Source organism: Chelmon rostratus, chromosome 19 (assembly GCF_017976325.1).
Source record: "Chelmon rostratus isolate fCheRos1 chromosome 19, fCheRos1.pri, whole genome shotgun sequence".
Classification (NCBI taxonomy): Eukaryota; Metazoa; Chordata; class Actinopteri; order Chaetodontiformes; family Chaetodontidae; genus Chelmon; species Chelmon rostratus.
The window spans coordinates 3,459,911-3,531,999 of record NC_055676.1 but is presented as its reverse complement, the minus strand read 5'-3'; the positions used below and the strand labels follow the sequence as shown (position 1 = coordinate 3,531,999).

General features: G+C 42.2%; 2 protein-coding genes across 3 annotated transcripts; one reads left to right on the top strand and one right to left on the bottom strand.

The window, feature by feature from the left end:
- Positions 1-22,789: 22,789 nt before the first annotated feature.
- On the bottom strand, positions 22,790-55,862 carry atp8b1 (ATPase phospholipid transporting 8B1). The gene is made up of 30 exons (XM_041959838.1): positions 55,734-55,862; positions 41,980-42,164; positions 41,599-41,696; positions 37,368-37,481; positions 37,039-37,137; positions 36,752-36,813; positions 36,385-36,457; positions 35,629-35,699; positions 34,943-35,025; positions 34,051-34,209; positions 33,300-33,388; positions 32,890-33,080; positions 32,225-32,309; positions 31,189-31,312; positions 30,189-30,232; positions 29,771-29,927; positions 29,341-29,529; positions 28,624-28,736; positions 28,347-28,511; positions 27,921-28,032; positions 27,571-27,646; positions 27,265-27,397; positions 26,964-27,092; positions 26,716-26,872; positions 26,391-26,614; positions 24,796-24,879; positions 24,346-24,591; positions 24,071-24,209; positions 23,840-23,970; positions 22,790-23,054 (listed from the first exon to the last, which is right to left on the bottom strand). Exons 2-30 carry the CDS (start codon positions 42,143-42,145, stop codon positions 22,821-22,823), a joined length of 3,747 nt encoding a protein of 1,248 aa, XP_041815772.1. The 5' UTR covers positions 42,146-42,164; positions 55,734-55,862; the 3' UTR covers positions 22,790-22,820.
- Positions 55,863-64,929: 9,067 nt separating this feature from the next.
- txnl1 (thioredoxin-like 1) lies at positions 64,930-70,305 on the top strand. 2 transcript variants are annotated; one of them, XM_041960244.1, is made up of 8 exons: positions 64,930-65,171; positions 66,662-66,758; positions 67,295-67,468; positions 67,760-67,882; positions 68,672-68,741; positions 68,921-69,093; positions 69,797-69,901; positions 69,997-70,305. In XM_041960244.1, the coding sequence occupies exons 2-8, from the start codon at positions 66,699-66,701 to the stop codon at positions 70,024-70,026; spliced, it is 735 nt and encodes a 244-aa protein (XP_041816178.1). In that variant the 5' UTR covers positions 64,930-65,171; positions 66,662-66,698; the 3' UTR covers positions 70,027-70,305. The 2 variants fall into 2 exon arrangements, with proteins under 2 accessions (XP_041816178.1, XP_041816177.1); XM_041960243.1 differs by having other exon boundaries at positions 64,930-65,191.
- Positions 70,306-72,089: the final 1,784 nt, after the last annotated feature.

Genomic DNA, 72,089 nt, shown 5'->3' with positions numbered 1-72,089 from the left:
ATGATTATTGGCTGTTGGGCTGCCATGACAACCAACCATCCCCCAGACCAAGAGGCCCAGGAACAATGTTCCTGTTTTAGAGATGCAGACCAATGCTCCTGCATCCGATCACAAGTTAATGGCTGTTTTACATGGTCACCGGCACCCTCGTTTAAGGTGTTTCAGCCTCACCAGGCCACCTACCGCTCAGACTCCATCCTGAGCGGTCCACCTTAACAACACTCTGCCTGGCACTCAAACAAGCTTTGTTTACTGACAGGATTTGGCAGTCAGCCATTTTGTTTTTGCACATTTACATAAACACCAAATGGTGCCTGTTTCCTGTGTGTGTGTGTGTGCGCGCGTCCGCACGGGGGCCCCGGCTAATTCCCTCCCTCATCACCGCCAATGAAAATCGGAAGCAGTTTGAGATTCATTAAAGCGCGGCGGCTGCCTGGACGCCGTTTTCCCGCAAAAGCCGATGAACTTGACACAAATGCTCACGAGCTGCAAGTTCATCTCTCCGTACCTTAATTTAGTTGATTACTAAATTATGCAATGACCCAGCCAAAGCCATCAAGGGGGGAGAGGGGGGGGGCTTTCACTGCCAGCGATTTTTCCAGAATTGCCCTGTTTTTAGAAATACTTCCTGCTCGCCGTCTCCCCGGGCTAAACATGTGTGCCAGGCAGCGCAGCAGAAAATAAATGAAGAAGTTTCTCTTCTCCCCCCCTCCCCTCCAGTGGACTGTACTATAACCCTCATACATCAGGTGGACAGGGGTGTACACCATCAACTTGAACATTCAGTGTTATTAATTTTCCCACTTTAAGCAGCAGATACGCACATGTGAAGTGAACACACTGTGTCCTGCATTGAATGTGTAACATTACACCAGGTTCAAGCTGCTTTTAACTGGCTGAAGGTGAACTGTTCCTTCTGTGGTTGTGTTAATACACTTATTTTATTTTATTCCAATGTATTCAACACATTATCTGTGATAACATGTATTAATCCACGTGAAACACATAACTTTTTTAACCCCTGAAGGGAAACCAGGCGGCATCTCCCTCTCGCAGTGGCGCTGAAAGCGGGCACTGGACGTTAGATTTACGTTATTACGCTGGATCAGCTGTGTTATTCCCTGGACGTTTGGCTTCCTGATGCTTGTTTCACTGCAGGTTCACACACTGTGAAGTTCATTGCCTGTGTTTATTCACCGTGCTGAACACGGCGCTCACCACAAACTTTATCGTCCACATTTGTATTCACAGGAAAGCGTGATCGTTTTGCGATTCTTCGCCGAGAAGTGGATTCATATTTATTCATAGCTTCCAAACACGCTGTGACTGTTACGTCCTGTTCTCAGTTCTTATATTTGATCATTTTTAGATCTTAAATTAAACCTGAACAGACGCTCATCGTGCTGACGTTTATCTTCTGTCTGCTATGTCTGTTTGGAGGTGAGATGCTTTTCATAAGGCTCTGTGTTTGGATTTCACCATTATAATTCATCTTCTCCCCCTTCTCTCTGTTTATTCACAAGTATGTGTTGCTGCGTGCGTGTGTGTGTGTGTGTGTGTGTTTCTTTTTATTTTGATTTTTTTTTATTTCACAGGTACGCTACATCAGAGGGAATATCCAATAAGTAGGTGAGGACTCCATTCTGCATTAAGGTGACTTGTTTGAAACAAACCAGCCTCCTGCCTTAACATCACATCAGCTCAGTCTTTATTTCCTTCCTTCCTTCCCTCCTTCAGTCCTCACATCCTTCCTTCTAAAAATGACTTCCTCTCTCCCCTCCTTCCTTCCTTCCTTCCTCCTTCCATCCCTCTGTTTCCGCTCTGATGAAGACTCCCATCTCTTCAGGCTGTAATTAAGCAGCTCTGCCTCTGTCTCTGCGTTCAGTCATGGGTGGCTCATTGTGCACATGGATTCCTCTGCAACGCTTAATTGGCTAAACATTGTTAAGCCCACTCAGTCAGTTTTTCCTCCTCTACTTTTATTCTTTATTATTATCATTATTATTATTATTATTATTACCCACCCATACACCCATCCTGCTCCCCTCGTCCTCACCCTGTTTCTCTGTCACTCTTGTGTGTGTGTGTCGTCACTCTTCAAATCTTTGCCACTTTATCTGTGTCGTTTCTACTTCATCTTTTTTCTCTGGGTCTTTATGTTGACTCTGCTCCCGTTTCCTCGCTCTCTGTCCTCCTCTCATCTGGCTGTGCTCCAGATCCAGCAGGGTTTTAGCCCGTGGTCCTAATTGTCAGGACGAGGGTAGATCCTGTATGAGACAGCCATATGGTGCCTGGCTACAGGGCTGAACTCCCTGGGCGTTTTAAGGTGAATGTTTGTGGAATGGCCACACTGCAAAAGAACATTAGACATGTGAATGCTTATCACAGCCCAGGAAACAAATGTGAAAGGATGTAGAATAAAGAGGCAACTCCTCTACTGCAAGACCTAAACCACCAATGGGCCAAAGCATACAAACCTTGTCCTCTGTATGGTGGCCTCGATGCCGTCTCAGACTCACACTCGTCAGACTCACCTCTATGTTGTCAGACTAGATTCAGCTCTCTTCAGTCTGAAATGGACCTGAGATGTCATTACTGAACGGCAAAGCAAATGTCTGTAACAGTGGAGGCTAAAATACATATTACCAGTTGATGATTTATTCATTTCTAACAGAGAGATGGTCCAAACCCTAACTCAACTTAATCCTAACCCTAACTCTGGAAGCAATATCTGTGGTCATGTCTCCCCTTAGCACAAACTGAATAATCATAGAAATGTTAGAGGAATACTACAGGAAGCAGTGTGTCTCTGTGATCCTCTCGCTCATGAAGGTGGTGTCCTCTACAGATCAGGGTGGGAAAACTTTGTCCTATTTCAATTTTTGCATCATCTTTAAGGGCCATACTAAATTACTGAACACATATGTCTCACTAACCTCTAAGTGATGGCTGGCACTGCCTCTCTTCGGTAAAGAGTCTCATGTCAGATGGTAGTGATGATGATGATGCTCGCAGCTGGTTCTCCAGGTGTGGGTCAGTCAGTCTTGAGCAGAACCAAGTGGAAAGAGCTACTCACAGCAGTAGGTTGTCCCGAACAAAGATGCAAACTTCAGTGCATGTCTCCACAGGATGCACATGCAGTTTATAGAACTTGAGCAGAGGGAGCTTTGAACTCGTCGTTGCTTTGCAGCTCAATGATTTAGTGCTACAGGTTGTTCAGGCGCATCAGCTGGTTCCACATTAACCAGTTTAGCATGCGGTTGGCCTTTTCACCATGGTAAACGCGTCCTCACAGACTAACTTAGACACACTGGCTCAAAATTCTCTTCAACAAAAAAATAATTATCTATCTCTGTTTGAAAGCATAGTAAATATCCTCCACAGTTTTCCTACATAAATATGTTGTACCATTACCTGGTCATCTACATTAATGCAGCGATTCCCTTTCCGTCCCTCCTTTAGTCCTTAAATTCCCACGCCTTTCCTTTCTGTTAAGTTTGGATTTTTGTGTAATGAGTAAAAAAACGATGACTGGAAAAACAATATAATGATGGATATAAGTTGCGTACAATGAAAATGCTAATGCTAATAATACGAGGAAAAACAGCAGTATATTCCTGACTGGACTGGACTAAGGCTCAGCTGATCTAAGAGCATGCTAACATAAGCATGCTAAGTAATTCATGAGTGATGAATGAGTAACTCACAATTAATTATTTGTCAGCCTTGGTTGCATTTAAATATTTGAATAAAATAACATGATCATGTTGACACAATAAAAAGTGATTATGATACTAACAATGAAATGATTATTAATGACATTATTAGTATTTTGTTGACAGTTATAAATATTATTAAAGTTATTACATTTTTTATTTTAAATGACACTGAATATGTTCTGATTTAATGAGTGCACTTACTACTTCATACATGTCCTTGTTTTAAATGTGATTTTAATTCAACTTGAAGCTCCAGTTTCCATCAGTTTCCTGGGAAGAAAAAAGGAAAAAAGAAAGTTTTACAGATGGAGTTTGTACTCTGTGAACTCTGGAAAACTTCTTTCAAAGGCTTGTTTACAAAATCCAATGTGTGTGTGTGTGTGTGTGTGTGTGTGTGTGTGTGCGCACGCGTGTTACCTGTGGTTCTGCATGTAATCTGCTCAGCATGTTAACGGTCAGCAGTTCAGCTCTGTTAATATCCACAGAAACACACACACACACACTCACAAACACACACACACACTGCTGCTTGAGCTCCACAGCAATAAGGAAACTGAACCTATTGGTCTCTGACACACACACATGATGTCCCACATGACATCTGCCAGTGTGCATGAGTGTATAGTCCACAGGTAGGCCTGGTGGTTGGCAGTGTGTGCGTGTGTGAGTGTGTTATAGATGTTACAGGTCCCACAGGGAACTTAGGATCCAGCTGCTGATTTCAGAACAAATGACATCTGCTGCCACACACACACACACACACACACTACACCAGCACCACCACCAAGAGTATATATAAACACACAAACATACATGCTAACTGGTGATGCGACATTGGAGTCTAAAAAAGTGGACATTCCTCCAATCAGAATGTCCACATCTTTTACATCGTTGTTTTGTTGGTGTGGATGAAGAGTTATGGGACTAATGAGAGGAGGAGAGCTGGGACGTTACATCCATGACTACTACACAGGACCAGATATGAAATAAACTCAGAGAAAAGCCAAAGAAAGAATATGAGTTCCCCACGTACTGTGACTTAAGGAATCCACTATCTGGGCTTTGCATGTTCTCCCCATGAGCACATGGGTTTCCTCCACATGCCCCAGTTTCCCCAGCCTCAGTGCACTCATGCACTATTCCATGCATTATTTGGAACCCCCCCCCCCCCCCCCCCCCCACACACACACACACACACACACACACACACACACACACAGACCATTGCCCTTGAGCAAGGCACTAGTCCCAGAGCCGGAGTTGTTCCATAAGGTGCTGCGCTGTGCCTCCTGGTGCTCTTAAACTGTTAGAGTTGCCCTGAATGTCCCATGTTTTTCTGTGTGTGATGCATGTTTGATGCGTTCCCACCTCACTGCTCCAGGGAGCTGAACCTCTGCAGTGTCAGTTCACTGCTTTCATTCATCTGCTCCTGTTGTGGTGTTGCAGGAGCAGGTATGTTTGTTTTGTCTTTCTGTTCTTCAGGCAGGTGCAGGCATGGGTTTGAATGTGTGCATCAATGTTGTATTTGTTGAATTTGACCATTAATTGTATGATGTTTGTGTATAACACTGTTTTTGGAAAAGAGTTATTCATGTTTCATGAATCCATTTGTTAGTGGATTTATTCTGTATTATGTAGTTGTGTGTATCATTTCCTCTGTGCACAATGCTACATATCCTGTTCATTTTTGCATTTATCTGTGGTTTGCTGTTTGTGTATGAATGTGTGTTTGTGTGTGTATGGGAGGGGTAGGGGTGGGGGGGGTCAGAATGGCAGGTGCAGGGATCGTGGCGATGCCCCCGGGCCGACCGCAGGGCTCGAACGCTCGCCGCGGCGATTAATCACCCGGCAAAATGCTTCTGACGTGCCGAAGAGGGAAAGAGAAGAGTTTCATGTTTCTGCATCCTTCACTGATCGTGTGTGTGTGTGTGTGTGTGAGAGAGAGAGAGAGAGAGAGAGAGAGATGGGGATTACACACACACACATTAATGCAGCAGTGAGTATCAGGGAAGGAAGTATTACTGTAGGTGTGTGATTGGAGAAATGGTGGAGGAAGGAAACAGGATGCCGTTGCTTATTTGCAGCCATGGTTCTACTGCAAGTCCTACAAGAACAGCAGAATAAGTTGGTGTCGATTTGTTCTGAAAATGACTCTTCTGATCTGCCACCATTACGGTTGTAGTTTAAAGGAATGTCTGACTATCGGTCATTGTATCTGTCAGTTACAATAACAGTGTAGCCCCCCAGTTAATCACTGAGATCCTGGACCATGGATCATGTAAATCAGACAACCAGGGGCAGTCAGACAGGTTGTAAACAAACCTCCAGGTTACAGACACATTTATCTGGTAGAGAAAATGAAGGTTAACAGTAAAATTATTACCCAGCTGTCTGTAAACCCATCACAGTTTAGAGCCACCCCCTGTTTCAGCTTTGACCTGGTGTATTGTTGCACCTACTGTACAAAAATCATTTTGGGTCTTACCTCCAAATACATAGTCTGGATACAAAATACGTAAGTACGCAAATAAGACCCTTATGACCCTTTATTATCTGGAAGGAAGGATTTCCTTTTTTTACAGAACATAAACTGCACAGTTGCTGTGTAGCGAAAGCCGCACGTTAGCAGAGCATCAGTTTCAGCTCCGCGCTTAAACACATGTAGTTACAGGCGTGAAAGGAAGAAAGACTTGCAGCATTAAAATATGCACGCTTAAGTTTAGCTAATTTAATTTAAGTAAACATTAGCATGCACAATAACAATGCTAACATGTTCATGTTTAGCAGGGAATTACCCCTTTCCATTGCTACCTTGGTTGTTAAGCCTGTTAGCATGCTAGCATCTGTAAACACAATGTCCAACTGAGGCTGATGGAAATCCAGCAAAGTGTTAAATAGCATAGCGTCACGCAGCTAGCCAGGCTAAGATAATCTTGTATTTTGCACCACCAGGATTTGCACATTCACACACAGAGAAGGAAAGAAAGGAAACAAGCAATGAATGCAGACAATCCAGATGCTAACTGCATCTGGATTGATATTACTCTGTCGGCGTGTAGTTTAATAACCATTTTCAACAGAAGCATTGTTTTTGATGAGAACTTTTTACAAATGATTTGTCCTTTATTGGATTAGGTTTGCAGCAATGTTGCATTCTCTCTGTGTTTCTTCTGCCTTCTAAAAGCATCTGATGAAGCAGAAAATCCCTCAGAAAAGAACAAAGTATGAACATACGTACAAACATATCAATATGACCAGATTTCGCCAACATTCAGTTTCTGGAACAGCAGTTAAATGGGCCTCAGCTGACCTCAGGACTGTTACAGTTATAGATATTTTGGCTATTCTGGGGAAAGATAAACATCTGAGGTATGTGTTATGTCAGAAAAACACCTGCCTGCCTCCACATTCAGAAAACACACACAGACCAACATTTTGATCCTCTTGCAGTCATGTTTGAGTCCACCTCATGAATGTAAGTCCCACCTTCACTCTCCTCTTAGCTCTGGTTTGGTCCCCACCAGCTCCTGAAAAGATATCTGGCTCCTTAGCTTCTAGATGTTGCACCTCCCTCCTCAGCTGTGTGCTGTGCGGTGCTGGCCAGGTAGTGTAGGGTGGCTTTATCACAGCTTGTTTGGTGAGAACAGCAGCCTGCTGCTTCTGCTGGAAACACTGAGACTGGGTGATAAATCTCTGCAGGTTCGTCAGACTGACACCGTTCATTTGATCCACTGTTAATGTGAAAATATCGTTTGATGCATTTTAAATGCAAAATAAACATTTCCAGTGTTACTGCAAAAAACAGAGCAGGAACATTGACAGAGACAAAGAGAGATGACAAGATGACAACAATCCCTGTGTGGATACTGTGTGGCTTTGGAGTCTTAATAAAGAAAGAAAGAAAGAAAGAAAGAAAGAAAGAAAAAGCTGGAAGAAAGGGACTAAGAGAGAGGTGAAAGAAGTCTGTCCTGGAGCGATGAGAGAGAAGAGTTTTATTATTTGTTGTTTTTTTATTGTTTGGGTCTCAGCTGGCACAGTGTCTTCTCTCTGTGTGTGTGTGTGTGTGTGTCAGAACTGCTTCCCTGTGTACACATACACACACACCCACACACACGTCAGTACTAAGTGAAAGTGCCCTCTGAGGTTAGAATTAACATAATGATCCTGTATCAGTTTGATTTATCTGTTCAAATCCACACCTCCCATGTTTTTTTTAATTATTATTGTATTTTTTTTTTTGTGATCAAGGCGAAGCAGTTTACTGATCCGCCGTCCCTAATTGGAAGAGCAAGGCACTAATACACCACGGGTGAGAGTTCGATTCCCTGCGGGGCCACATACAGCGCTAATTTTGTCCAGCTAAATGGGACATAATATTATAAATGTAATAATAATAAAGTAGCTGTATATGAGAGGACGAGATTCAGAGTCAAACGAGAAACCTCAGGGGATGAAGTGCGCCAAGGGAGTTTTAAAAAGAATTAGGTTCGACATAGAGGAGAGAGCTTTCTCAAGAAAAAGCGGGCGTCTTTGGAGAGCCGATCTGTGATACACGGTGCAAGTGTTACAGTACCTGCAGCATTTATTCTGCAACTACAGCCATACTGCTGCACCTCTGCTGTAGGTCTGTATGTGTAAACAGGGGCTGACTCTCCTCAGGTGAATAGCAGGTGAAACGATGCAGCAGGGGGCACCAGTGTGTCCAGATCTATACAAATGAACATACTGTATATTATCAGAATGGTCCTTCTCCATCCTCCATCTGTCTCTAGCTGCTCCTCCAGTGTCTACACACACATGTCTGTCTGCAGTCTCTGCAGGACAGCAGCAGAGTTAGAGACACAAGGACTGCAGGGCAGAGGCTGCTTTAAATCCACAACAAGTCCACCAAATTGAAGCTTTTTTTCATCTGTATCAGCAGGACGATTGTCTTCTCATCTTCGCAGCTATGGTTAAGATTTGGTTGGGTTTAGGCAAAAATAAAGTTTAGGGAACGATCATGGTTTGGATTAAAATAAGGTGATGGAAACAGGAAGTGAACAGCTGTCTATGTCAAAGTCCAGCGGCCCACCCCTCCATCCTGCCCTCCTCCCTCTGTGGGCTGTGGATGCTCCGTGATGGCGTCGCCTGACCTCTCGGGTCATAATTCCTTGTTGTATACATGGGTGGTTATGCTCAGACGAGGAGGACAGTCTGCATTTGAATTTAGTGGAAACAAATTGTGAGGGTTTTTTATCCAGACTCTAAAACTGATTCCATGAAGGGTCGTGTGGCTGCAGGTTTTTGTTCCAAACAAGGAGAACAGCAGGCCAACCAATCAACACCAAGGGATCACTTAGTCATCAGCTGAAGACTGAGATCAGCTGATTATTTGATTCCAGCCTGGTGTGCTCCTCCTTGGTAGGAATGAAACCTGCAGCCACACGACCCTTCATGGAATCAGTTTGACATGCCTGATCTAAAACAACCCAAATATTCCACACACTGAGGAACAGAGCGCAGTGAAGTCAGTAAAGTGATGAAGGATTTATGTTTTTTGATTAGAATACAGAATGTCTATAAGACTTTCTGGTGTGCAAGAACTTTGTAATAGATGTTCCTTATGTTCCATAGCTCCTGAATAGTGACAGGCAGAATTTTCTCTCTGTGTTCCTTATTTCTAATTTCTACATGACATTTTGGTACGTGGTTCTTCACATGAGCCCAAAACTCTTTTGATTTTTTTTCATGACACCACATCAAATTCTTGTGTGTGACCACAAAACTACCACAGCTCCTGAGCATGTTATGCATTTGCTACCACGTTTAGATGACGCATGCGATGCATTTCACCTACAGGTGGCAGTATAGCAAAACGATTCATTTTGTCATGACTCTCACTCACTTTCAATTTTGCACATTCGAACAATGTGCCAACATTCCCAGGTAGGACGTACCCGTCAGTCGGTCAGCACAGCTGTCTGGCAATATTTTTACTTTTATGCTGATCAATTAAACATTTCCTATTATCACTCACTGTCTTCATTCACACACTATCATTAATCTGACATCTACTCACTCACTCATTCTCATTACCTCTCACGTTCTCTCACTCATGTGTGCATTTATTCATGTTCATGTTTTTTTTAAAATACGCATGTTGAGTGCATTCAGTGTGGCTGACTTCAATCAAACATACATTTTAATTTGATCCGTTTGATCAGCAGTTTGATTCATTCATCTGCTCGCTCGCTGGCTCCGTACTCCTCCAGTCAACACCGTTTCAGTTTTTCAGATGTGATCAGTGCAGGTGTCTGCCGTGACTATCACACTCACCTCAAAGAGAATAGCACTTCTCAGAGGTCTCACACACACACACACACACACACATCCAAACCTCCCCAGTGTCAGCCTGTGATTGGATGGAATCACTCAATCACACATCACACTCATTTGATCAACTCTATTGAGACAAACAACAATTAACTACATATAAATACATTTTGGAGTTTTGCTTTTGTTGTCAGCAAAGGGAGAGTGTACTATTGATCCCAAATGAGATATTAAAGTTTCACTCCTGGCATTGATTAAACCCTAAAAACTCATCTTTGTTCATCAAAATTACATAATTTAGAATTTATTTCCACAAAAAAAAATCCATTCATGCCTGAAGTAGGCTTAAAAGTAATTCTACGCCTTTGCCTTCACTGAGTATGTGCAGATCTATGAATTAGTCCCTGCCTCTGTCTCCACCCACCCCTCCGCCCGAGTGTACCTGCTCAACTCTATTCGCCAAATGCACAGACCTCCTGTCAAACCGCTTGTTTTCTGTATCACTAGCTGATGCAGTTTACACAACAGCAAGCAGTCATACAGAAGTAATTCAGCCATCCATGTTTGAAGCAGAAATCGATTCCAAAGAAAAAGAAGAAGAAGTAGATCAAATTGTACAGTGTCACTGACAAGCCGGTGTAGCAGAACGTTTTTTCAGGTATCTACAATTTTAGAATAATAATAATATAATAGATAATAGAAAGATAATAGATAACATGAGATGTGGAGAACCCCACTCTGCAGGCTGATGGGACTGGTTCCTGTGGCATGTCACATATGAAACCCTGGCTGTCAGTCGTTTAAAAAATAGGTTTAAAAGGTTTAAGAATTGGATTTTAATTCATGCGGGGCTTTAAACTGCACAAAAAAACAAAATGAGTGTGTGTGGCAGTCTGTTGCAGAACAGCCCTTTAAAGAATTCAGCTTTGTGAACAATTGTCTGTGGATGAGAGATCATGAGCTGATCTTCTGATGCCTTCGATGAAATGATTAATCAGTGCATCTATCTGCTTTTTTTTAACACTTTCAGGTTGATTAAATCAGTCATTATTCAGGAGGAGAGGTTATACAAACTGTTTGATCACAAACAAAAGTAAACCTTTGATGTTTACATTTTATTCACAATTTGAAATGTGTGTGTTTTTTCATGGGAATCAATAAGCGTGTTTCCCATTAGCATGAGCAAGCCTTTCCTGTTTTCCTGCACTTCTCTCTCTGTGTTTCTATAGTAACCTTGGCTAAAATCCAAACAGCCGGTAGGGCCCTCTGAAGGGCACTACACAGACAAGATGAAAGATTTCCACCAGGCAACTGCAGCTTCCAGGCAACAGATAAATGTGATTTTTAAAGGAGGACATGCTTCTACTGAGCAGAGGAGCGGCAGTGACTATCAGGGTGACAGTGGCCCATCCAACGTTTTTATAGGCACTAATAATAGTCTGCTTCCATATTCAACATATTGACTGATACACTTAGCTGATTCCAATCTGATCAAGTTTCAGACATTGAAAATACAGTCATACAGACTAGCAGCAACACACAATATATAACATAGCTGTTGCCAACAGTGCAAATGGTGCAGTGACTACTATGGTAGCTAAGCATGGGACTGATATTGTGGGGAAAGCTTTATCCGAACCATCCCAATTCATTCAGGCGGCAAAAAAAAAAAAAAAAAAAAAAAAAAAACATTTCAGCCCCATTTTTCCAATCAATTCAATACGATCTGAGTTTACTGGGAGCAACATCTAGTGGCCATTAGAGGAACTGCAAAATACCCTATAATCCCCATCCCAAGAAAAATGAACCAACTAACAGCAACATGTAGGAATGAGAGCACAGCTGCAGTACAGGGCCATACAATTATTATGACTAAACATAATATGATGTTCAGCTAACTATGTGTATTAGTAATAATGGGTTGACCTGAACCAAATTTCATCTGAGGTACAGGCTCAACGAAAAACATGGCAATAAGGTAATAAGGCTGAAATGCAGTGGGCCAGTAACAGTCTTAAAAACACAGATTTAGACCACCAGGGTTTCACACGTCACGTGCGCACCAACAAATGCTGACAGTACATTTTATATGCTTTGGTTTGAACATGCAGAGAGTCGAAGCAAAATTTACTCCAAGCAGTTTGTCAGACAGCAGCTGCTGAATTAGATGATGGCTACATTCTAGTATTACCATAATTGTGACAGAAAACTTCACACGTCTTTGGGGCTGTTCACAAAGAAACCACGTCATGATAAAGTTTGTTCTCGAAAGAAACAGCGCTCGCAAGATATAGTTAGGTCAGTGCATATGACATGTGGGAGGAGTTTTCCTCCAGGGCTTTCTGCTAGAAATCTGAGGGTAAGAAGGTACACTCGAACTGCAAGCAGGTGGTGGAGGGACGGGTGGAGAAAGAGGCAGGGACTATTTGCATATTCATAAATCCGAAGGTGTAGAGTTGCATCTAAGCCATTTTAAGACATGAATGACTTGTCATAAAAATGTCGAAATATGTAATTTTGATGAACAGAGATGATGTTGAAAGGTCAGGTGGTACAACTGACCTTTCATCTATTGAAAAACAAGGATTGTGCACCATCCAATTTAACAAAATCATTCACTCTGTCCTGTAATGGCATAAACGTTCACATATGGTGGTTGTTTGGTTGAGCTGCCAGTAAAACACATACCTATGCCTGTTTAGTTGCAGCTTTATCTCATCTTTCTTATTTCCTTATTATTACTGTTCAGCATTTGAATTTTACAATACAACTATATTTGGAGTATTGATTTTCAGATAATAATAATTGGCTCTAGATGCTCTGCGGCGTATAGTGAAGTATGCTGTTGGCCCGCCAACAAGTAACTTTCTAGCCAGACTCCCATAGATTCTATTCTTTACAGCTCTTTTTACTATCCCCTGACATTTGCTGATGATTGTACACCAATTCATTCAAGTTCTCTGAGCTAACAAGTGTGTTAGCTTGCCAGCTTAGCTCAGTCGCTAACTGGAAAAGAAGTTCACAGAGTTTACTCACGAAAAGACTGTGTTTGTATCATCAGCTCCTGTCCCTACACCGTGTCTCTTTGGTGGAACAGTTAACACTCTGACAGATGTTTAAATAAAGTGCAGCTAATAAGCTACGGCAGCTTCTTCCACTTTGGACTCTTCGGCTCGTCATCCCCTCAAAGGTCAGCACTGGCTGATGTGGCTTGATGTGGGTCAATGATGTTTGCAAGGTTCACCAGCGCTGAAATAAATTCACTTTGCAGGGATTCTACTGGACTGAAGTGCAGTTGCCACAAAATCCCACAACGTTAAATGCTGCTGTGACCCTGTGACCCGGCCTGTATGTTGATCTCGGAAGTGCTTAGAAAAAATCTGAGAAATAAAAACTCGAGGACGAGGCGGGGAGAGTTATTATTCCCACGCTCACTTCACTGTTTGCTCCGTTCCCAGGCGCCCAGTTTGGATGTTAAAGCAGCAACCGGAGAAGGAGCTTAAAGCTCAGAGCATCAGTGTTTCTGTTTGTTCCCTGAAAGATTCATAAGCGCCACATCCACATGAATCATTCACTAAGGAAATGATTGTCGCAAACATGAAGTGCCATGGCTGCCACTGTGCACTGAAAAATTCATGCTTTTTAAGGCATAAATTATGACACGGAGCTCTCTGCCTCAGCCGGAGGGGGGCCTGTGACATCCTCCTCATCAACCTTCCTCTTCCTGACCGAGGTTCGCTGTCTCTACCTCACACACACATACACACACACACACACACACACACACACACGAGCATATATATTCACATAGAAAGGAGCAAACATTGAATATGATGAGATTAAATTTTCACAATTGAAACATTCGCTATTACAAGAATGGAGGGAAGAAAGACTAAAGTGTTCTAAAGGAAAATACTAGTTTTCATAGTTTTGGCCTTCATTTCTTTCAGTCATATTGACATTCATCAAGTAAATTATTGAGATCTGGGAACAAGAAGCATCATCCCAACTGTCAGCTGTCGACATCCAACATCGTTTACAGACTGACTTCCTGGTTGAAGTTTGACCTCCTGAGCTGTTTTCCTGTACAAAGAGGGACTTTACTGCCAGTCCAAGTGTGCATACTTTCAGTTTTACCTCCAACTTTAGATAACGCGGATGAACTGATTCTTGAGCATCTGAGGGAAGGGACGAAATTACAAAAATAAGACGCGAGTCGTAATGAGGCAAATGTGCTTGGATCCTCTCTGGCTGTCTCTCAGCAGAACAGGGGAAAATCTCATGACACAGAGCTTTAGCTCGTGTTTGCCCTTAAGATCGCTGTTCAGGGCCCCGTGTTCACAGCAACATATCAGTCAGTCTAGATAGTGACAAATTAGTTTGGGAGTCAGTTAGAGCAGAAAGGTCTAAACCCTAATGCCCACTCAGGGTCACAGACAGGGCGTCTACTCTTAAATACATTCACTCTGTGTGACACTGTGCATCATCATCCTCTTCCTCCTCCTTCTCTCAGTCTAACAGAACTCTTTGGACAGAGAAGATGGCGTGTCTTTTGCTCTACTCCTTCAGATGCTTCAAATATAAAAATGAAAAAATGTCTAGATTTTAGATCATTCATTGCCACAGCAATGGAGGGATCACCTTTAAAACTGAAAGCTATATTCTCAGTGATCATACAGATCAGTATTAACAGGACATACATCATGAAGCCATGTATGGGTGAATAGAATATAAGAGACACAGTGTCGCTGTGTTTCTGTCTTAAACTTTAAACAACCAACCTGCTTTTGTTTGTGGTGTTTTTAGTGTATTTGTGTACTTTAGCTTCTCTGCAGAGTCCAATGAAGCTACCATTTACAGTTCAGTTTTCAAGTTTTGATTAAATACAAGGTGATCGTGGTGTGAGGTAGTTTCACCATATTTTTGCAATAATAGTAGCATTTCAGGTGTGTTCGACCGCCATCCTGATAATTCCAAAGCGCTTTGATAGCAGAATATCTTCATCATGTGACAGACTCTGTCATCACTGGAGAAACATTTCGAGGAAGAACTGGGAGGCGTTGCAGAAACTGCATGCACTTTTCAAGCATCTTTCATTCTAATGAATGGTGAGCTTTGGATCCGGTCTCGTTCAGAATGAATTTAATGTACACTGGGGGGAGCTAGAGTTTTGGTCCTCTCCTCCAAATACGACGTGGGGGATTAAATGCTGAGTGAAACAGATCATTTCAATTTAACTGTTTCACACACACACGCACACACACGTTTCCTCTCATTACCATCATTATCATTGCAGGTCTTTGGTTTCAGCTCTTCATTTTGAAGTGTTTGGGTTTGTGTGTGTGTGTGTGTGTGTGTGTGTGTGTGTGTGTGTGTGTGTGTGTGTGTGTGTTCCCTCTCTATCTCTTTGCCGCTCTCACTGCCAGGTCCTGATTTTTTTCCGGGGAGTGTGTGGTCCTATCTGTGTGAGCATGTTCCCGTCTTTGTGTGTGTTCCTCTCCCTCTCTCTCTGTATATTCGGCCCTCACCTTGAGGCAAGTCGATCCTCTTACAGTAATACCATTGCCTAATCTCAGAGGCGTATCAGAGGGAGCTCAGAGCGCTCAGCACTAATAGGTTCACGCAAATGGGATCTAGTCAAAAACCTCCCAATCCTCCTGCCACTGTAAATATGGAGAGCATTATCTAAGTCCGCCTGGAGGCCCCCGATGTGGAACCGATGCAGATTTGACAGAGAGACTGAGAGATAGCAGCCAAAAAAAGGTGATTTAACATGCTGTTAGCAGTGTTACAGCAGTAATTTTATTGGTTGGAGGGATGAATTGAATCAAATTTCAACTTTTAAAACCCTGACACAGCCTGATGTCAGTCATGCAGGATTGCTTTAAGGAACAGACACCGTCACATGTTAATATCAATATGTTCAAGGTCTAGAATTAAGTTTGATTTTTGAACTCCTAGTTAAATGGATCCTTTGAAGGCCGAAAGAAAGCATTAAATGCTGCTGATGCTCTTCCTTTAATGGTTAGGAGCTTTAATAACCTCATTTAAAGTTTATTTAAGCAGCCTGTCCACTCAGTTTTTCTGCTTGGATTAGAGTGTGCCTTTAAATATTTACCAGAACGGTAGTTCATCTGGATGCAGGCGTAGTTTGACCTCACCAGTTTTCTGCCTTCTCAGAATGTCTGAGAATGTCTCTGTCTGTGGCTCCTTGGCTGCTTCTGAAGGTGTAGTTTTGTCAGCTATTTTTTCATTTAGTGTCCTAGTCCTGTGTCCTTTTTAGTCTTCATCACATTGAATCAACCTCATCTTTTTTCTTTTTTTTAGTTATGTTTGATTTGACTGAAAGTCTGGGCATTATAATCCTATAGTCAAAGAAACCATAACTATTTTAGCCTTTTACTCTTTTTTAACAGCTTTGCAGAAACTGCAGAAACTGCATTTTTATGTCACCAAATGCATCAGTTTGAATCTTCAGCTAGCTTCTCAGGTGTTCGTGCGTACTAAGCTGTTAGCATTAGGTGTGTATACAGTATTAAGATTGAAGGTTGTATAGCTTTTAGCTAGTTAGCTTTAGACTGAAGCTTGTCCTGCTTTTCAATAAACTTCAGACTCACTGAAATATAAGCGTAATTCAGTCAGTTTGTCCTGCTACAGTTTCACAACAGCACTCCTCGCATGTGGCCAACGCTTATCACTGACTGATCCACACACACACACACACACACACACACACACACACGCTCTCCTTCTCTCTCTCTCTATACATACATATATATTTTATTTTTCCCTTTTTTACACACAAAGACACACACACACACTCACTCAACTCATGTTGTTCCACTGTCGTCCTGATTCACAGGAAATGGAACTGACACAAAAAAAAGTCTACAATATTTCATCTCCTCTTTTTGTCAAGATATTTGGTTTTGGGTCGAATTACCTCCTGACAATCGGAGGAGAAATCTGGTCTAGCTTTCTGAGCAGGACCACCACAACGAGTGACAGAGACAAGTCAGCAAGAAGATGACCCTGCTGCCAGGCAACGTCAGGCAAGAATAGACAACCCGCGTTGATGGCGTCTCCTCATCCAGGCTTGTTTAGCTTTCTGCTGTTGTTTTTTTCTCACTGCAAAGCATTACTACACCAACTACTTGCACCACGTCAGTCTCCATTTTGTTTACATCTGCTTCCACATGAGATGACGTGAGGTGGTGCAGTGCAAAAATCTTCCGGTGTGCATGTTTGAGATTAGTTGGAAGAATCTCATGAACCTCATGTGTGTGATGAATCTCCTGTAGTCTGAACCTGACATAAACCTAGTCTCAACTACGCCTGCTCTGAGCTACGATCATCCATGTGAATGCTCATGCAACAATGGCTACTGACTAGCACTGTCCATTGCTAGGATACATGGCTAACAATCAGCCACAAATTGTGCAATTTTGAGTAAATGAGTCAAGAAAAACTTTATGAACTTTGTGAAACACTGTCTAGAACAATTTCTTTTTTTATATTATTTTATTTTGTACATGTAATAAGACAAATAAGCACTAACCTAAATCATGTAATTTAAAAATCATATAATTTGTCCGGTATGGTTTTTCCATACTGGTGGTGCATGCGCTTCACAGACAAAAAAAAAAATAAAAAAATGTAAAAAACTTCACATGTAGTAGAATAAATAAATGAATGAATAAAAATCAGATTTTTCATTGATGAAGATATGTGCCTGGGGGATGATCACATGTTGAGCAGCCCTTAACCGCACAGTCAGGTGAAGATGCACGAATATATGAGGAAATATGAGTCGTGAAACCTGCTATGTTCCGGTGCCATGAGAGCTGCCATCCTCTGTTCCTGCAGCTGAACTACACGATGATTTTACACTGGACCCCGAAACTCATCGGAGCAGAGCTGGGAGGGACAGCCACAGTCCTGCAGTGACACCCAGAGGCTGAGAGCAGTACTGCTTCATCAAACACAGTCTGACTGTTGTTCACTGTCAAACACTGAGGGTACAGACATTATATAGTATTTGTACAAATACTTTATATAAATTTATACACAATACATAATTAAGTTTGAAAATTTAACATAATGGAAAATAACATTTATATTGAGAAATATATTTCAAAATAAAAATGTTGGTTCATGTCATACAAATTGAGCAATGGGATATCCACATACAGTAATCATATTGTTTTTAAATCCCCCTTAGATTTCATTTTCCTAAAAATATCAGTTTTGATGGCTGTGCAGAAAACGAATTGACAGTAGAGCAGGTCTGTGTGTAGAACACCTGTCAATATCTGGCTGAGCCTTTTTTTATAATTGTTTTTTTTTTTTTTTGTTCAAAAATACATAAGTAATATATACATGAAATACACAATATACAATAAATACATAAGAAATATATTGATGGTACACCATCTTTTTCCAGAAATATGGTAAATGCTTAAAAGTCGTGTTACATGAGTACAAATAGAGAAGAGTCAGTAAAGTGTCAGTCAGTAATTTAGCTGTTAGATTACCATTACATTACACACCAACTCCTTTGTGAAGTTATCTGACATCAGCAACCATAAACCACAGACCATACCAGACTAGCAGCAAAACCCCTTACTGTATCAAACTGAGTAAAAGTATGGAGGATCTGAACTGCCAAATTCAAAAATAAACAAATGATTGAAGAAATGAAATGAAATACATCAAAACTTCTAAAATAAATGTAGGCATTAATTACTTTATAAAATGTGATTTTTGATATAATTTTGATTTGCTTCTGTATTAATTTGCCTATTTATTTAATACCTATTTAATTTTTCGGTTTTCTTCATTTTATCTATATTTACTTCTATGTATTTATTTTTGTGGAATTTTCCCCTTGCATTTGCCCCTTTTTATGTCTCCAGACTTTATTTCTGTATTTTATTTTTTACTTTTGTATGCTTTTCTGCTTCATTATAAAAATTAGTCAGGTTTAGGTTTAAGCCCCAAAAACTACTTGGTTAGATTTTGGAAAATATCATGACTGAGTTTAAAATAAGCACGCTAATGATGTACATTATTTCAAGTTACGATGAATGCTTACGCCTGAATGCCTAAGTATTGCACAAACACACCGTCAAGACTCCACTGAAACCATCACAATTACAATCCAAATAGTTTATTAACCCATAAGAACCCAGACCCATTTCAGCTTTTAGGAAAATTATGGGGGACATAAGACAGACTAAATAGACCACATAGAACACATTTCTGACATTTTTTTCAAAACACCGCCCCCTACTGTCCAAGATCTCAAATGTTATATAATTTGTCACATTGGGCGTTGAGAACTCGGATTATTTCATGTTTTAGGAAAATTTGGACGTGTGACACCTGTGTCACCGTGGGTTCTTATGGGTTAACATCCCCAAAAACGTAGTTGTATTCTGATTATGAAACAGCTGGAACTACCAGTGAAATTGACTGCAGATGTGAGTGAAATCATGTAAATGCAGCTCTGTATTTGCTCCTCATGCTCCTCTGTTGTTTCATTCATTATTTGTGTGTGTCCTTTGTTCATTTTTTTAATATAATTTATTATTTTCAGATTAAACATGACTGGGCCCAAACGAACTTGGCAGCAAGTCAAGATAAAGTACAAGAACATCCTGCAGAACGATAAGTGCCCTGACAAATATTATGCATGTACATACTTTGTACCCAGAGGGTGCCTGCTTACATATTGTCTGTACTTATAGCAATTTAAAAAAAAAAACCACAAGCAAGGCACGGGTGGGGGTCACCACTAGCTGACCTAACCCCTCAGGTGCCCATGAGGGAGATTTTGTGAACAGGAAATCCTTTCACAGCATTAATGTTCAGGTGAACTTGACTTTATGACATTAATGAACACTGTACATTGCTTGTGATGTGCATTGATTGGTTTAATAGTCTACATCTTATCATTTCAGATGGTCTGCAATGCTGACTACCTGATCAGCAATGTTGTGGCAAAGTGGCCTGGCTCAGTCCATGATTACCGAATCTTTCGGTCCTCTGCTCTGGCTATCAGCGCCTGTCACAAGGTGAGCCACATGACCTCGATTAACAGACATTTTTAACATCAAGGTTGTGTGAAGAATGCCCCTCTATTGATGACATTTTGCATTCACAGGTGAATTCTCTGGTGTGCTGCTGGGGGACAGAGGGTATGCCTGTGAGCCTTTTTGCCTCACTCTTACGCAGACCCTCAGGGAGCACAGCAGGCATATAACAATGCCCATGCCAGGACAAGGGCTGATTACCTTTGGCCTCCTGAAGGCACGCTTCCAATGTCTGCACCATCTGAGGGTCGGTCCAGACAGAGCATGCGATATTACTGTGGTTTGTGCTGTCCTCCATAATGTGGCCTGCCTGAGGAAGAAGAGGGCCCCCAGAGTGCCCTCAGATGACGACAGTGGTCGGCTGATCAGAGACCAATATGTTTTAAATTATTTCAGTTAAAGTGCATTCTGTACATTTAAGTTGAACATGGCCTGCAATAGCAAATAGCTATTCATTTGGCCTATTGTGCTGTGTACTGTGTGTACAGGCCTGACATTTGTCTGTTCAATTCAGTATGGATTTGTCCTGCATTTATTCCAGTGTGCAGACATGCAGGGTGATTTATATACAGTCAAAAAACATGCAAGGGCTGGAGCTTACTGGGAAAATGGGCAAAACTTGTTAACCATTTGTCCAATCATAATACATCTTAACATAACACAAATACCATGTATCTGCAAACACACTCTGAAACTCGCTTGTTGCTGCTTTCGGCTTTAATTTTAATTAATTCTACTGTAAAAGAGCCTGAACCCGTAATCACCGCTTGCAGCTATACTCTTATAGCATTTTTTCTATATTTGTAACCCTTTTTGCATGTGTAGTATTCTTTATCACATCTTGAAAAATAAAGAAATGGAAAGACTTTGCAGATTGACAGCTAGATCTAAAATATATTTAAACAAAGATTTTGAGAAGTTTGGCTTAGTTTCATAAATGAAAAATGTTTTCATGGAAATCTCACACAAGCCAAAGTAAGTGATTAAAAAAGTACCATTTAGGTAACTGTACCCAAATTCAGGTTCTTTTTAATATTGCATGTCAAGTTAAATCAGAATCATCACATTCATACATGAAACGAGACACGAATCACCACAATAAAATAAATACTTGTTTCAGATTGGTAAATGTGCCCTTGTCTTTTATTAACAAAAATGATAAAACAGCATCATATGACCGAGACAAAACTGCTGCTGGTACAATCCTCATCTCCTGCCTCTATTCATTCATTAATAAAAAGACATCATCTGCATACAGTAACACTAACATGAAGAGAATACCTAACAGAACAGGAATGTGTCAGCTTTGGCTTAGCACTGACTAGTGAATATCCTGAATTTGATTATAGGACTTGAAAAACACACATTTTCTTTGGGTTCGTTGTAAACAACCAGTGACGCAGACAGAATAAAATCCTCATTCTTACGTCGTTTAAAGAACATGCGATCTAACTTCCAAGAAGTTAAAAAAAATAGAAAGAAAAGAACAAAGTACTAAGACATCATTAAATGAAGATAAACCAAGACCTCTTGCTGTGTTTCTTTCCCGATTAGAGAGAACACTTGAATTTACGTTCTGTAAATTCAAAAAATTGACAAGAAATTGTGACACTGGTATTAAAGGAAGACTGTGAGAGTGAGTTTACAGCACCTTAGGAAAATAAAAAAAGAACAAAAGGTGAGATATAGACCACATAATATTAGGATCCAGCTCAGAAAGACATCTTTAAAACATGTGAAGGCTGAAACAAAGTTGCAGTCCCTCAAATCTGTAAGGCCACTCGGGACATTTGAGAGCAGAAGAGAAAAGATCACTATTCACAACACATTTTTAAATTAAGACACATTTTATAACATCGACCACCTCGCATATCGTGGCATAGTAACATCCCACCGTTATTTATATTAAAACATTAAAAGAGGATACTTAGACATGTTTAGCTTTAGCCCATTGTTTCAATGTGAAGGAAAATGTTTCGATTTGCATCTCAACGGACAGGAATAAAACGTATACAGAAATAAATTTCATTTAGCTAACAGACACACTGACTGGAATATATCGTTTAACGTGAATAAAACACTTAACATATTAAGTGCTCTGCAGATATCAGGCTAAAACTGTTCAATGCCAGAAAGCACCATGTTAACATTATGGCTTAATATCCAGCCACAGTAGTGGTGAGCAGGGACAAACTGACTAAAAATAAAGCTTTCATTTTAAAAATCCTGAGTTAAACAACATTGTCAGTCACACAGTTCGCGCATGACCTGAGACCCCGGTAACGGAGGTCGTCTCTTCGGTGAGCTTTTTTTTGTTTGTTTGTTTGATTCTGTGCAAAGAGGAGGAGGTGGTGGAGGCAGTGGAGTCAGATACAGACTGGAGTAGCGCTTCATTTCTGCAGTTTGACACGCTGGTAAACAAACAAAGGCCCTCATTTCATTTCTAAAAGTCGAGCTTCTTTTCCTTTATCACCCTTCAAGGCACTTAAATACCCCCCAGGAAGAGGTCCCCTTAAAGTGCAACCAGGCTGTCATGTCTGTGCAAAGCTCCGGTGTTCAGCAGCGACTCCACAGATGACAGTGAAGATAAGCCAAGCGCTCCTTGCACTTTCCCAGTCCCCCCAGTCCCCCCAGTCCCCCCAGTCCCCCCCCCCCCCCCCAGATACAGTTCTGCTCCATCTCCATTCAGCCCCCGTCAGATGTTTTCTGCCTCTCTCTGGGGTACCTCCCTGATGCTGTCCTGGGGCGTGGCACGGGCTGTCGGGCGCCGCCGAATGCTCCGACCTGACGAGATGAGGTCGGCGTAGCCACGTGAGTGAGAGAAGGCGTAGGCAGAGCGGCGGGAACGGCGGCCACGCTGGAAGGCTGACGGCTTTTTCTTCTCCTCCTGTTGCATCTCCAGCTCATATTTCTTCCTGTTTCTGTGAACCTGGGGGCATGATGGGAGATAAGCAGGTAACATTAGGATCCACTGCTTTGACATTTTCTCACCTTATGGGAAAAGAGGCGCTAGACGGTTACTTCTGTTTCAAGCTAAATGTATTTCAGGACTGCTTGATTCAAAATTTGTGTAATTTAATTGAACTGCAGTTGGATTAAACCATTAGACTTGTATTCTCATCCTGTCCATAGACAGATGATAGAAAAAGTCCAGTTACATTCCTGCCGGTATATGGTGGCTCACACGTTAACACGGTCGAACTTTAAAAGTTATAAACATAGATATTGTTCCATTTCAATGCAAATTATTAGTGAATTAAATGTAATCCCTCTTGAGACTGTGGAAGCTCCCAGGCTTAAGGTGTTGTTGGATTTGGATGCTGAAAACCACCATCTGTGCTAAACTAGCTAAATAACAAGAGAAGAAAAAAATCAACCGAAACTAAACGGAAAAAAGAAGAATCTACAATTTCCATTTCTTCATGAAGTGTTTATTATAATTAAAAAAAGCTTCGGTTGTGGATTTTTTTTACTCATGTAGCAGAATCTGGCTTCCATGAACGCTTGCATAAAATCTTGTTGTGCGATTTATTCACGATGCACTGCTCTCTCCAATTTCCTCTGTGATTAATGTGAATTAACAGAGACTGCTGTTACTACTGAAAGTCACACCTAACCATTTACCAGATGTTTTTAATAAGATACACAGCATGAACTTATGGTGATTATTGTTCAACCGCAGCAGGTCTGTGGGTTTACTCATGGGGGTCTCACCTTGTCTCCTACAGAGGGCCAGATTGTTTTGTGGAGGAACTGAATGCAGATGACGGGCAGCAGGCTGATGCCCACAGTCAGGATGATGGTCAACCACAGGTAGGGCTGTCGCAGAGCGTTCGATGCTGCACCTACAAACAGAAAATATACGTTAAGGGAGTTGTGAAAAGGTCTTTAAGGATCCAGTTAAGCCAGCCAAAGCCAGCTAACTGTGAATGACAGGCGACTGACCAGTGAATTTGAAATATTCGGGGAAGATGACGTGAATCCCAGCACTGTGGATGTCAAACATGATGCCGAAGTAGATGGCTATGCTACCCAGAACCGCAAAGCAGTTGACGAAGGTCCAGTAGGAGGTATCCAGAGACATCTGACAGACAGGAGGAGATCACAGAAGTCAGCAGCCCAGTCACATGAAATAAATTCATTACATCTGCATCTTCTAAAACCTCTTCCAATCCAGGTTTCCTCTTGCTCGAAAAACCAAACTCGAACGTGTGACTAACCTGCAGGTTGACTGTGAAAATGAGCGACGACGCAGTGACAACAGCAAAAGACTGGTAGTCAGAGGGGGCCTCTCCGTCCTGCCCCATGGTCTGAAGGAAGGCTCCGTAAGGGATGAAGAAGATGATGAGCGAGACGAAGATGCCGTGGAACAAGCTGACAAAGAAGTTTCTGTAGTTGAACAGTGTCCCCTGCTGGCCGGGTAGGTAGAGTTTGGGAAATTTCAGGCTCAGTTTGTCATTAACGTCCTGAAGCGGGAGGAAGAAGCAGGGGATCATGTTATCATTTTGAGTGACTTTTGTTTCTCTCTTGATGAGCAGAAGAGGATGAAATGACAAATGTTATGTATAAAGTAAGGCTATATCTCAGTAACAGTTAGGGGGCATGTGCCTTTATTTTTAGCACATGTTTCTGTACCATTCTTTTTTTGTCTACAGCAAAACCTGTTTTACCTGGTCAAGAAGTCCAACTAGTAGAACAGGTAAGCTGCTGTAGCACAGATTGTAGAGAGTGATGAACCAGTCTTCATAGGCGACCTGCAGACGGGAAAACAACTATTCAGTATCTCGTGGTGAGAATAAACGAACGTGCAGGGATGAGGCTTCATGATCACAGCCCCATGATGGCTGGACCGTGCAGATTTGAGGCGCTGGCAACAAAACTAGCGCAGCATCTGGGACACCTCCCAACATCCCAACTAAAACTTTTTGGTCTTTTCTCACCTGATTTGACTTCCACAACTGTTCGGTGATTTTGACCAATGGGAGCACAGAGCGCTCTTCCACACACAACTGTACGTACTGTAGTCTATCCCAGCATTTAACTATGGTTACAGTCACAGTTCAAGTGTTTTAGAGTGGCAATTGTGATTTAAATGTTACCATGGGGTGATCACTGGAGCATCATCATGGAACATTCTCCATTGTTTTTATATCATGTGTTTCATTTTGTTTAAAATATCAATGAAAAGTCCTTAAGCAAACTATTTCTACAAGTTCATCTTCTTTTTGTCCTGTGAGTTTTGGCTTGACAAAATGATATTAAAATAATCTCAACTGGGCCATGATGGATATTTGGGTCATATTTCTATACTTTGATACGTTTGATTACACACATATATTCTGCTAATAGTTAGATTACTTGCATATGCTTACATTAATGATAGTTGGATCCTGATACGTTGACCTTATTCATATTTTCTGCTGATGGATTGTGTGACTGAATAATCAATAGAAATTCTACTTCTCCTGGTTAAGTTTTTCCTTTATTATTCATAGAAGTGATTTAGACGAGGAATGATTCTTTGTGTGCAAAATATATCTAAGGCCAGTGTGACCTAGAACAGGAGGTTTTGAGATAGAGGCCTGGCATGGGAGACATCTTAGGGCCCTCGACTTAAGATTTGTCCTTGCAAACAGGTTGCTGCGGTGACGTTGGATTCTCGAAGATGACCAAGCAGAGGAGAGAAAGCGCACGACGGCAACGAGGAGGAGCTGACGACTGTTTCAGCATTTCCTCATGTTCTGTCTATAAAATACTGGGTCAGGAAGAGATAGTGTGTCAGACTTGGTGAACTGACCCAACTCTGTTGTGGATCAGGGAAAGGAAAGTCCAGACCCAGAGCTCTGTGACCTTGCACATTCTATTGATGTTAGAATAAAACTGATTTTTTGGGACTCAACATCTTCTCCTATTGCTTCATTAAAAGAACCCAAAAGGACCAGAGAGATTTTTGAGACTGTCCACGACAGCCAACAGCCACGTGAGCAAATAACAGATTGTATCTCGGGTGAGCTTTGAACTATTTTTAGGCTTGTGATGGCTAGATTGCTATGAAATTAGCTGTGGATATGTAGGGTCCCTCAAGGATGAGCTCTCATGATTTCAATGTACTCATGACCTTTTCTCTAGCTCTAGTGTGAATTTATTTAAATTAGAATTTTGCTAACACCTGGCACCTGGATTATGAAGGAAAATCTAAATGTTTGGGCCTAGATAACTCTTAGATCACATGACCTGAATCATCAGTCAATGCTGTGCCGCTGACCTGTGAGGAGTATCCGCTGAAGAAGGAGTACCAGAAGTGGACCAGTGTGAAGGCGAAGTTCTTGAAGAAGAAGAAGCGCAGGAACTTGCACATTCGGATGTAGGACCAGCGCCCGTGCACCAGCAGGAGGCGCTCCAGGTAGCGGAACTGAGCAAAGGCGTAGTCGCTGGACATGACGGCCTGCATCCCCTCCTGACCGCTGATGCCCACACCGATGTCTGCAGCTGGAGGGACAGCGGAGAGGGAGGGAGGTTAGAGGAGCTCACAGGAACATAGATCACACGCAGAGAGATAACAGGTGAGCAGACATCACTCGCGTCCTTACTCTTGATCATGTTGACGTCGTTGGCTCCGTCTCCGATGGACAGTGTCACAGCTTTCTTGTACTTCTTCACCAAACTCACCACGTTAGCCTTCTGTTTGGGCGTGACCCGGCAGCAGATGACCGCCTCACACTCACAGGCCATGTCCACAAAGTCAATCTGCAGAGACGTTTGTCACGTTTGTAATCACGTAAACCAGACCGTCTCACTTTTAGTCATATCTAAGAGTGTTTAATTTATTTCATGGTACCTGTCTCATTTCCTTCTCCCAGTCGTCCATCGGCTGTCCGTCCTGAGGGGTGCTGGGAGGCGGCCGCTTTCCCAGGCGGCGCAAACGCAGGCGACGGCGTTTCTTCTTCTTTTCGTACAGAATCTCGTTCTGAGAAGATGAAAACAGAATAAATCAGCACAGTCCACCATGTTAGCTGGTGGAAAACGAGACTTTAGGATAACATTTTTTCCCACGGCTGCATTTCTGAATACTATAAAAACTAACTACTTAAAACAAATCATCTGTCGTCATTTTAATGTTGATCTTGAGTGGAACCCACCAGCCATCCTCCGGTGATGATGAGAGCGTTTTTACCCAGCTCAGTGAAGAAAGGCTGGACCAGTCTCTTTTTGCCTCGGTGGGCAGTCGGAGGCTCGTTTCTCCTGTTGGCCTGACGAGTCCTCAGCTTCTGACTGCAGACATGGAAAAAATCAGACAAACTCTTACACAACACAGTGTAAAACCATTAAAATGTGAGGATTTATCACAAGCAGGGTCAGACTGCTGAAGCCTCAAACATGGTGGTGGATCTTAAGGGCTTTTCATTATAGCACTCTTGTAGGCCGTGGCACTTTAATCAACTCACTTGACGTCTTCTCCGTAGTGGATATGCATGTCGTCCGTCAAAAGCGAACAGGAGTATCCAATGTTCTCTGCCGTTTCTGGGGGGGGGGGATAAAACACTTCAGCGGCGAGAAGAGAAAACTTAGCACTTTATCTTTTTAGCATCAGCCGTTACAGCAGCAGGAAGTTGGTGTGAATCCAGTTTTGTGTTTTATTTAAAAAGAGACAGGTTTATTCTTAAATCCACAAATATTATTTAACCATTGATGTTTCAATAGTGGTATATATCATACTGGCTCTTATGACTCACTGGCGGATGAGTACAGGCTGACTAACAGTGAGACTCCTCTCTGTAGTCTGAGGTGATGGTACCTTTCTTGTCTCCAGTCAGGACCCAGATCTTGATGTCGGCCTTGGCCAGAGTGGCGATGGTCTCCGGCACTCCGTCCTGTAATTTGTCCTCGATGGCTGTTGCCCCGATCAGCTGGAAAGAGGGAGGCAGCTGCTTAGATGTGGCTGAGGGTCATTGGTTTTAACTTTTAGAGAGTTTCAGCAGAGGAAGTGCAGACTTTGGACGAAGAGTAAAGGGCTTCAAAGTGTTATGGTGGATTTTTAAATAACTGTGGTTGATTTTTGTTGTTTTATTTCTACAGTTATGAATCATCCTGTCCACATTTGAGTTGTGTGCTTCTACCCTTCCTACTGAATCGTGTATATGTCGGGGATGCGAGGCCCCACTTTCCTATTGGAAACTCAAGTTCTGTTGAGAATGAAAAAAGTTTTTTGTTTTCCACCCACCATCAGGTTGCTCTCAATCTGCTCGTACACACTGTCGAGGGCATCATCTCTGTCGACCATGGCCAACTGCGCGTCTTTGTGTTTCCTGGACCAGACGTTGTACTCGTCCGCGCTGATGTCTTTGTAACACAAGCACAGTGTCCGCAAGGTCGCGTTGGCAAAGTCCTGAAGCACAAAACACAGACCATGTTTCTTTCCACAGAAAGCGGAGAAACAGCAGCACACACGTACGTCAGGCTGTATAGCGCAAATGGGAATAACACAAACGCAAACTCACATCCAGAGCTGACTGGGTGGTGTCTTTGTGTCTGGAGTTGGGGGAAAGTCGCTCATAGATGACAGTGTCAGCTCCTTTACAGTAGAGACGAATGCGACCATCAGGAAACTTCACTGTGAGAGAGAAGAGATAAGATAGGATAAATCTTTATTAATCCCCAGCCGGGGAAATTTGGGGCAGAAGCATAGAGGGTCAGAGGTCTTTAGCCTCGGCTCTGACTTCCTCAGTCAGTTCCCTACCAATTAAGACCAGTCCTAAACGGTGTGCCTCACTGTTCGTACACTGCCAAACACACCTTTGCTTCCTGCTCAGGTAACATGATTGCCTGGTTTGGTTTCATTGCCAATAAAAAGTCCTGTGGCTTTCCTTTTTTTGATTTTCTAAAGTCTTAGATTAGCAGAGTTGTGACTGCTAGCTAGCACAGGATAAGTAGCTTCTAAGCTAGAATTCTTGACTGACGCCTTACGCCTGTATGCAAGTCTCAAAAAGTTGTATTTCTACTTAAAAGGATAAGACTAGACTTATTCTTGTTTTTTCTTTGAAAACAACAACATTGTATTTGCTGTCTCTTGATGTTGTCCAACTTTGCACCCATCTATGGATGTCAGCAGAGGACCATTGGCTCCTACTGAAGAAATACATCAGGTCTAAAATAGTTGTATGTGGGATTGGGTCAAAATAAACTGTGTGTGCGTGTGTGTGTGTGTGCACTCGTACAGATGATAGACATGCGCTTGCGGTCGGAGTTGAAGTCGAGCAGCGCCAACATTTCGTAGGTTGTCTCCTGCTCCAGCTCCCTGATGGTGATGGTGTCCTGCGTACGGGACAGAAACACGTAGCCGAAGTTCCTGGCTGCGGTCACCAGAGCGCCCTCATCGGGAGACGCCGCCTGGTACAACAGCTCACCTGAGAGGACAATATGAGCCCATACGTGAGGAGGCCATGTTCAATGCATCATTTCTTTCATAGCTGCATTGCACATTGGCTTGGATTAAAAAAATATTGCTTCATGCAGGATATGTTTGGGTTGACTGACAGGCGCTACGGCTTATCACAGTCAGTCGTGGTGGTGTTTGCCGTTTAGACATCACACCTTAGCACCACTCAGGCTTCTTCCCCTTTGCCCACACTAAGATTTAAGAATTACCATCTTTGTTATCCACCATGACGGTGTGGCAGAGGGAGAGCAGTTTGAAGAACTCTGTAACATCCTTATCCTTCCTGGATCGGATGCAAGCAACCAGGGAATGATCCATGAACTGGAACTTCCTGTCAGCGTGCCGGTTCCAGCTCCAGTCCACAGGCTAATAAGGAATTAGGAAAATGTGTTGGAAGACTATAGCAGAAATAATCTCTGATTAATCTGATGACATTGCTGGTGTCAGTATCAGTATCTGAAAATCTTTGTTAAGCAACTTAGAATTTAGAGTAGGTCTCACTTTAACTGTTACCTGGATATCTGGTCATATTTTCTCATACAAATGAAACAATCATGAACGAGTGAACAGTTTGTCTCATTTTATATGTGAATCATGTTTCTTCAGTCAGTGTATTTGATATTTTACCCTTCCTCGGTCCAGTGTCACTCCCTCAGCAGTGGTTGGTTCACCTGTGGGAACAGAGTAAAAACTTTTACCATATCTAAACACACATGCGTAACCAACTTACAGCGGCTCCCTGTTAGCTTCTTCATTTAATTTCCACTTCTTCCTGCTGCAGTGAACCAATTTCCCCCAAATGGATTGTGAAAGGCTCATATTTCATCCTTCTGATAACACAATCCTGTCAACAGGTACAGACACAGCTAACATACAAACCCTTTAGTTCCTGAGGACACTGGTTGTACATGTAGAACTGTCAATTTCAGGTAAAAACCCTACATATTCATGTGTGCTGTCAGTGTTTTTGCTATCAGTAAGACAGATGTCATTGCAACACAAAGCAACAAAAAAAGCAGCAGGTGTCACTCCTGCTTTCGTTTTTCTCTTTACCTCCATAACTACCTCATTCTGGTTTCCTTCCTGTATCTTTCCATTTCTCCTCACTGGTTATTTCACTGACCTGAGAGGGTAAATTCGCCATAACAAGGCCATAGGCACAAAGGCACTGATACTGCCCGAGTCACTGGCTCACATACCCCAGTTAAGGTCTATTTAAAGGTCCAGCGTGGAGGATTTAGGGGGATTTATTGGCCGAATTGGAGCTAATATTCACAATACTAATTAGTGTATGATCACCTGAAAACAATAATTGTTCTGTTTTCATTACCTTAGAATAAGATCTTTATAAGTGCAGAGGGAGCGGGGCCTCGTCTATGGTCCGCCATGTTTCTACAGGAGCCCAGCACAGACAAACTAAGCAATGGCTCTATAGATGGCCTTTCACATTTTTTGTGTTTTTATTGGCCACCGTAGGGGAGAGTGAGGTGAAGAGTATTCAGGTGATTGCAATCTGCAACCTGACCGCTAGAGGCCACTAAATTCTTCACACCAGAACTTTAAAAACAAAACCACTAAAATGCCAAACAGTAGTTTTATGTCGGAGGAAAATAAAGCAGATCAGTACCATAGGTGCGTCCAGCGATGGTGCACTTCTTGAACTGCATGATGTTCTGTGTCAGAGTTCCCGTCTTGTCGGAAAAGATGTACTCGATCTGTCCGAGCTGCTCGTTCAGGGTGGTGGTTCGAGCCTGAAGAGGGGCGAGAGCTGATTTAATGAAAAGTGCAAAATGATGCACAGGCTTTTTACTGTGAGCTGCTGGGCCATTTACCAGCTGTTACTTAAACTGCAACCCAACATCTTATCAGCAAATGCAGCCTGGAAGGCTCAGTTGTCTTTACATAACCTCAGTATTATTGAACTTTGGCCACATAATTACAAGTGACTGAAGACCATGAGATTCAGTTGAAAGCTCTGTAAACAGCCATTAAATGGATTATTTTGACAGAAAAGAGTAAAAAAGGTTTTGTTCTCTTTTAGCTGTAAAGTCACATCATTAATAAACTGAAAATAAACTGGTTGTTGATCGTAAAATGCATTTTTGGTAATATTTTGGTAAAATATTTGAATATGAACTTTTACAATAATACAACTGAAGTTATCCTCTATTGCCTAAATGCATTGGGAGCACATACAGTACTTTCAAGTTTTTGTAGTACTTTAAAATGATTTAAATGCCTTTCCATTGTGAAGTAAGACTGAAAAATTGTAGGCCCTTGACAAGTTTCAAGAAAAGCAGAAAACTTAGCATCTGATGCAAAAGATCATCTGCAATAAATGTGTTTCTATGTTATGTATGTATAGAATTTAAAAATCATTAAAATAAAAAAACATGTCTTTACTCTCGGCAAATGATTGCACAACAGTGAACCAATGCACGCTTCAGGAAGCTAATTCATTTGCACGTCTACCTGATGTGGGCTCAGTTTGGTTTGTACAGAATGAGTTCTTCTGCTGAAGGTCTAAAGCCTGAGACATTGCTAACAGGGATTCTTTGGTTCTCTCTCTTAACATATAAATCCTCAGTGCCCAGGTTGTGATGTGCTACATTTGGAATAAAGTCAGGAAGCTAAAAAGAATGAGAAAAACAGTCTTGATGTACCTTAGCTGGTGTGTCTTTCTCTGAGAAATACATCTGCAGGTCCCAGTTGATGAACTTACTCTGGCCCAGACGAATGACCTCCACACTGAACATGAAGACAAACGGGAGATGATGTGGACAAGTTTTATTTTGACAATTATTTCATGGAGGCAGAGCTGCTCTTTGACTACAGAGTGTGAAAGCAGTTTTTCTTGAGACAGCAGTCTGAAGGTGAGTGAACAAGGTGAAATGCTGGAGAGGAGCAAACCAACACTGTCTCAAGAGTCTCTGCTGCTAACTTAGCAACTGGGTTATCCTGGTTACTTAGCAAGTCTGCTGACAGCTGCAGGAGTCTGCAGAGCAGCTGAATGGTCGCGTTCAAGCTCGACTGAAGCGTGTGCCATTACTATTTCATTTGCTTTAGAAGGTGGCCTCAAACCCGACCTGCCACCAGGTGATGCTGCTCTCTGTTGTTTTCACTTCCAAACTGCCAGAGGAAAGCAGCGTTACGTTCTGGAAGCCATGTTGATGACATCTTTCTATTCACATCTAACAGTGCTCAAAGACAATCTTTTAATTTCCGTTTAACATTTTAAATGAACTAGAAACATTAGACTCAAAACAGGAACAGGAGAACAGAGAGAATGAATACGTGAACCCTGATATGTGGGGATGGTTGCACCGACCTGACGTAAAGTGAAATGGGCACCATGGTGTTGAGGACAATGATGTATCCCCAGAAGCTGAGGAAGCCCCTGTAGGAGGCGTCCTGGCCTTTGCCGTCGTACAGATACCAGGCCTTGGAGCCGATCTCCTCGTACCAGAAGGTGTGACCGATGGCCAGACCTGCTGCCACCAGGATCAGCAGCACGAAGATCTACAGGGAGGGGGGGGCAGTTTTATAGGAGAGTGACTTAAAAAAAAGCCCCATTGATATTGAGAAGTTATTCATGTAACCTGTTTTTTCAAAAAGAGAATAAAAAGTCTGACAGCGAGGATGCTGCCTGATTAGTTAGACTACATTTCATAAAAGCAGCCTCTCAAATTTCAGATCTGTCGGTATGATGGGACGATGATGCTTGTGATTCAGACTCACTGTGTAAACCATGTAGTTCATCAGCTCGTCAATTTTGGTCCTCTTGAACCTCGACTTGCCGCTGTTCCTCATTATTTTGGTGTCGGCTCCTACAACATCGTATATCCACATGATGAATGTCAGCCCCTGCTATCAGCCATTATTACTCATCAATAATGTGATAAATGATTTACTATCGCGATGAAATGAGAACAGAATGTTAGGACTGGAACTGACAATTATTAGAATTATCAATGAATTGACCAAAGTGACATCTGTCCAAGGAGACGTCTTCAAATGTCTTCCTGTGACGTCTTCTCTCAACAACCCAAAACCCAAAGACATTAAATTCAACTATCACACTGGAGAAGCTGAAACCACCCAATTTTTAGCATTTTTGCTCAGAGAATTATTAAATAATTAATCGATTATCAAATTTTCTGTTGATCAACAGTTCATTAATTGACTCATCATTTCCGCTCTGTTAGGTGATGTCATCTGATCCGTATGCAAGGGAAAAAAATATGGCTTTTTTGTTCTATTTTCTGTGAAGACCAATTATTGGTTATGTGAAATAAATTTGTAAACGTCTGCTAAAAGCGTTAACTTCACATTGATTTTAATCAGAGCCGTGTCTAAGGACAACAAAGATGATGTCATACATCTACATCCTCATTATGCACCGTCAGCACTAAAATTCTCTTTTCCCTAGTTTTGAGTCATGCAGTGATGTCTTCTCAGGTGGAGCGGTGATGCGGTCGAGGGTTCACACCTGCGAAGATGACCAGCCCGTGACACTCCTCGGTGTTCCTGATCTTGCAGCCTCGGAGCAGCATGTTGTCCAGGTTCACAGGGTAGCGCTCCCTCTGCCACAGCATCGCCCCCGTGAACTTGTCCAGGCGGTTGTTGGGCTCCTCGCACTCGATCAGGGCTTCAGGGGGGACAAAAGGACACGAGGATGGCTTGAATTCCAGCCGAGAGGTAAAGACTACTAAGCTTCATCTGCATGAACTAGCTCAGAAACCTTCCTGTCTGTCAGCAGCTGTGCAGACTTTTTGTTCTCGACCAAAAACAAAAGTGGACAAAAGAAACCTTAAGTACCCTCTAACGTCCACTGACCAGAGTCCCTCAGCTCCAGTGGCTCGTTTCACTTAAACCACATGTTCACAGTTCTTTTGATTTTGTTTTTCTTGCACAGTACAAAGAATAGTGAAACATGGCAAATTTACAAGTTAAAGACAAAACCCAAAACATCATCAAAACATTTGTAATAAAAATGAAAAATACTGTTATCTAAAATACTCAAAGTAAAAAAACTACATTTTTATCGAAAAAGTACAAAATATAAAGGACTTCTGAAAGTAAAACATTAAAACTGAAATATCAAGGTTAGAAACACACCAATATTCTTGAGAACTTAATGTAAAACCAAACGCACCAAATCCTATCTGCAGCTCCTGCTCTTCAGAGTCAAAGAGTTGAAAAAGTGTAATATATTCCTGATTTTCAATGACTTATTTCATTCAATATTTTTAGTATTGTTATGTAAAAAAGTATTTAGATTTCAAAACTCATAAATATTCTATATTTTCATTGAAAAGTTGACTAAAAGTAATTTAGGTTTATGCAAATGAACTTGGCTGGCAGCTGTGAACCATGCTCACCATCAAACTGGGCCAGCTGACGCTCCTCCTGCAGCCTCTCATCAGTCACTCGGAGTCCCATCTTAAACTTCAGGTTGGTTTCTCTGCAGAGGGAAAAGAACAGACATAAAAGACTGAAGCAGAACCACAAATAAACACAGTCAAGTTCAGAAATTTTGGATTAAGAAAGGCTTTTTATTTTCTCATCATTCGTCCTGTGTGGATAAATGAACATAAATGAATTCCTTATGAATTCTCTGATGCACTTTTTATGCCACAGAGCTCTGAGAAAACAAAAGACAGGTGATGGTGGTGTCTGTTTCATTTCATCAGCCATTTACTGTAAAATAGTTCCATTAGGAACACCTGTGCAGGTCTGCTTGTTTGACTTAAAGGCAATTCTCACTTAATCAAAGAATATACAGTGATACTAGTCACATGGCTGAGCTTGGCAGAAATTGTTTAGCTCTTGGCCAAAGCTCCTCAGATACTGAGTCTCCTCTTATCAGTGAGTAATCTGTTGACTGAACTCAGAAACCTCAGAGCAAACAGTGTCGCTCCAGCAGTCCCGACAATTTAAATAGAGCAATCAATATAAATGTTATAGTTCAAAACTAAGTGGGCATAACTCTGAATTATGACGAAGATCAAGTTGTTTGGGTTTATTTTAGAGGTAGAAAGTTTATTGAAAGGCTGCAGAGTCTTACCCGTCGAGCTCGGCTGTTTCGACGTAGCACAGGCTGTTTGGGTTGGAGCTGGATAACAGCAGGATGTCAGCCTGAAGAGAATAAAACATACACACATCAAAAACAGGATTTAACGCTGAAGTCTGACCTCAACACAATTTAAAGTAATTCTCTATCAATTTTCTTTCAAGACAAAAGCTGCTCATTTCTTGCCAACAGATGCTGGTAGTTGGATCCTGGCAGAGCTTTTGATTTGTTGTGGACCTTTTAGCTCTTTTACCTCAGCTCATGAACAACAGGTTGATTGGTAACAGGTGATAGTATCATGATTGGGTATGAAAGGAGCATCCTGGAAAGGCTCAGTGGTTCACAAGCGAGGATGGAGGAGGTTCACCACTTTGTGAACACGTGATTGGATAAAGGAGATTACTTTTGTTTGCATTTGTTTGACTGCATTCTGTTTATGTCCCAACTTCTTTGGAATCAGGCCCGTATATTAAATATCACTTCAACTTCTAGTTATCAGCACACTTAATATTAGTGAATGAATTGATCCATCAAAATTAACAGTAATCCATGCTGACCATAAAACTGTAAACAGATTTACAGCAGCCAGCCACCTCATCACTAGCTGGCAGGGCTACATCAGGACAACCATGACTGTCCTCTAACCAGTTAATACAGCAGTTGATACATTGAACACACGATAGACTGACAGAAAAAAATTATATCTAGTGAAAATGTAAACAATTATTCTAAGAAAGTTATTTGTCACACCGGAATAAAGTCGTTCTTCTTCAGACGAACCACATCTCCAACCTCGACGTTCCTCCACTTTGTCTCCTGAAACCTGAAGCACAGAGGACTGATCACAGTGTTTATACATGCACAGCATGCTGTCATCACTTTTTCATGACAAAAAAGGACAAGAATTCACTTACTGTCACACATTGTACAGGAACAAACCTCACATACAGCATTAAATATGCTTTGATATACACCAGGCGTTAAAGCAAATCGTATTTCAAAATGCTGTATTAAAAGCTAAAAGGATTCCTTGATTTATCCTTCAGTATGTCAGTTTTTAAAGATGGTGGATATCTTCTTTTATAAATCAAAGCTAATAGAAAAGCTTTATTCTGACCTGTTCTCCAGCAGCACCTCACACTTCCTGTTGTTGATCTCCTTGTCCATCCTGTGACGTGCCTGGAAGAAAAAAAAATTAAAGAGGGGTTTGGACTAACTAGGTAATATAGTTCTTATTATATGATACCTTTGTATGTAACCTGTATGGCAGTCAATTAAAATTTACTTATGAATCCTTCTTTGCATCAACCTAAAAGCTTTCAAAAAACACCACAGAGTCAAGGTGGGCACACACCTGTGTGTGTGTGTGTGTGTGTGTGTGTGTGTGTGTCCAGTGTGTCTTACCAGGTCGTCCACCAGGTCCTTGATGGCAGTGACTCCCAGCACCACGACCAGAGGAACCAGTGTGGTGTACCAGGGCAGGGTGGTAATGTCTGGAATAATCTAACAAACATTTGATAGCACTTAATGATCCGTTTTTGGCTCTTCTTTATTGGCTACGGATGTGTACACATACAAGGAATCTCACTCCATTTTCTCCATTGCTCTCAATGCACTTCGACAAGAACAAACATAACAGCTAAGAACGGGGACAGCAGAGCTGAACAAATACAGGCAAAGAACAGATGGCTGTGTACACAAATCAGAAGACAGGTGGGGCTTTTTAGATGTACCTGTAGGATGAGCAGAGCCAGGAAATAGAGGTTGGCAACTCTCTTAAACTGCTCGTACAGGTTCAGGGGGATGAATGTGAGGACGTTGTACTTGTACGTCTTGATGGCATTTCCCTGCAGATGAGAAGCACATAGCAGACACCGATGAGCACAGTCAGCTAGTCCTGTGCTGTTAAACTGCACAGCACTCTCCTGATCGTTAGGAGTCCTCCTCAACCTGTGAAAACAGCTGCGTAGCGAAACCTGTGGCTCTGGAGGAGCTTCTCAGAAAATAACCCTCATGATGTCAGAGTGATGTTGTCAAGGTTACCTCTGTTCTGCAGAGAGGGTCCAATGAAAAGACCATGGAGATGCACGGTGGGTAATGTAGGACCCTTTGTACATGCTAATGACCTGTGCTGCCTGGATTTCGATCAATCTTTGCAAGTTTGTCTCTTGTGAGTCCTCAAGTTTTATGAGATGCAATGCTAGACTACTGGAGTGCTCTAAAATTATTCAAGGTTTACAAAAAAACTGAAATTAATTCACTATCACTTCACTTTTCCCTGCACTGAAAGAACCTGAATAATGTAATGTAATGAAAGTAACCTGAATTCAGTACTGTATTTAGAATCTGACTAATTTTAGGTCTGAAGTGAAAGTCTTAGCACCTCAGGTTTTGGCTGAAAAGGATTAAATAATCCAGAACTTCAGGAGACAAACAGTCCAGGTATCAGCAGGTATCAGTCCGGTTACAGTATCATGGTGTCAGCACTGAGACGGTGCTGTGTTTCAGCAGAGGATAACCATCCTTTTCGCCCTGGTTTCCACTCAGCTGCGTTTCCATTACAGTTGTTTGCAAAATAAAAGCGATATTTCTGAAATTTCGGCAAAGTTCGAATGCGACTTGCAGATGTTTCCATCGAACAGTGTTTTGCAAACCAGTCGAAATTCTCGTAAGTTCCCGGACGTCCCGCAAGATGTGTGTGCGTGCTGTGCGTCTGTAAAACTTAACACAAAGCTATAATTAAGAGCACATGCATGCCCCTGGCCTTGTAGGATTGCGCATACTCTAATGCACAAATGCTGAAGATGAAATAAAGAAATGATCTGTTAACTTAGAGTGATCACTGATTTTAATGGCCTATTATTGATCACTTTGTTATTACGCGAGGCTCTGACAGCGTCAGCTCGCGCCGGCGGAGCAGCAGCAGAATACAGGACTGTGAATTACTTAAGTGTCCTTTGAACATATTTTCTATCAGCAATTATGTGTAAATATTAAAGTTAATGGCGTGCACGCGTGTCTCCCACACAGCTGAGGTGCACACACTCATCACAATGGCAAACACAGTGCTGTAGATCTGTGCGCACGTGTGTCTTTAAAGTTCATCTCACTATTAATGAAAACGGAATGATTAGATTTTGCAAAGTGCGCACAGGACGAGATCACAGCTGTCAGATTGTCTTTAACAGATCAGCCAGCATGACAGCTGGAACAGCTGGAGTGTTTTTGTCTGCTGCTTACTGAGATCCAGAAAACATACAAACGTTATATCTGACTGCATGCGGCCGGCCCAAAACGGGGAGTCCGCTGACCTCGGAAATGTGTAAATGTGAAAAAAGTGTTTCCATTACACTTTTGCGATACACCTAAATATCGACACATCTGAAAAACCACCTCATGAGAGCGTAAAAATGTTTTTGCGATATTTGAGAGGATTTTCGATATTTAGGTGTATCCAATACCGTTTTTTATTGCGATATTTAGGATTTGCGCATTTCTAGGGGCAATGGAAACGCAGCTAGTGTAGGAGTCCTTCCCTGCCACAGTGTGGCTGAGCAAGACGCCCAAGCCCCATCAACTCCAGGTCACAGAATAGCTTCAACTATACTACAGGGCTGTCAATGAATATCGCTGCATTGAAAGAACTGCATGACTGACAGGAGTCACAAAACCAGCTCCTATTGTCCGGTGATTAGTGGTTTTTGTTTGTTGTTTGTTTTGTTTTTTTTAAACTAGGAAAATCGGCTGAAGTCTGACATACTTAAGTCGATGTCGACGTGAAAATATCCACTCCACGAGCTGTTACCTCCATTGTTTCCATGAATAGAGTCTGGTGGCTTTGGCCAGAGTGATATAACAGCTGTTTCTGGTTAAACAAAACAGATCCTACTCTTTAACAAAAGGTGCCTCTGCACGGGTCCTATCCATAATGTCGTCAGACACTTATTCTAACAGTCTGAGCCTGTCAGAGGCAAAAACAAACACTTTTAGTGGACGAACATTGATGGTGCACAAACAACCAGATGGATTAAATTGCAGCGTGCTTCATGGCTGCCGGCTGCTATGCTGTCATTGAAAACTGAAAAAAATGGGTGTCTCCAATGGTAACCTGGACACAAAAACATTGGGAAATAGGGTCCATACTCAGATATTAGACCAGAATTCATTTCATTGATTGGAAATAAAATGTAGGTCAAGTTAGAGCCTGGCTTCATCTGAGATATATTTATCAGATTTGTTTAGCTCCTCTCCACCAGCTTCCTGTCAGGACTCTAATGTACAGCAGATTACTGTTCAAGTTATTTCTAACATATTCTGGCTTCTGTCCCACTGAGTCTCTGTGCTGTGATGATTGTGTCTAATAGTCCGATGCAGGTCTGCTCAGCTGGACCATCAGGTTTCAGCCTACACAAAGACCGATGACACAAAACTTCAGATACAAAAACATTCCTCTGTCCGCTGACTGCTAAAAAACAATGTCATACCAGTGAGACCAATGAGCGAGAGCTCCAAACTTTAGAATCAAATCACGTGTTTTTCCATGTGCAGGACAACTACCTGAACAAAAGAAAAAGAAATCAAAAATGTACAGAAATCAATGAAAACCACGATCTAATCTGAGTGTGAAACATCCAGTTGTCAAATACATCCACATGCTTTCACCTCATGTCACCTTACATCTACGTCCTCAATCAAAATGAGCAGTGTACAACAAAACAGTGCAGCTGAAGCATTAACGGCTCTTACAAACAGATTTCAAACATGACCTTTCAGCAGCTCAGGGAGCCCTGATGGAGTCAGGCATGACTCAGCAGAAACACAAAGGTGACCTCCGTACGAAGCCGTGAGAGACACGGAAAGTTACCACAGAATCAGCAGACTTCCTTGTTGGTGTTGTCTATCATGTTCATCCATTAACGTGGGATCAGTGTTTGATACCCATTTTTGGGGCAAATTACATCAAATACTGAACTAAACCTGGCTATAATAATAATTTCTGCTTATGTAACTATTACCACCTTTGGTATATCTGAATTTCTTTGCCATCAAAATTGAGTTTAACAGTAAAAAACACATCATTTCTTGCTGGCAGACAAAAAAAAAGTTACAAATAACAAATTGTCCACGAGCTAGCTGTAGCATAGGCATGTAATTTCTGAACAAAGAAATAGCATATACTTCCTCTTACAAATGAAGAGTTCAAATCATAAACCACGAAACACACTCATGACTGTTCAGTACACACAGGGGTTTCGGTCTGCTATGACCATTAGCTTATGTTGGCTAATGTTAGCATATACTGCAGTCCTTGTTACCAAATTAGCAAAATGGTACATCGACACTTCATCATCTCTGAAGACTCAACTCAAGGTTCACTTACTCGCTTTTTCCATTTCAACTCCATTTCATGGGCTTCATCTACAGAGGGAGTTTTCCAGCTGAGGAAACTCAACTGAGGACCACGAGACGCGAATGAAGGTTCCAGAAAAAGCCAGTGAGTGTGCAGTGAGTTAAGATTCCTTATGTAAAACTAGTTACCGTGGTAAAGAATGGATATCCACCTTCAGCTCACAGGGAACACTTTGTACAGTCAACATGTCAGCACTGATTCAGTTATTGTGTTCAAACATAACCAACCACAACAAGATACATGCTCCTCTAGAATTTTTACCATCAACATTATCATCAAATTATTTCAAAACTCTTCCTCGTTGGCACACGTGAACCCAGCCACAGCCCTGAAGGAAGAAAATCAATCTAAAGACTGCTGGATGCTTCTAAAAATAATCAGCAGGTTGCACGGCTCGCTTCAAACATTCAAACCATCCGGCTCTTTGCCCAGGGTGTGTTGTCAGCTGCTCTATATGCTCAGGATTAGTTTGTACCAGGACCAACAAGGAGGGAGGACAAAGGCACCTTTGGGCGAGTCAATTCAAGAGCAGAATCAAATACAGTTGAACTTACGGAGTATCTGCTCTTCTTGATACACAGGAAGACTTTTTTCTGAAACTCTGGCAGGTGATGATAAGGTCTGTCATTGGCTTTCACCTTCCATGGCATCTCTGAAAAAGAAAACGTTAATAAAAACGGTTTCCTTAACATAAATCTAATATGTCAACTATAGAATATAGAATATAACAATGTTTTTCATTTTGCTAAGATAGCAGTTTCAACCTGCCTCCAGTCTTTGTGCTAAGCTAAGATAAACCCATTCTGGACCCACCTGAAATAAACTGATAGTCATCTTATCTGACTCAGAGAAAGATGGCTGACAAAAAGGATTTCCCAAAATAATCATTTAAAAATTTAAGGAAAGTCCTCATTAGTATGTCTTCAGGGACTCACCGGTGGGTTTAGCTTCCACCTCGGGGTGCGGTGCTCCTGGTGGCGCTTCTGGTTCTTCTTCTTCAGAGCTTGCATCCAATTCGTCATCCGTCTCATCGTCACTGTACGGCATGACCTCATCGTCAGGCCCCAGGGAACCCTGGGAGTCTGCGCGCCTCCGACTCATCTTTGCACCACAGGTATCTCTGAGAAACAAGAAGAGTTTCAGGTGCTCAGTAAAGGTGACATGAAATAATTCAGAACTTTACAGCATTTGCAGCACAAATGAGAGGGTGAACTTTCCAAAACCAATACAGTCACTGACAGTTGCACCCACTTCTGCTAGTTTACCTATACAGTAAAACACTTATTTCATGGTTCATGTGATACAGACATTCATGATTCCCAGAGGGTGTACCCTAAAGACTTTGGTGATCTCTGACTTTAACTGTTGGTGTTTTTAATGGGTCATCACGGACTGATACACAATTTATGTGCATAAACTCCAGATTAAACACTCTAATGTTTTTAAGGGAATTATTCTGTGTGTGTGAGAGAGTCATTTAATTTACGCTGTGTTAATAGATTGTCAAAAAATTCTTAATCTGACCAAGTTGTTGTGCCATGTCTCCCTGTGAAGTAGAAATGAAGATCAACTGAATCAAGTCACAACGTATCAGATATCAGCTTGTTTAGTGGATTCACTGAATGAATTTGGTTATTATTTTTTCTCTGGAGGTGGTGCCTCAAAGGTTCCTGTAAAACAAATAAAAGATCATTTTATGATTTTGACATTGCTGATGCTGTAACTTTTGATCCAGCATTAGGTCATCAGGTAAAGATGTAACTGTGTCCATACTAGTCATTTTTTTTCTGCTAAATACTTGAGATACTAATGTTTTTTCCGATTACCCTGAACTGTACTTTGTGTTTCGTGGTTTTAGCATTACTTAGCTCGCTAACACGCTACACTAAGATCTTGAGCGTAGTCAATTTTAAATCTGTTAAATATCAGCATGTTAGTACAGCGATGCTGACGCTCAAAGCTCCATTGTACCTAAGTAGAGCTCTACAGAGAAGAGATAGATCAGGAGGCAGTAGGTTGCAGTGACAAGGAGACAAAACAGCAGGCTGTTTGCATCCTGCCATTTTAAACCAGTATTAACTCATTTGCTATTAAATGTTGTCAGACCACACATCACACAAATTAGTTAAAGTGAAGTATACTGAGGCCTTCAGGATTTTGCACTTTCAGTAAGGTGACATTGAGCATACAGTAAACCTAAAGTCCAAGACTGAGAACACACCCTCAGAAAACAACAGTGCCATCATGCTTGTATGGGCAGGACAAATGAAAGGGTGAACTCACAAACACTAACAGGAAAGACCGACCAGAAACAAATGCCTGTACAGCTTGAGTAACTGAACAGCGGTGAGAGTCAACTGATGGATGAGAAATGACACCCTGTGTCTTTACACTACAACAAAATGTATCCTTAAAGATCGGACTGCTAAGAAAGAGCACAAGGAGAACAGGGTGCAGATAATTCAGGAAATTTATAAAACGCGGTTAGATTTCTATGGATGGATCACTTTCACTCAGTCTAAATAGGTGTTTAAAGGTAATTCACCCTGATCTATTGTGTCATTCCAATCTGTGATACCCAGTGAACAGATAAGGGAATAAAAAGCTGCAGTTCAGGATTGCTGTTGGATTTGACGGGCAGGTTTCTGCCAAACCCACTGATATGATGCGTGTGTGGTGACATTGCAGTGTGTGTTTGTGTGTCAAAGTGTCATGGAGTGGATGAATATGCATATGTGACTCTGAGGAATGTGGCCACCCCCCCCCCCCCCCCCCCCCGGTTACTGTCGCCCTCTGTTCAGAAGTCTATACAGTTCAGTGCCTTTACATGAGCTATTCATCTGATTTACTGTCTGTTTTCACCACCTGACAGACACGTCAGCCTGGAGTCCCGGTTCAGATTAAAGGACTGAGACACACTCAGTTAACAGTGCTTCATCCGTGACGCAGAAACCTCAGCATGTAAATCTTTGATCAGGTTTATCAATGTTTTTGATTGTGGGATGATATGACTGGTTGCCAAGATTTTTTATGATGAAGTCATCATTCGTAACACAATCTGACACAAGTGCAGATTCTTCATTTCTATTGACAATTAACATATATGTGCAGTTAATATTATTGTCTGTTTTGCAGATAAAAATGACCGGCAGACTAAAGGATGACCCCGACTCACTGTAAAATCCCTGCAACATCTGCCTAACAGCTCCTGGACAGTAGGTGCCAAGTGCAGGTTGGCACTTCCCATCTACTTAATGTTTAAAGATGTGGAAGAGTCCATTAGCACAGCTGATAAGGTTCATTAGTCTGGCTTTCAAAAACAAACTGAAAAGTGCTCAACAGGGCTAGACAGGAACCACGGCAGGATCAAACCTGTGAATGGAGGACCTGAAAGGACAGAAGGGATAATTTATAGTCCAGGCTGACATTTGTCTGGACTCCATATTATCCAAATATTATCCCCTCTGGATCAGTCTATTTCCAGTTTCATTAATGCAACCATTTATTTGTTGGTAGGACATATTACATCTTGAAAAACACCTCATTTCTAAAAATGTTCATTCAGTGTGCTTATGTTCTATTCATTACAGATGCTAAGTGTAAAAAAACCTTGCTGATGCAGGTTCAAAGAATCCCATTTGTAACTTAAACACCTGTCATCTATAAATCTCAAATCACCTTAAACTGACGGCACCTGCCTTGCGAGTGCCCCTTACATGATGCCAGCACACATGGGGTTTTATGCAGGAATGTGAAACAAAAGAGAAAATCAAACTTTTTGGAAGATGAGATCACAGTGATGTTAGAGGAGCTTGAAGCCAGGCGACACAAACTATTCTGTGGATTAAAAACATGAACTCAACTGTGGCTGAAAAGAAATGGTCTGACCTTAAAATACAAGGGAAAAAAAGCATAATTAATCAACTGAGGCGGTGTGTCCAAAAATAATGACTGGAGGTCAGATCATAACATCATATCCATGTCAAAGTCAGGGTTTATGAATAACACCTTAAATGTGGTTTTCTGCTTAAGATGATCAAATTGGTCATAAGCATAAATGAGGTCCAGATGATCAAAGTGAATCAGCTAAATACAGCAGTGTTTACAGCCAACGTTTATATTTATATCAATGAATGCAGGCTCCAACAGAAATACCTCTCTGAACAACAGCAGCACAAACCCCATCCTCCAAACTGACGTTGAATCAACCCTCTATAACAGTCCAGCATGAACTGAACATTAGAAGGTTCATGAAGGAAGATTTAGTGCTGGACGCTGCATTAGACTTCAGCAGTCTTAGCTCCGTGTACCTAATAATGACTGAGTATGTACTGCACAGACTAGGCCCAACACTGTGAGTATTGTAACGTTGCATAGTGCACACCAGGCATGTCCTAGCGATTCCACAAAGGGCCGTGTGGCTGCAGGTTTTCATTCCAACCAAGGAGGAGCACATCAAGCTGGACTCATTTAATCAGCTGATCTCAGTCCTCAGCTGATAATTAGGTGACCTCTTGACTGGTTGGAACTAAAACCCGAAGCCACACGGCCCTCGATGGAATAGTTTAGACATGTCTGGTGTATGCCATCTTTTCCTGTGTTCCTGTATGAGCTACACAAAGTTACATTCCTATCCATTCCTTTGATGTGAAAATAGTGAAATAAAATGAAAAAAGTTTTGAAGCCTTGTAGGCCGTGGTCTTGAAGGATTAAGGAAAAGTTAAGCGTTACTGGGCCCTCAGATTGAAAATAGCACAGTGTGGAAAGCAACCACAAATCAGCTATCTGTGTTGGTGTGGGCGTGGGCGTGTTGCGATACCAGTGAGATGATGAAATACGAGTTCAGTTTGAGCAACACACCCATGAGTTAGAGGGTTTATGAAGATGAAAACATGGGTTGAAATACTATAAGAGAGCATTTCCCATGATCAACATTCTGACTCTGTCATATAGCGCAACCAATAAGTGAATGTGTCCAATGATTTGGTTTGTGACCAAATATCTGCACAACTGACATCCCCATCAGCCTCAGCTGTAGTTTTTAGTGTTTAGTGGTAATTAGCAAATGTTAGCATGCTAACATGCTAAACTAAGAAGCCAAACACAGTGAGCACTGTACCTGCTGTGCATCTGAATATTAGCATGGTCATTGTGAGCACAAGCTGGTTGGTGTCCAGTGTGTCAAAGAATTTCTACTGCAGACGCTGTGATCCTTCATTTGTCTTACAGTTTTCTCTACACTGGTCTGAATGTGCTGTTTCCCCATTTCTGACAGACGTGTTTGACATGATTGACAGCACTGCCAGCAACCTCTGAAAGTATCTAGAACTTGCATACAGTGTCGCCTCCTGAGCAGAACCATAATTTAGTTCCAGGAACTTTAAAACAGTTGAACAGTTGAAGCAAAAGCTGACCTTGTGAAAATGTCCACAATACGTCACATTGGCATTTCTGACCAAAGACGACGTAAACAAGACCACTAACATTTGATGCCAAATTTCAGTACTTGACTGTTTCACACAGATCTCAAAGTATTGTGAAATAACCCCAAACTCCTTCGCTGTTTCAGAAACAAGGCGTGTGGAAAAACATTATTAGTTCACTCGAGGTCTGGAACCAACCATTTCTGCTCTAACTGAGCACCGCAGTCAGAGTGTCCCCAAGTTCAAATCAAATGTAAGCAGAGCTCGTGACAGCAGGCCACGGGACACTCCTTCCTCAGAGCACACTCTGAGTGCTTTGACTGAATGAGCTCTGGCTCAAGAACACAAGTCTGCACATGAAAAAACTGAAGTGGTGAATAAATAAAATGCCGGCCAAACTCTCAGCAGGTATTTTAAAAATACTGAAAAAAGTAGTCCCCTCCTCTGTCTCCACCCAGCCCTCCACCCTAACCTGCAGCTTCGACTCTGCTCATCAAACACACGAACCTCAGCAGCTCTGCTGTCTGACAAACTGTTGAGGAACGTTTGCTGTAATGTTCATCATCAACACCCGCGAGTCACATGAAATATCCTATCAGCATTTGACATGAATCATCATGAAGCTTGGCAGGCTAACTTTGGCAAAAAAACAAACAAAACAAAATCTATGGATTAAACGCAAGTATGATAAACTTACCAGTTGACCGACATTGGCTCGTAGGTTGGATCTTTGATTTTCAGATCCTTTGTTGAAACATGAACGCTCAGCACTTCTTTTTATGCCACTTCGTAACTGAAAACACAACATGCTTCTGACATCATTTTGGAAATGGTGAAACTTAACAGGCAAAATATCGATACGTAGCTACACCTGGCTTCTCCTGTGAGACCCCTTGTTTCACTGAAGCCCCACCCCACGAGTTGACGGGATTGGTTCCTTTGGTACGTGACGTATGAAAGCCTGGCTGTCTCAATCTGTGTTTCTGAGACTGTCACTGATCCACTGCAGCTCCGAGGTGGAAATGCTCAGGCATGATCCTGACTGCTTATTTCAAATCAGTGATGTGTGATGATACAGTCAGCTCACAAATCTGATGATCGCATGATGTCATCGCAGTTGTCTAGAGAAAACTGGAGTGTTTGCCAGTTCATCGCTTTGTTCACATACTGACGATACGTAGCTCCCATATTAAAAACGTTCCACCTGCAACCCACTGGGGAAGAACTGACTGTGAAACTGAGGCAGGAAGTGCTGAGAGAGAGGGGGGGGGGGGGGCGCTCAGGTCTTTCTTTCCTTTTTATCCCCCACATTAACAGAAACTAGATGATATCTACAGGATGGTGGGTATAGGTGCCCCACCCTGCCTAGGAGGTGTTGAGTAATTGCAGGGGGGTGAGGAAAGGGGGGAGGTGCATGACCTGGGGGTGGGGGTTGGAGAAACAAATAGACAATTATCAAGCAGACCCTTCAGTCAAATCCAGAATACAAAGTCTATCGAAGGTGCAGCATGTGTGAAAAGAAAGACATAGTTCATATTCAAACTGGGTGGTTTATTAAATTTCAAATTGAAAAAAAACAGCTAAAGGTGGCTAAGTGACAGGTTGTGTCTCATTTCTTTAATCTGTGCAACAGGCATGTTGCCAGGCACAAACACTATTTCAGCATTCTGCTTTTCCTACAAAAACCATGTCACACACACATTAGACAGTCTTTTGTATGCTTTAATACATGCGTGGAGACGATCGTTAAGCTTGATGGGGGGTTTTTTTTGCCAAAAAGCATCTTGGGATTTGTAGTTAAGTTAAGTAGTTTTATGTTTGTAGGCTTGTACCTACAGACTCTGTTGTAGTTGGTAATCTTCTGAAACAAGGAGTCTACCAGGAGAGTTTTACCCAAACTACAAGGATGCTCCAGCTGTGAGTCACAAAACGTTGTCTATGAGAAAATCAATTCACTTTTACTTTTGGAACCAGGACTGGACATCGTTCAGACATTTGTGATACGAGTACTGACACCTCGACTTCCAGACCAGCTCCTGAACGACGCTGAATTAAATCGGGATACATCCTTTTTTTTACGGCTTCTATAGGGGTGCATGAAGGAACATGTTTATGGGCCACTGCTATAATCAATGACATCGGTTATCACTGTCAAGAGTAAAGAGAGAAGAGAAAAACTGCAGCCTTGAATGAAGTGAACCTAAGAGGCAATTTCACTGAGAAAATATGTTTACAGCAAGTATTGAAGTAATTAAGTAGTTGTGAGAGAAATATGTGCCACACTGCCTGAGATGTCTACCAAGCCTGAACACAGCCTCATTAACAAAGCCAAATTTATCAGTTTTCTCTATGAGACCGCCATACTAACTGCCTCGCCCACCTCCCGAAAAGCGTCCAATCAGAGGTTCAGTGGCAGCAGCAGGGCTGTGAGGATTGCACGTCTCGGAAAACCAGTTTTGGTGTCAACAACAAAGAGCGGGGCGGGAGGAGGGGGGAGGGATTCACGGACTGAGACAGAGGAGAACATACCTGAGCGCCGACAGCGAAACCTGAGAGGAGGGAGGAGGCTCGGCTCTCTCAAAACACTTTGTGGATCTGGAGATATTTCTGTCTCTGTTGTTTCTTCCAGCTCTAACACTCCGAAATCCTTTCCAAGAGGTCCACAAACTTTTTAAATAATATTTTACATTTGTGCTCATATTTGATGCACTACCTCTTTCCTTTGATCTATGAAGGCAGCCGTCTTTGTATGTGCAAATGTATTTGCTAATAAAAGTAATAGAGCAGGAAAATATATAGGCCAGTATAATTTATTTTCTCTAGTTACTTGTTTCTGTTTAACCCACAATCCATTGAAAATGCGTTAATTATTTATTCGAAATGTGAAATAAAATTTTAGCAAATTTTGCAGGATTGCATGACCAAAGTGCATAATTTCCTGTGAATCTCTTGTGAATCCTCCGCGGGAATGGCAGACTCCATCAGCAACTATAAAAACTGCTATGTAGAGAGGTACTTTCTGAATGTAAATATATTGAATTGCTAATGCAAAAAAAGAAAACGGCATCAAACTTCAGATTAATCTAATGGAATTCTTAAGGATGCATAGTGAAGTGATGCATAGTGAAGGAGGAATATGGGGCTGCATGGTGGCTCAGTGGTTAGGACTGTCACCTCACAGCAAGAAAGTCCTGTTCAAATTCCCAAACCTCATTAACCAATTACATGAATATGCCACCCGGGCATCGCCCTGCGGCACCCCACTGCTCCTAGTACTTAGGATGGGTTATGAGTCTACCCTATGGGGATCAATAAAGGATATCTTAATATTCACCCATGACAGTTGCATGATATATGGACATCTTTCCTTCGATACACAGTATCTCAAACACAAAGGCATCACAGACACACAAGCCCAGGGTTCCCAGAGACATGGACACCTGGAAAATTGCCCTCAACCCTGAATTGAGAAAAATTCTAATACATAGGAAAATATACTGAAAAGGGTATTTTTTGAAAACTTTCAGTCAAACATGCTCTGTAATTTGCTTCTGTAAATTTGGTTACGATCAGATGGCATTTGCAGATGAACAAAAAGTAATAATAATATGTTTCATAAGACAAGAGCACATCTTACATGGGCAGATTAATCCAGGAGAAAAAGATTTTTGCTTTTAGTTGACCGAAAAACCTGTTTTATGAAAAAGACATGGCGCTCCAGTTGATCTATGACATCTTCTGACCTGTCTCTGGGTCTGTGGCTGAATGTCTGTGAGAGAGTTCTAGAGTTATACAAACTGAGCCACATGTATTGGCCTTTCTGAAGTGATCATGCAAGGGCTGATGCATTTCAGAGAAGTGACAGAATTTTTGCTGATCACTTCTCAGGATGAGTTCCTCATGTAATAGACACTGGACTACAGTGGAGGGAATGACAAGTATTTGTGTCGGTTTACTGAGCGCCCCGGCGAGAACTGATGCTATCAGTCAGATTAATGCAGAGTCGAGTTTCTGCAGCACCTGAGGGGAATCTGTTCGAGCTAATGTCTGCAAGAAGCAGGTGGAAAACAAGAAGGAACAATCGCTGCCTGTTCTCTGCTGGATTGCCCCTAAATGCAGTGAGTCTGCATGGAGAGCAGCACAAACCACCAACTGTCCACGAGTCTATGCTCTTATCTACATCACCTTCTACTACTGCTGAGACCAGTGTGTTTCACATGCAAAGACTGTGGCAAAAACCAAAAAACATTTATCTGCAGAATCTCTGCCTGCATTGTCTTGGCTGCAGGCCCCTTAGGGCCAGAAGGATTTACATTGCTATGCCTCCATCCTGATTGGATCTGACCGAGAACCCGTGGACACACCATTGTAGCTACTTGTCAATCACGAGGTAGCCACACCCTAAAGCATACCCTGCTTAAACGTGGCAGGTATTTACATAATAAACATCAGTTTGTATTGAAGACATGAACTCATTAGTAAAGTGTTCACTAGAGCTCTCAAAATTGGGCAAATAGTATTCTCATCTTAAAAAAAAAAAAAAAAACACAGGTTCAAGTTTGAATATCTGTTTTTGGGCATTATATAAGAGGGAAAACCAACAAGAGTCAGACTACTTATCCACCATTACAAAATAAATGAAAAAATGTCCTACTCTGTGTTGAAATATTCACAATCAGATGTATGGATTTTTTACAATTGGAATCTAAATTTAGAGTATTGGTTGACAGCCCGACTGTTTACGGAGTTAATAAAGGAAGTGAGAAGTAAACTAATTTTCTCATAAGCTTACATACAAATGGACTTTTTGCAGTCAGTTGCTGGCCGTTATGCAGGTTTAAGTCACTTCCACATTGGTTCCACTTTTTGGACTCAGAAGCTCCGTCCACCATTTGTCCAGTTTATCGGCAGAGGCCTGTTGTGTTTGTGCTGCTTTTTTTTGGCTCAGCAGCTCAAATTGCCGTCAGGTGGAATGAGGTAGAAACATGAAACTCACCTTGATAACTGGAAATGATGTGAGGGTGCCTCCCAAGAGTAATACCTCAATACCTACATGAGCAAGGCTGGTCGAAAAATATGGCTGATATTAACCAAGAAAGTTTGCAAGGGTCCCCCCCTGAGCAGGAAAATGGCCACAACTCGTTACCAGGTTGTCAGTCTTTGGGCAGTGGGTGTGTAGCCCCAGCCAACAGCAGCTTTCAGGTGAGGGCAGGACTCTATAATATAAAGACAGCCACCTAAAATGCATATAAGAAGCAGCCATGAAAATAGCGACAGTACCGAAGAAAGTGCTAATATGGTGACGTGAATCACCCAGAGGACAGAGCTCATTCCAAAACGGAAGACAATCTAGGATTGGCTGCACCGCACGGTTCAGAGCTTCATTCATAACTTTACCATTTGATTTCTGTTGAATGTAAGTCACACACATCGCAGGGCTTTGCCGAGTGTTGTGTGAGGAGGATGAGGTGAGGAAAGAGCCGGAGGCAGACTGGAGCTTCTAGAGGGATAAACATCAAGAGTCACACCGGATTTCTGCTCTGATCCAGCACTGGACACTGAATAAAACATCTGAAATATCAAACTGCTATGCTGATTCAGAAATAAAAGCAGCAAATCTCCACACTGGAGAACCGTGTGTGTGTGTGTGTGTGTTGACTGTTAGTGGAACATAATGAGAGTTAATGAGTCGAGTCTTAATTGAGATTCTTCAGTGCTGTACTCACAGCTGGAGTCCAGACAATGATTCCAAAAGACTCCACCCACAGAGACACCAGCTGCTGCTGCAACATGTGACCCCACACTGTCAGAACCCCTGAGCAAGGCCAGAGTCAGAGGTTCAACCCCTCTCTCTGGATGACGAGGATGGTCTCTTTGCCTTGGTTCATGACTTTTCTCGTGTCAGTCTAAAGCCACTGCTGCCGTGTCACCGCAGCAGAAGTCGTGATGAATGACACCTTCATTTACAAATTGAAATCATGCCGAACACACGCCAACATCATGCCCTATGTAGTCAAATTGTATTTGACTCCTAATTTGTCTATGTTGTACTCTGAGTACATATGAGTGATGACTGAACCCTCAGCGAGCTCAAGGCTCATCTGAAAACACTTCTGAAAGAAGCGGCCGTGGCTGAATTGAAGCTGCCACTGGTGTTGCTATGGATGAATGTTTAAATAGTTTGGTTTCTTCTACCTGTGCTCTACTAGAAAAAACTAAATATAATTCATCCTTCATTAACAAACACCTTAATCCTGCCAGAGATTATATAAATGTTCATCTTTCAATTCAAAATTGAAATCTTCATGGAGCTTCCCCTGGTCTGCTGCTATGAAGCCTAAGCCATGTAGCATAGCATGTAGTGGCATATACACCTTACAGTGGGCAGCTGAGCTCAGTGGAGGGGTTGGATTCAAAGGTCTGGACCCAGGCGACATTCCTGCCAGTTGCAGAGTGACCAGAGTAGATTTATAAAATGATGAGACCGTGTTACTTCTGAAGCTTTAACGATGATATTAACCACTAGTCTCACACAGCTAGATCTCCAAAGCGCTGCATTGACGCTGGAGTCTGCAGCCATTATTATTCAGGTATGAGGTGCGTTGCCATTTCCAGCATAGATCAGTGTGTCGGTCGCTATTTCGGAGCTTGTTGTTTCCTGTAGCGATGGGGATTTTCAAAACAGTAACACACAGGTAGCAGAGGGGCTACATCCAGTCAATCAGACTGACAGATTGCTAAAGTTGAGCATGCAACTTAGCCTGTCTGTTTGGCTTGTGTTTATACATGTTGCTATACTGTTTTACATACAATTTTAAGATCTTGCCTCAGCAAAAAATGTATAATGACTTGCAAGCTACGACTTCAAGTGGCTACGATAAGCCGTGAAAGTGATCCTCTGTTTCACAGTGTAACATAGTTGGTGGTGGTAATGTGCCAAGAACCAATCACTGATAGAAACTGAGATCCTTCACAACGAATTCACACAAAATAAAGTAGAAAGGACAGCTGTAAGAAAACTTTCAGGCCAGAAACCAATGTGTGAAACAACACAAGCTGAGAGGCCAACAAAAAGCTTCAGTCCCAAACAGATCCACTACCCGGACCTGTCGCGCGATGTCAAACACCTGCCTTCACGTCATGAAACCTTCAACCTATTTCCTTCTAATGTCATAATTCAAATTCTCAGTTCCTACTTTCAAGGTTAACAATTTCCATAAGGAGGCAAACATTTCCCTAATCAAAGCACTCAAACTTGTTTCTTCTGCAGAAGCGGAGCGTCATTGCTTGCTTATGGAAAAACAGTCTGGCTGGCTGGACGCACGCGTCCAGGCACCGTCGCTGCGGTCAGACAAAACAGCAGCCGCCGTGAGGCAACACAGCACAGGTGTGTTTCACGTCCCGCCTGGAAGCCTCGCAGGCTTCTGTTTTCAGTTACAGGTGTACAGTACATCGTGAGAGGGTAAAGTGATACGGCAGCCAACAGCTCTCCTTTTACTGTTTACTGGCACAGAGTGACAGACCATGAGGTGGCTGAACAGGAAACAGCAGCTGTGGTCAGTTGATTCATGTCTGTTAAAATAGACTATTGGCGATAAGTTTTTATAAATATTATCAACATTATTCAAACCTATTAAAATTCTGCAACGGAACAAAAACTAGAAGCATGTGCAGCCACACAAGGGACATGGAGGAACTATATCCCTTAACTTAATTTAAGCTGATCTGTGTTGTTCATTTGTGCTTTAATAGTCAAACAGGAATTACATCATGGAAACTTTAGTCTACAAATGTCGCCATCGCAGTGGTTCCTGAACTTTTTGACCAGTTTTTGACAGTTTACCCAAAGATTTTTTTTTTTTTCTTTTTTTTTAAATTCAGATCATCTTTAGAGTCCTGAAGAGGGACGTTTTCCAGTGCCCTGGCATTAAGGGAACCTATGGGCAGATTAAATTACTGTGTGAGGACATGTCAACATAGTTTTTGTGCCATTTTTATGAGAATGAAGCATTCTCAGTTGTCAGATTTCTTTTATTCTTCAGGACGTGAGTCAGAAGTTGTAGTGTTGGTAGTGTTGGTGGAACAAAGACTAAAAATCATAAAGGTAACACAAATGTGAACCAATACAAATGTTTTGGGAGAGAAAGCAACAAAAGGTCTTTTTTTCCCTCCCGTCTAAAATATTTTCATCCATGTCCCGTCCGAGCCTCCGCACATACAAACAGCCCGAAGATGCTGAAAGAAAAAGTGAGGGAGGTTTTCCTAAAGTCAGTAAGTCAGCTTTCCATCGAACACATGTGTTGTCCTCCCTTTGAAAACATCGCCAAACCACAGATGCTGATGTTTCGTGTTTGTTTTCTGACACATGATTTCTTTTCCTTGATAAATATGATAAGACGCTTTATCCAATTACGCAACAGCGATTCAGATGGTGGTAAGAAATGTGTGTGTGGGTGTGGAGGAGACAAACACCGTGCAGCAGTTGTGTCATTTGTCACTGCTCTTTCCAACACACTGCGTTATGAATACACACTCAGTCCACCGAGCTAAAGCCGAGTCAGTTTCCAATGAATCCTTCTTTCATGACGGCTGTGCTCTAGAGAGGTGCTGATTCAACTGTATGATCAGTTTGGAGGATGTAGCTTGTGCTGCTGTTGGATTCTAGTAACTGAGCAGTGTTTCTAATATTTAGTTTTCTGTCACTGATCTAAAATTAATGGACACAATTCAAGAAGCTGTTACAAAACAGCAGGCCCACACAATGCCCATGAAGCAGCCAGTCAGTACAGCGGTTTCATCGTATGTGGTGGGTCTATTTTCTACAATAAGATATTCCTACAATATTCTTATAAGATTCCTTTCAGAATGACTGTAACCCATAGCTGTCTGTGGCTACAGTGACCTCTCTGTAGACGCGACAGAAGCCCAGAGGATTTTTGGTCGTTTTAAGAGATCTGGTGGATCACCTGAAAATCAATCAGAACTTTTTGTCTACGTGGACAAGTCAAAAAGTCAGAGTGAGAGAAAATTATCTTCTACAAATACCCTACAACCCGAGTTATAAAGGGATCACTCTGGGCTCATATTTCAGCCTCCAAACAAAGTCCCCGCAGCGGAGTGTTCAGAGAGGAAAGGTGAGGCGCGCGGCGGCCGCCCAGGTGAAACACTCCTCTGCCCTCCGTGTGTCCAAACACCATGAAGCCTAAAAACTCAAAGCACACCACGCAAACACACGCAGGTACATCTGTGCACTGAAGCGGACTTACTCCGTGTCCTGAGCAGGCTGAAAGGAAAGAGCTGGCTCCTGTTCTCGGTCGGCGTCCGGGCGTCTTGTCACCGCACCATGTTTTCCTCTTCTTCCTGCTTGTAGAGAGCTGCGGCGGCGGCTCCCCCGCCCTTCTTCCCCTGCTGCCTCACCTGCTCTGCCCCGCGCAAACCTGCAGGACCGGTCCGACACGTCAAGCGCTTAAAACTACAAAAAAAGCCATCAGCTCGTTAAAAAACAACGCGTGGCATTCAGGGAGGCCGGAGCTGCGGAGGCAGACGCGTCGGCGCTCTGGTCAGGTGACGCACAGGTAAAGGTGCGTAATTGAATTCTTAATTAAACCAGGTGGTCGTTTGAAGGGAGAAGGCTGCCTGACTGCTAGTGCTGTCCAGAATGTTCATAGCGATTCAGATATGTAGCAAACTTTTAGGAACAATTTCAGGAAAGAAAACAAGCGAATTTGAGTTCCTCAGAAATCCAAGATTTGTTGCTCAGTTACGTCAGAACATTCATGATATCACCGGAAACATGTAATGAATATTTAAAAAGGGAGCACTTTAAGCTTAAAACGCAGCATGATATATTATTAGGCCACAAGAAGTGATTAAAAGACATGATACCACGACAGGATTAAGTTTTCTATGTGATTTGTGTCACATAGTGTGTTATAAATAAATAAGCTTTGCCCAGGAAACTGCTGTGAACCACCTTTCAAAACAAGGCAAGATATAATATAGATACAATAGATATAAAAAGCAACTTTATGAATATTACTTAGGGGAAAGAAACATAAAATAGAAGATAAAACCCACCTAAAACTGAATAAAACACAACACACAAAAGAATAAAAGGGAGGCCAACAGTGCAGCCTCATTGGGTGATATGAATAAATGGCCGTGCCGTTATTTTATGGATTTGTTTTATGGCCTTCTCTGTGTTTCTTACTTAAATAACTCAGTTGTTGTAATGTGAGGCCTGTCATTCGAACTGGGAGTTCTGTATAAAGGATTTCTCGGGTGCAGACAGGAATGATGTGTGTGCTCTGATGAGTTAGCTCAGTTCTTAGAGGAGAAGATGTTGGAAGAAGTGATTTGATGTGACCTGGATGGGACCCCTCTGCTCTTTCTGCTCTTTTCTCCTCTCTCAGAAAGTCAGCAGAGTTCAGTTCTGATGGACTCTCCTCCATTTCTTGAGCAGCAGTGCCTCCTAAAGAGAAACCTGCTCAACAAGCAGCCTACAGCTGCGACACTGCAAGTTGTTCTGAGGTGAGTGAAGCCTCACTGCTGCTGCTGCTGCTGTGTGATTGCTGGAAGTTGTTGCTTGGCCTGTCCATGTTTGTACTAGTTGGATTTTGCAATCAAGCTTTCAGAACTGTGCATATATGCGTTGTTTGTTATTTCTTACAAGAGTTAAAATAACCAATTTGAAATACGCTACTTTCATGTATAATGCCTGAAAAAATTATCTTTATTTAGAAGTTCCCCTTACATTTAAATGTATTAATTGAATGAATTCATAAAGATTATGTATACATTTGCATCAACTTAATTTATTCATATCTAAATTACTTAGATTGAATTTATATAATAAGATTAGCTGGAACATTTACATGTAATTGAAATATTCACCACTAGATGGCACTAATTCCAACACACTGGACCTATAAGACTTTTTTTTTTCCCTTTCAACAGAAACCCTGCATCAAAGCCTGGAGGTGTGAAGTTTCAACAACATGGGCATTTACCAGACAGGGGGGTCTACTGAAAGTTGCATTATGGGAAATACGGGGGAAAAAAATCAAAAATCAGGCCATATCAGTATCAGTCTGTTAGAAGAGGCTGTTAAATCTAGTCTGTGGTTTAGGCCTCCACCTTCAGCACCCTCTAAATTTTCCACCCCCTACCCGAACAAGGGTCTGTATCCAATCCCTACTTTCATCTTTTGACTCTACCTCTTTATTTTCCATCCCCTACCCGAACCAGGGTTTGTATTCCCACCCCGCTTTTTCTTGGTGCAGTTGGTGAGAGGCAGGGGTAGATGATGGTAGTGTGGCAATCAGCAGTTACATGTGGCATCTAGGCCTGTGGTAGCATTGTAGCAGCTAACAATAGCTAAAGCGGTGAGAGTACGATAGTATCTTAGCAGTTAGTATTGGTAGCTAGCAATTAACATTAACAGTATAGGTGAATCTAGCTTTATTGTCTTCTTCTGTTCCTCTTAGCAGGTAGCGGTTAGCACGTAACATTAGCTAAATGGTAGCATCGGAACTGTATTGTCTTCTTCTGTTCTTCCTAGCGGTTAGCATTAGCATTAGCAATAGTTAAATGGTAGCATCGGTACTGGCCACTACCTGGAGCATCTCTGGGTCAGTTGAACGTGGCGGTGCTGTTTGGATTGTGTAGGAGCAGTGTGAACTGGCACTAGGGGGGGTGACTCTGGGACGCCGGAGTTCACTGCCTAACCTCCTGGAGGTGTAGTGGGACTAAGTAGGCGAAACACTGTTGAAGGGAGGTTTCCACCTGATGACCCCCTGAGACGTGTTAGGAATCACTGCTCTTTGGCAGGTATAGAGGCAGATTAGAGCTCCAAGGTTCTTCACTGAGAATGAATCCTCTTTTTGAGCACAAGTATCTTGTGTTTAAATTAACTCACAACTAGCTTGGCTAGTGACTGTTGTGAATAGAGCAGCTGACAACAAGGGAAAGACCATGTGACTGCTTGGAAAGACAGCTGACAGGAGGGAAAAGACCCCACAGGTGCTGGTATGGGCTAGCAACCCATGGCAGCAGTGGCAAGCCTTAACCTTGCTACAACCAGACTTAGCTACAACCAATATAAGGAAAATACCCCAAGAGTCAGCGAGAGCAGGGGTGGAAGATGACTCACAGGTGGATTGCATGGTAACGAACAGGATAACGGATATGACTATGCCTTGGATACATGACTCAGTGAGGGATGGGGGCACGGACCCATCTCTTAGGGCCAGAGGTAGCAGTACTCAGGTGACAGGGAAGGCAACTAAGGAGAGCAAAAGTTGTGCAGCAGAGGATAAGAAGCTTCAAGTTTGCCCATGTGGCTGGCAGAAGATAACATCAATCCGAGGCCTTAGAACTCATCAGGGAAGGAGGAAGTGTTTAGCGGTGGAAGGGCAGAGTGGCCGCATCGACCAGTATTTCTTGAGAAGTCAGTCGAATCAGTCGGATGAAGTCCAGCGACAGGTAGAAAACCACAGTTCGCAGGATATCAGTAACACTATCCCTGGAGAGGAGGAGGTACGGAGAGGGGATGCAGTTGGTGTTGAGGGCAACAGGCCAGCCAAGGAGAGAAGCATGGAGCAGAAAGCTAGAGTTAAGTGGCCGAGGGCTAATGATAGCAAAGAGTGGGAGGCAGTTGATAGAGATTTATCAGTCATATTAAGCAGGCTTAGAGGAGATGTAGTGGAGAAATTGGATAAAATTGGAGATGTGATCTACTCCTATGGTCGAGAGAGATTTGGGGTGCTTGTCAAAAGGAAAGGCGAGAGGGTGCAGGTCGGCAAGTCTAGGCGGCAAAGAGAAATAGAGAAGTTAGTAAAGGAAAGGAGGCAGTTAAGAAAGCAGTGGAGGAAGGCGACAGAAGAAGAAAGGGAGGGAATTAAGGTGTTGCAGGAGGAACTGAGAAGCAGGTTAGCAGTACTCAGAAGGGCAGAACACCTTAGGGAGAAGAGAAAGAAGAAGGAACGTGCAAGGTCAGCATTTTTTAGGAACCCCTTTAATTTTGTGAAAGGCTTGTTTAATCAAGAAAAAGGAGGGCAACTTAAGGCAACGAAATCAGAGATTGAACAGTATTTGAAGTCGACGTATTCAGATTCAAAGGAGAATAGGAACATAGGTCTTCCACCTGACATGCCACCATTAGGGGAAGTGGAGCAGGAGATGGATGTGAGCCCACCTAGGTGGAGAGAAGTGGTGGAGGTGGTTAGGCGTGCAAAGGCTTCTTCGGCCCCAGGGCCTAATGGAGTCCCCTACCGTGTCTATAAGAGTGCACCTGGCATCTTAAGGACACTATGGAGATACCTGAGAATAGTTTGGGAGAAACAAAGTATTCCAAGAGCATGGCGCAGGGCAGGAGGTGTCTTCATCCCTAAGGAGAAGGAGTCATCGGACCTTAGCCAGTTTCGGATGATTTCTCTCCTAAATGTTGAGGGAACGATTTTCTTTAGTATCGTAGCACAGAGGCTGGCTAAATACTTAGAAGGGAATGGTATGATAGATATGACAGTGCAAAAAGCAGGGATACCAGGATTTGCGGGATGCTTAGAGCATACTAGCATGATTTGGCATCAGATTCAGACAGCTAAGAGGGAGAAAAGAGACTTGAATGTTGTATTTTTAGATCTGGCTAATGCGTTTGGGTCAGTGCCACATAACCTTATTTGGAGTTCCTTTGACTACTTTAAAGTGCCGGAGATAGTCGTTAACTTGGTGAAAGCATATTTCCAAGACATCAGACTGTGTGCAAGTATCGCAGAGCTCACAACAGGCTGGCAAAGATTGGAGGTTGGTATTATGGCAGGATGTACAGTGTCCCCGCTAGCTTTCACAATGGCTATGGAGGTAATTATTAGGGCTTCCAAGTGGGTCGTAGGTGGAGAGAGACGGCAGAATGGAATGCGTCTTCCACCAATTAGGGCTTATATGGATGATATGACACTGCTAACTTCAACAATGCCATGTACAAGGAGGTTGTTAGATAAAGTCAATCAGAATCTCAAGTGGGCTAGTATGAAGATTAAGCCTAGTAAGTCAAGGAGTATTTCAATATACAGAGGGAAAGTAAGTGATAGAAAGTTTGCTATAGATGGTGAGGAAATCCCAACAATTAGGGAGAAATCAGTTAAGAGTCTAGGACGGTGGTACAATGTGGACCTGAATGATGTTGAACAGGTTGTGCAATTTAGAAAGGATGTTGCAGAAGGGCTGGAGAGAATAGATAAATCAGGGCTCCCAGGAAAACTGAGGTTGTGGTGCTTGCAGTTTGGCTTGTATCCTAGGTTAATGTGGCCAATGTCAGTATATGAAGTCCCATTATCTGTAGCAGAGAGAATGGAAAGGCTAGTTAGCTCTTATATTAGAAAATGGTTGGGTGCTCCCAGGTGCTTAAGCAATGTAGCTTTGTATGGGAAAGGAATGCTTCAGCTGCCAGTATCCAGTCTAACAGAGGAGTTTAAATGCACTAAGGTTAGGACAGAACTTTTATTATCTGGGAGTAAGGACATGTTAGTTAGCAATGTGGTTCCGAACCCTTCTGGGGGGAGGAAATGGAACCCAAGGGCAGCAGTGCAGGAGGCAGAGGCAGCTCTTAGGCATGCAGAAATAGTAGGAAATGTTCAATTTGGCCGGGGAGGCTTGGGGCTTGGCCCAGGCAAACCAGTGTGGAATAAAGCAGGTCTAAAGGAGAAAAGAAAGCTTGTAGTGGAACAGGTGCGTAGACAGGAGGAGTTGTTAAGAGGGGCAAAAGCAGTTGGTCAAGCCAAACAGGGACAATGGTTGAATTGGGAAGGTGTTGAGAAGAGGAAACTTAGTTGGAGGGACCTGTGGAATATGGAGGAAGGCCGTATTAAATTTCTGATAGGGGCGACATACGATGTGTTGCCAACCCCGCAGAACCTAAGTCTCTGGGTACAGGGCGATCAATCGTGCCCACTCTGCTCAGGTACAGCAAGTTTAAAGCACATTTTGTCAGGTTGTAGAATTAGCTTATCACAAGGCCGGTATACATGGCGGCATAATCAGGTGCTGAGAAGCTTAGCCGCAGGCATTGAGGAGAGAAGGAAGCAGGTGAATTCTGGAAGTTCTAGAAAGGAGAGGTTAGATGTGCAGTTTGTTCGAGAGGGGGAGAAAAATAAAGCTGCTAAGTCAGGGAGAAAGCAGGTAGGTGGCTGCCTGGTAGGGGCTGATGATTGGCAAATGCAGGTCGACTTGGGAGGAAAGCTAGTTGTGCCCCAGGAAATAGTTTATAGTAATCTGAGGCCAGACATTGTCTTATGGTCCATGAGTAAAAAGACTGTGTATTTTATTGAGTTAACAGTCCCTTGGGAAAATTCAGTGGAGGCAGCTTATGAAAGGAAGAAGACTAAGTATGCAGATTTAAAGACAGAATCTGAGCAGAGGGGATGGAAGACCAGGGTCTGTCCGGTTGAAGTGGGGTGTAGAGGTTTTGTTGCAGGGTCAGCTGTTTCACTGTTGAGGGAGCTGGGAGTGCATGGGCAAAATTTAAGAAAGACAGTGAGGGAGATGTCAGATGAGGCTGCTAGGTCTAGTCAGTGGATATGGATCAGGAGAAATAATAGTAGTTGGGGGGTGAAATAGGGACAGTGAGGGAGGGGGGAGGGGGCAGAGGACATGCATGCCTAACCCGGCAAGAGAAGAGGTTAAAGTCTGAACAAGACACCTCTCCTCTGCTCTGCTTTCCCCGCCCCATCTTCTCGCGCTGCCAATAGGAAGAGATCCAGGAAGTTTAGATAAGGTGGGGGTGTGGCCAGCTAGAGTCTCTCTTTGGGACCATGCGGCCTGTTCAGGTGAGTTTGCGTGGTAAGATACAGAGTTGGCTTGTTTTTTGATCTTTTTGGTTGTTTTCCTGTTTTGTTTGCTTCTTGAAGGAAATGTTAGGGTTTGTTTTCCTGCTCTGTTTGCTTTTTGAAGGAAATGGTAGGGTTTGCTGCTTCTTGAAGGAAATGTTAGAAGAGGCTGTTAAATCTAGTCTGTGGTTTAGGCCTCCACCTTCAGCACCCTCTAAATTTTCCACCCCCTACCCGAACAAGGGTCTGTATCCAATCCCTACTTTCATCTTTTGACTCTACCTCTTTATTTTCCATCCCCTACCCGAACCAGGGTTTGTATTCCCACCCCGCTTTTTCTTGGTGCAGTTGGTGAGAGGCAGGGGTAGATGATGGTAGTGTGGCAATCAGCAGTTACATGTGGCATCTAGGCCTGTGGTAGCATTGTAGCAGCTAACAATAGCTAAAGCGGTGAGAGTACGATAGTATCTTAGCAGTTAGTATTGGTAGCTAGCAATTAACATTAACAGTATAGGTGAATCTAGCTTTATTGTCTTCTTCTGTTCCTCTTAGCAGGTAGCGGTTAGCACGTAACATTAGCTAAATGGTAGCATCGGAACTGTATTGTCTTCTTCTGTTCTTCCTAGCGGTTAGCATTAGCATTAGCAATAGTTAAATGGTAGCATCGGTACTGGCCACTGCCTGGAGCATCTCTGGGTCAGTTGAACGTGGCGGTGCTGTTTGGATTGTGTAGGAGCAGTGTGAACTGGCACTAGGGGGGGTGACTCTGGGACGCCGGAGTTCACTGCCTAACCTCCTGGAGGTGTAGTGGGACTAAGTAGGCGAAACACTGTTGAAGGGAGGTTTCCACCTGATGACCCCCTGAGACGTGTTAGGAATCACTGCTCTTTGGCAGGTATAGAGGCAGATTAGAGCTCCAAGGTTCTTCACTGAGAATGAATCCTCTTTTTGAGCACAAGTATCTTATGTTTAAATTAACTATTGCTTCAATTTTGATATGTAATCTATGATATATTTTATAGTATATATGATCATATATTAGATTGTTGGATATATTAATATATATTTAATGTTTAATGGCATTATGTCAAGATCACAAGTTAATTATTTAATTATCTTGAGATAACAAAGCTTGTTTTCGCATGATAACATTTGAATATATGTCGAGACAACAAGAGCATGATTTCTCAAGATAAGATTATCGCGAGAAAACAACTTTTGTTTTCTCAAGATCACAGAATGATTATGGAGACCTTGCTTGAAACCGAGAGCCTGGTTCATTTGATCTGACCTGGTGTCAGCCTTTAGGTAAGGGGACTTGTGAGAGACAGGAGAAGAATAGTCTAACTGAAGCTGCAGAAGCAGAGATATTTTATGTCCCCACATGGCTCAAAACAGCCTACATCTCCTGTGACGCTCTCTTCAAATCAGCGGGCAGAGCACAAGCAAAACAAAGCCCCAGTCCCAGGGTGGCACTTTGTTGTGGTGGTCTGGGGAGAGAAGACATGTTACTGGAAACAACCAGGGCATGTGGAATTGGGGAACCAGACCCCTTACTGGATGTCAGTAATTGATTGGATGCTGCAGCTGATCAGACTGATCTCAAATGTCACCTACAGCCTCAGCTGCAACTGTCCTTACAGGATTATACTTTTGGAGAGACTTTTGCAGCCTACATAATGGATAAATATGACAAAATGAAATAAAGCTGAATGCAAGAGAACATTCGTGTTGCTATTAATATTTTGACGTTAGCAGATACTCTTGTAGTCATCATGATTTTAGCAGTTGAAGTGGGTTCAGCCAACATTCAACAACAAAAACATAAATAAATACATCTATATAAACACACACACACACTTGTATAGATAGACATGAATGTGTTTTTATGCATATCAACCAATCATATATATTGAACAATATATGCTCCTCTTTATTTGAAGTACTTTTCATACAAACATTTAGTACTGCAGGCAATAAGAGACATACCGTAAAGGCTATATCTGTGCATTGTGTGGGTGTTATATAAAAAGATGACTTATTAAAATAAGTCATATTTAATTGAAATCGTTTTAAATTATGGCACCCAGAATGTCTCATTTTGTTGCATGCCCGTTGCCTCGACTCCTCCCTCCTCTCTCCTCGTTTCCTTCCTCGCCTGCACTCGCATCTCAGGTGAGAGGGACTAGGACGTGAGGAGAGGAGGCAAGGAAAGGAAACTGACATGACAAGCGATGTAGGAACTGGGACAGCCTTCAAGATGGCGTGCTGAGATCGATTTCCAGGTCAAAGGCAGGGATGGTCACAGGCAGGAGGACTGACGAGAGAGGAGACGAGGAGGCTTAAAGTCGAGAAATAAGAACAGCCCGTTGCCTCTCACGATGCAGCCTCAATGGGATAAACTAAGACGCGAGGAAAAAAACGAAAGTGAGGAAAACGTGGGCGCAATTTAAGAGAGTTGGAATGTAGAAAATTGTAATTCTTGGGGTTTCCTGTTTTAGAAATGTTGATTTTTCTTTATCCTCTGGAGGGCAGTAAAACGCGTAGAAGCACCTAAACTGCCAAAAATCACAGAAGAAGAAGGAAAAACCACGCCTTTCCTGTTGTTTGTTGGCCAATCAGGAGTCCACATCCTCAAGCAGCTCACTGTACCTGTAGTGTGGCTCGAAAATAGGACAGTTGGATAGCTAACACACTGAAAGAAAGCTAAAAACACAAGACTTTATATTTGTTAGGTTGCTCAGTTTCCTGACCTGAACATCACAAGGGTAACCAGCTCGTACCACGGTCGCAAACTTTACCATGGTCGGTGTTAAAGTGATCGGGAGCGACCCGGACTTCCAGCCGGAGCTAGCGGCCGCCGGCTCCAGGCTCGCCGTGGTAAAGTTCACAATGGCTGTGTAAGCTTACCAAATCGGCTTCGAGGCCGCGCGGCTAGCTGGGCTTAGCACGCTACTCTCTCCTTTCAACATAAGGCTTGAAACAAATAGTAGTTTAACTGTTTGGGTAGCTGGCACGAAATGAATTGCAAAGTTATGTGACAGGAGTAGATTTAATTGCTGGGAATGCTAGGTTAGCATGCTATCGTTAGCTAACTAGCTGTGTTGCTTACAATGACTTAGCAGTATTACAGAAACTTGGCTGTCGAGGCGTTCTAAAATCTAATGGTGTGTTGGTTAATCAAATAGAGAATGGGCCAACACTTTTAGTCTGCCATCGTCACCAGGAAAAAGTAGCAGCGATGCCAGCAATGTAGCTATAAATGATTAAAAAAAATGTGTTATTTCACTTCCCACTGTAGCCAGTTCCTCTGACGTTGTGCCTTTATTGCTGACTCTCTGACTGTATTTGGTACGAGGTTTTGATATGTGTCTGAAGGGATGATAACTTGCATGAAATGACAGCAAACCAGTGACAGTTTGGAGAATTGACACGTGGAAAATACTTACTCTGTTTACAGTTTCTAAAATTAGATTTTTTTTCTGAATTTCCTTGGTAGCAAGTAATAATGTTAATAGATTAAATACCTTGTGGAATGTATGAGAGTTAGACAGAGAAAGCAGTTTCAAGATGTAATTTTAAATTCTGGTAAACGTTGATGGCCGTTTATTAAACGAAATGTTTATATATATAGGTTGAATGAAGCATAACATACTAGCAAAACCTTAGAACATGTAGCTGCTGTATGTATTTTATAAAATGAGAAAGATTTACAGTAATACTGGAGGAGACGCTGCAGTACAGCAGTAGCTCTTGGGAAGTAGTTGAAGTGTGAAACATTAACACTGTTTAACCGAAAGGTCTGTGGGGTTGATTTTGCAGATTTTTTTTTGTGTTAACCAACACATCAGCCAATAATGTCAGGACAGAAATGCAATAGGCATCTTTAATTAAGGAACAATGTCTCAATTACATAGTCTGTCCAGGAGAGAGCACTGTAAAGTAAATTTTTAATTGTCAAGATTTGTTAAATGTATGGGTCCAAAACCCAGTATTGGTCAGGCTGTAACCAGTACAGTACAACCATAGCACTGAGAGTGTCAGAGACTAAAAGCTGTAATGACAGTATATACGTGGTCAGATTCTTAGTTTTGTTTCATATTTTTTACCTGATAAACAGTCAGTTGTGGAAACAGTGCAGAAACCTCAAAATGTTGAGTTTGCTATGATGTAAAGCAGCCATGGGCAGACAATCCTCACATTTAAGAACTTGAAACTATCTTAATTTTAGCTTTTCACTTTATCAACAACAGAAAAAAAATTTAAATGTTGTCAGTTTGTTTAAGTTAATAGACTTGTTGATTAATTGACAAATGGTTTCTTGAGAGACCAGAACAGATCACTAACACACTCTTCCTCTACCTCCTCAGGTGTCGGTCCTGTGTCAGAATAGCTCCAGCTTTCAACATGTTGAGTAACAAGTACCCACAGGTCGTCTTCCTTGAAGTAGATGTTCACGTCTGTCAGGTAAGTCTAATATGCAACACCCACCACGTGGTTATCATCAGTTTCGACACACCTAGACAAAGATTCAAGAATAACAGTAATTTCTTCTGAAAGCCCAGTTGTAGTGTTGATATTAACATTTATTGTACTATTTTTAAACCATCAATAAATTACTGTTTGAGTTACAGAAAACTAATTTTCAATACCTTTGTGGTGACTTGCCCATATTAAATGATCTTAAAACAGTTACGCTAAATTGATGTCATGTAACACACCTATTTTGACTGCTAATATGTAATATGTCTATTACTCTATCTGTCAAAGAGTGTTTTGTTTTTTTGTCTCAAAACAAATCCAATCCAATTGCTTTCTGGGTGTTGCAGAGTCAAAGCAATAGAAAATGATCTTGTTGAGACAGAGACATGAACTAATCAGAAGTCAGTCGAGAGATGCTGGTAAAGAATTAGAAAGAAGCTGCTAGCCTGGAGATCCAGCACAGTTTTAAACCAACCAAGTTTCCAAGTCTAATTTTACCATTCCTTTTCTCTCTTTCTCAGGCGACAGCGGCAGCCAACAACATCTCAGCCACACCAACTTTCTTGTTCTTCAGGAACCGGGTTCGGGTGGATCAGTATCAGGGGGCGGACGCTGCAGGTCTGGAGGAGAAGATCAAACAGCATATAGAGAACGACCCAGGGAACAGTGAGGACTCCGACATTCCAAAGGGATACGTGAGTGGACAATGTTCCTGACAGCTCTCTGTTAAAGACCTTCAGTTGTGTGTGTCCAGGATTTAATATTAAGCTTTCTAAAACAGTCCACCACTATTCTTGCATTTGTTTTGCATTACTCTATAAGCAGCCTTTTTGGTCGCAGCCCAGGTATGAACCTCCTCAGCCCTGTAGAGAGGAAGAAATGTTATCGTAAAGAAAAAGATGAGAAAACATATAATCAGTGTCATGAAGTCGGAAGCAGGGAAGGCAGTACGGAAGTTGATTTTGTTCTGTTTGCGTTGTTTTCAGATGGACCTCATGCCATTTGTCAACAAAGCCGGATGCGAGTGCCTCAATGAGAGTGACGACTGTGGCTTCGATAGCTGCTTAATCAAAGACGACTCCTACCTGGAGTCTGACTGTGATGAACAGGTACGAGCTGTTAACTCTAACCATTATCAAATTTTTCCGCAATCTCCAGACCCACAAGTTTGCCCGTAAACTCTATCCCGAATTCTCCACTCTGCCGACCTCTCCATCGTAGCCAGCTGTGCTTTGCATAGTGGGAGCAAATTTAACAGTTCTGGCAACAAACCGGAGAATGAAGCAAGACTAGTGAATTATAGTATGTTGTGCTTAGCCAGTGGACTTCCTCCAGGGCCTTCTTCCTCACGCCACAGACACATCTGACCCATTAGAGATGCAAACATTCTCACATGGCTTGTAGTGAATTTTGGTTTGCTTGGATTTTACTCTTTGCGAAAAGAAACCATACTAAGCGGAAAACACACCGAGTTGACCACCACAACAGATTCGACTCAGAACAAACAAACGGTGGGTGTGAAGTGCCCTAAAATAGCATAAAGGAGTGTCGCTCAACATGTAGGGAAAACCAAAGCTTGACAATTGCGCTGTTCCCTGTAGCACCGGCTAAGCTATGATTGGACAGTCAGTTTGGGGGAGGTGATTAGCGAGCAGTCAGTTGCAAATGTGACACCTTTCATATGCCTTTTCTTGATACCTTGCTTTGAGATATAATAAACATAGTTTCAACACAAGTTGATACCAACTTTCAGCATTTGACGGGTTTGATATGCAGCCCCACATCAGAGGGTGAACTTTTGAACATTTCAGCCCCCTGGCAGCTGACTGTGCTTTCTCAGTTTACCTGTGGGATATGGTCATTTGTCTAACATGTTTCTGTCCTTAAATCTCATCTAGTTGCTGATAACTATCGCCTTCAACCAGCCTGTGAAGCTCTTCTCTATGAAGATACTGTCCTCAGACTTCAGTGAGTTGTTCAGGCTGCTCTGCACTTCAGTCATTAATCTCAATCTCTCACCTGGAGGTCTTGCAATAAAAATCAATTTAAGTTCCATGATAACTAACATCCTGTCCTTTGCTCCGTCCTCTGTTCCTTCCCTCCCTTCTTTCTTCATCCTCCTTCTTCCTGGTCCTCTTCTGTATCAGCCCATGCCCCTAAGGTGGTGAAGTTGTTCATCAATCTGCCTTGGTCGATGGGTTTTGACGACGCCGAGCGGAGCGAAGCCACTCAGGCTCTGGATTTGTCAGAGGAAGACTACAAAGATGAAGGTTTGATTCCTCTGCGCTACGTCAAGTTTCAGAACGTACAGAGTGTTACGGTAAGGACCAGATCACCAACATTACTGCTGAAACATAACCATAGTTTGTCTCGAAACAGAGTGTCATATTGAATTTCAAATCTATTGAATAAAGTTTGTGTTTACACTTTCTAACCTTAAAATACAGCAAATTGGTGTTTGACTTGTAAATGACACGACTTGACATGTAAACCATATTTGAAGCCATTTTTTTAGACCATCCCTAGAATAATTTCTGACTTGGTTAGCACTGAAAATACTCAGTGCAGTACTCCACTCCAGTTTTGCATACAAAACATATGATCACTTTAGAAACTATGACGGTTTGTTGTAGATTAGAGTACCCACCAGTATATGTAGCTAAAACTAGCACCACCTCAGCCACAGCATGAAAGTACTGCTTAATGCTAATATAAATAATAATGATCCTGATACATGTTAGTGTAACAGGGGCCATTCTGCAGTACTTCTACTGTTGATACTTTCAGAATATTTTGTCGATAATATTTGAGTACTCCGAGGGGAAATGTTTTTAGTCCCAGGTTAACTTTCTACCAGGGATTCTGTTGCCGCTTGATGCAGTGGGTCCTGATCATCCACTACTGCATGTCTATGATGCTGATATGGTGCCAGCAAAGCCATTTAGTGCTTAAAAAAAGCTTAAAAAACAATTGAGGGTTCAGCATGTTTACTGATGGTATTTGTATTTTGGTTTTGTCACCAGATGTTTGTCAAGTCAAACCAAGGAGATGAGGAGACAACAAAAATCAACTACCTGACATTCATAGGCACTCCAGTACAGGCGACCAACATGAACGACTTCAAAAGAGTATGGACCAGTCGCGACAAACTTCATTCATGTACATTCAGGTTTGTTTGTACGTGTGCTGTACTCATGCATTGTTCTGTTTTGTTGCCATGCAGGTTGTGGGAAAGAAAGGAGAGAGTCACTGAGCAGGAGAACCAAGGCGAGAATGAGAAGAAGAGGAAGACGAGGCTGCAGATACATCCAGGACTTTCCCTCTGCCAAAGCTGCCACATAGCTCTGTTGTCACAGACACACACTCACACAAACACACATACACATGCACACAGCCTCCAGCTGACCTCCTCAATCTCTGAATGAATTCTCCATCTGTGGAGAGTTGGTCTATAACTCATTTGTATTGTAATTCTGAAGAAAATCACTGTAAATAAAACACAATCCTTTTTCAAAGGGATGTGCGTCATGACTGCTTTCTGTGGGAACCAGCGAATGTGGCACTGGTAGCAGTTCACAGCATCCTGGACGGTGCTTACAGCTCCACGGCTGTTAATTGTACCACCAGGTTGCACGAAGAAGGGAAAATGTGTGCATGTACAACCCTGCATATACTGTACACACAGTAAAAACCCAATATGTTACAGCAGAAATCCATTCACCTAGAGGGCACCATGATTCATCTTACAGAATCAAGCCAATGAAATAATTCAAAGAATTCCCGGGCCTGTGTCTCCACTGCAGGTATGAAACTGTCGGCAGCCAATGGCAGTGCTGGGAATCCGACTGACCCTAACTGTTGACATCTGTATTAAAGCATAATCAGTGAATGGGCCAATCCTTATTGTCTTGTTATTTCTGGCCGCTGTCCTCACTCAGGCAAACACCCAAAATGCAACTGAGTTCAGTTTTCAACTGACACAGTTTTAATCCCCAATTAAAGGAAATATGAACGTGAGTTAAGATGGGCCACATCTACGATTGTCAGATGATTTTTCTGTGGGTAGCAGCTAACGATCAGAGGGATCCACTGTGTTTATATTAAAGCATATCGAAAAAAACATGCACCAAGTCATTAGGGTCTTCATAAACTGGTAACAGCAGCCAAAAAATCAGTTATTGTTGGTTTAAGTCTGTTTAAAGAACAAGGTTTTTACAGTAAAGTTCTTGGCTTTCATGGTTCGTGCTCTTGTCGAACAGCATCCTGAAGTCTCTTTTTTTGGGCAGACAGGACAGGAGACTGCCCACACTGCTGGAGCAGAAGGCTTTGGTTGGAGAAGAGACAGGCATGAGTTGAACTAAACGTTCCCTGTCCAGGAGATGTCTGTTCAACATCAACAATCATCATAGTCGCAGTAAATTACTATGTGCTTAGTTATTCGTTTCTATTGACATATTAACAGTAACATAGCCCTGGCTGTCTAGACAATAAACGAGCTGAAGACCACATCCAGCACCCCTCCCCAGAAGTCTGTTCTGTCACGAAGTGGATGACTGTCTACATTAAAAGCAGCACATTGGAAATTGGAAATCAGTGGAAATTCATGCAGTATTTGTACAGATTCATTTTAGATGTTGGACTAAAGAGAAAATTGTCCATTTGTGCATTTTAGAGAAGTAAAAAGTTCTTTTTTTTTTGTCTTTTAAGTCACACTCAATGAGTCTTAGTCCTGAGTCAGGTCATCTTTAAATTATTTTTTAAATTTTATTCACTTTATTGATCCCAAACTGGGAAATTATTCTCTGCATTTCACCCATCACTGTACTTGAAACAGACACATGCACATGCAACATGCAGTGAACACACAGGGGCAGTGGGCTGCCGCATCAGGGGGAGCTGGGTGCCTTGCTCAGGGGCACATCAGCCAGCTAACTTAGGGGGGAGGGGATGCTCCACCACACCCATGTTTCTCTGCCAGTGCGGTGGGGGAAACGATCCGGTGACCCTCCGGTCACAAGCTGCTTCTCCAACCTCTAGGCCATGGCTGCCCCCGTTCTTGTTTTGTGTGATAGATTTTTGAGCTCTTTGTGGTTTAGCTCCCTCTTATATTTGTGAACTTTACTCAGGGGAGTAAAGTTAAAGATTAATCATTAATCCACATATGGCTTGACAATAAATGAGTAAGCATAGACTGAACACATGCCATCTCTCTGTTCCTGGAATCATATGCAGCAAAGTGTTCAGCAAGACATGATGAAATGCCTCCTACTGATGGATGCGGTGACTATTCCTTATGGTCCTTGTATGCAATGTTTC

Excerpts from the sequence above, each read along its gene's own strand:
- atp8b1 (XM_041959838.1), bottom strand. The coding sequence starts at position 42,145 with ATGAGTCGGAGGCGCGCAGACTCCCAGGGTTCCCTGGGGCCTGACGAT. Across the intron at positions 37,138-37,367 it reads TGGCTCTGCTCATCCTACAG|ATTATTCCAGACATTACCAC; the intron begins GTACATCTAAAA and ends AATGTTTGTTAG. Across the intron at positions 30,233-31,188 it reads CATCGCTGGACGCACCTATG|GTGAACCAACCACTGCTGAG; the intron begins GTACTGATCTGC and ends CTGTTCCCACAG.
- txnl1 (XM_041960243.1), top strand. The coding sequence starts at position 65,094 with ATGGTCGGTGTTAAAGTGATCGGGAGCGACCCGGACTTCCAGCCGGAG. Across the intron at positions 68,742-68,920 it reads GATACTGTCCTCAGACTTCA|CCCATGCCCCTAAGGTGGTG; the intron begins GTGAGTTGTTCA and ends CTTCTGTATCAG. Across the intron at positions 69,902-69,996 it reads ACATGAACGACTTCAAAAGA|GTTGTGGGAAAGAAAGGAGA; the intron begins GTATGGACCAGT and ends GTTGCCATGCAG.